A 66,370-nucleotide genomic window follows, 5' to 3' on the forward strand; every position below is an offset into this window, starting at 1 on the left:
GCCCCTATTATGTTCCTAGGTTTGTCAGCACTATACCCGTGCTCGTGGGTTTTACCGTACTTGTAAACGTCTAAGACTTGCATCACTTCAGGCTTTCCTCCCAGCTGACATGCCTTGATATAACTGGAATACTGTTAAAAGTGGCGTTAAACCCAACTCACTCACTCACTCACTACATCGAATTGGAGTAAAAGGTCTGAAGAAATGAGATTGTTTTAATTTGTTTGCTGTTTAGCGCTGCACTCCAATATTCCAGCTATAAGACAGTGGTCTGTAAGTAGTCAAGTCTTGACCAGACAGTCCAGTGATTGATATCATGAGCATCAATCTAGGCAACTGGGAATGAGATTGGTATGAAGCTCTTGGTGCTGTTGTACAAAGTGATCTTAGCGGTAAGGCGATCGTAACTCCCATACCTTAACATAGACCTAAGACAGCCGTAGCGCTGCAAATTGTGATACAATAACAGGTCAGCTCATGTCTCAACTGTGTTCACAGAGAGCTTCCACAGGATTAGATAACACACAGAGGTAGTTGATAAATACTGACAGTCTTGTTTGATCTAAAATAATATTTGAATTATCATGATTACATAAAATCATATATGGAAATGCATTAGGATGTAGTTTCTTGACATATATTGATGATTAACTACTATTAAATAAATATTGGCAGTTTATATATAGAACCTTTGACTATGGAAAATCATTAGTTTTATGCTAAACATTCAAATCATACATTATTTGGTTGTTGAATGGTTAATCCTAGTTTATATGAATAATGTGATGAAATGATGCATATGACTAACAATACATTATGAGGTAATAAATAGGATGAGTGTGGAAGTAGATACCTAATAAATGATCCTTGTTGACTATTTGACATTGCCTCAGGAAGATGACAATTTGAGTGATGTGAGTCATCTTGTAAGTTTCATTCTCCTTACTTTTAAATGGTAAGTATTAAATGAAATGCAATGGTAGTGATGGAGAGAAATCTTTCAATATATCAAATACATCTGGTTTGTGACGAAGCTGTTTCTGTTTTAATCTATGTCCAGCACACTTCACAGCACAATAAATAGGCACACCATATATAGTTGTGGATATAACAAAATATCCAAGTTTGTTATGTTGAATAAATATGTTGTCAACTTTTGTTTAACATAGCAATGTGTATATTCATTCAATCAGTCAGTCATAAGAATCAGATATACCATGTCAGCAGCCCATCCCACCCTTGCCCCAACCCATCTTCCTTGTCCTACTTCTCACTTTCTCTTACCTCACTTCATCTTCCTATGCCCCACTTTATCTTCCCATGTCCCACTTCATCTTCCTATGCCCCACTTCATCTTCCCATGCCCCACTTCATCTTCCCATGCCCCACTTTATCTTCCCATGCCCCACTTCATCTTCCCATGCCCCACTTTATCTTCCCATGCCCCACTTCATCCTCCCATGTCCCACTTTATCTTCCTATGCCCCACTTCATCTTCCCATGCCCCACTTCATCTTCCTATGCCCCACTTCATCTTCCTATGCCTCACTTCATCTTCCCATGCCCCACTTCATCTTCCCATGCCCCACTTTATCCTCCCATGTCCCACTTTATCTTCCCATGCCCCACTTTATCCTCCCATGTCCCACTTTATCTTCCTATGCCCCACTTTATCTTCCTATGCCCCACTTCATCTTCCCATGCCCCACTTCATCTTCCCATTCCCCACTTCATCCTCCTATGTCCCACTTTATCTTCCCATGCCCCACTTTATCTTCCCATGCCCCACTTCATCCTCCTATGTCCCACTTTATCTTCCTATGCCCCACTTCATCTTCCCATGCCCCACTTCATCTTCCTATGCCCCACTTCATCTTCCTATGCCTCACTTCATCTTCCCATGCCCCACTTCATCCTCCCATGTCCCACTTCATCTTCCCATGCCCCACTTCATCTTCCCATGCCCCACTTCATCCTCCCATGTCCCACTTCATCCTCCCATGTCCCACTTTATCCTCCCATTTCCCACTTCATCCTCCCATGTCCCACTTCATCTTCCCATGCCCCACTTCATCTTCCCATGTCCCACTTTATCTTCCCATGTCCCACTTCATCTTCCCATGTCCCACTTCATCTTCCTTTGCCCCACTTCATCTTCCTATGTCCCACTTCATCCTCCCATGCCCCACTTCATCTTCCCATGTCCCACTTCATCTTCCCATGTCCCACTTCATCTTCCTTTGCCCCACTTCATCTTCCTATGTCCCACTTCATCCTCCCATGCCCCACTTCATCTTCCCATGTCCCACTTCATCTTCCCATGCCCCACTTCATCTTCCCATGTCCCACTTCATCTTCCCATGTCCCACTTCATCTTCCCATGCCCCACTTCATCTTCCCATGCCCCACTTCATCTTCCCATGTCCCACTTTATCTTCAATTGCCCCATGCCCCACTTCCCAATCATCTCTCCTCCCCTCCGACCATGAGAGAGTTCTGTGTCCTCTGACTGTCCAGGGACATGTGACTGTTGTGGACTGATCCTGTCCTGTGTGTTCTGGAGGAACGTGAGGACCTGCCTGTCACATTGCCCTCCTCTGCTACCAAGTTGGACGTGGAGCTCCGGATGTTGGAGCTATTACCTGTTCCATCAAAACTCAAGTTTGTCACTGGGCGAATCTCATCCTCGTGTGGTCGAAACTGTATCAGACTAGTTTTCCCCTCTCTGTGGATTCAACAAAAATCAAAATGAAATGAAATTAAATTTACACTCTGCAACTACAATGTAATGCAATTAGATGATTTGAATTATGATAACTTTTAATAGCTTAATAAGAAGTCTTTATCTTAGGAGTGAGTGGCTATATTTTAACAGTTTTTTTAGTTATAAATATAATCGTATCTATAACTGCAGGCTGTAATATGTCATGTTGCCTGAACCATACAATCCAATGATTGACACTGTAAATGTCTGTAACATGTTTGCAGGCTCAGATGCAAACTCCTCTCAGTACTGTAAATCGTGAAATTAATGCTTCTCTAAAAGAATGCGACCGCTGGCCCCTAGCCAAAATATGAATGCGACACCCCTCTCCTCTCAAGCATCAGTGGATTTGTATCTTAAGAAAATGTCCTCTGTCAGGTTTACAGGAGAATCCTCTCCGTAATCCAACCTTACATTAATCCAACCACACTCCAAATAGCACCGCTTATTAGCACTGAGTAGAGTACTTCCGCTAAAACAATACATGCTCGCTGGCTCGTGTCGCAAAGAACAAAGACACTGTGTTGCGTGGGTGGCATCTGTCTGGACTTGCAGGTGTGATGAGTGATGACATAAGTGAGTAGAACGCTTGCCTTGACCCAAGTAGTTACAAGTCACAGGATGTGTTTGAATGACATTGTTTATATACATGTTACAAGTGCTGCTCAATAAACAGTGGAATACATAGTTGCTTCTTTTTAGTGTTGACTAAGTTGGTATTTCTGCTATCCAAAATGTCTTACTGTTGATATAAATGCGATGTTTATTAATGCGAGCAAACACCAATCAATTTTTCGCATTTAATTCACGCTCGCATTAATTTCAAGACATACAGTATTTCCCTTGTTGCAGTGTTTGACATTAAGTTTGTATGGTCTTGGGATAGAATTTTACATAAAAAGAACAGAAACAGAACATACGGTAAACAACCCTAAAAGCCCCACCTTAGTTCCATCACCTTTTCGGACATACCCTTTTCGACCCACACTAAATGGCCTGGAGGGCCCATGCGAGAAATACACATATGTCGGAAAGGGCACGTTAAATTCCCAATTTAAGAGTAAGTACGTACGGTATAGCTGGCAGGCCAACCCTCCTGCAGTGTTTCCAGCCCTGCACAAAGTCAGGAGACAGACGTGTCCGCTTCGTGTAGTACTTGAGTACCTGCATCAGGTAGGGGTTCTTGCGGCATCTGGAGGAACATGACAGACACATGGATATCTCAAAATTACCAACTAGTCCTATGGGCTACAATGTCTTGCTTGACAATGGTATAAGGATCTATACCGAAATGTCGCTTTTTACAGTATTAAAGAAGTTGTTATCCATAAAATTGTGTCTACCTTGTCATCCGTCAACTTCTAAGTAATGCCTATCAAACAATTTAGACCTATGGGCTAGTGACCACTTACACACTGCCAAAAGGTTGTCAAGTGATCATTTATTGTTTGTTGTTTCACGTTGCAATCAACAATAGTCCCATTAGATGGGACCAGCCTGTAAATAATCGAGGCTGGTCTAAACAAACCTACCACTGATATTCAGTGATATTCAGCATGTTAAGTGTAGCATGAATACTAGTACATTTACAGTTTTTTACCCACTGATATCATCATACATGTATGTGTCTGTAACAGAGGTTATTAAATCATTTTTTAGCACATAATTTTATACATTAATTCTCTCTCATCTTCCCGAGGCAAGGGAGTTAACTGACTGCCGAACTAGGCTTGAGTGTGAATGAGTGAGTTGGGTTTAACGCCGCTGTTAACAGTATTCCAGTTATATCACGGCGTGTCAGCTAAATGTGGGAGGAAAGCTCGAAGTGATGCTGGTCTCAGAAGTTTACCACTTTGGTGAAACCCACGAGCACGGGTATGGTGCCGACAAACCTAGAAACATAATCGGGGCGAACCGGGATTCAAACCCACAATCATAGGTTTCTGGCATGCCCAAGGGACACGACTCTGCACAGGGAATCACGGCGCCTTAGATGACTGGGCCACCCATGCCCCTGAACTAGGCCTGAATTTCATGAGTCGATCCTAGTGCCATCAGTGGCTATTACGAGTTATGTCCCTTTTAAGTACCTCCTATTGACCAATCAGATTCCACCTCACATACCACTTGCATTTGCTTCAAATAAAATGGTGGCACCAAGTGAAGACACTCTAAACGATAATCAAGAAATATATCGTAATGATACAGGTCTTACTTCGCGAAATGCATCAAATCAGTGAGCACCATGATTAAAAACATGAAAAGATTTGGAAAATATCTGTTGACGCCCAGATGACGGTACACTTGTGCAAATCCTGCAATCGACCGAAATCTACACAGCAGCTTCCAAACGCGAAGGGGAGACACTCTAAACGATAATCAAGATATATATCATAATGATACGGGTCTTACTTCGCGAAATGCATCAAATCACAAGAGCACCTTGATGAAAAACACGAAAAGATTTGGAAATCTGTTGACGCTAAGTTCTCAGTACACATGCTAATTGCTTTGCAAATCCTGCAATCGACCGAAATCTGGACAGCAGTTTACAAACCGGATGTTGATTTCGTTACGAGACTTTGATTGGATTATGCATAGACTTCTGAGTCCATAATTCCAGTTTGGGTGGAAACTGGACTTTCATAGTCAGTCAACTCCCTTGCCTTGGGAATATGGGCAACAGTCCACAAAGTGATCTTAGTGATCTGACTTGGAGACAAACTCTCAGTTGTCTGAGATGTCTTGTTGGAAGATGTTTCTCTGTTTGAACTAGGGAATCACACTCCATGTACTGTTTGGTTTATCTGACCTGTGAAGGAGTTCCCTGCCTCCCTCGTGGTTGAAGGTGAGATAGCCAAGTGCAATGGCTGCACATCCACGCACCTGCTCAGCAGGGGATGACAGTAGGCTGCACATGTAATGCACAGCTTCTATAGCGACGATGGCTGAAGGAACACCTACAGGAACAGAAGATACAGTCTTACCAGATGCAAAATATACTTTCTTGTCTTTAGAAGACCTATTGCTTGGCCAGGAAGTACATACAAATATTATTGAAAAAGTACACCCCAATCATCTCTGTCTAATAGAATAGAACAAGAAAGTCATTGATGTACCGAACCTTTTATCATATGCTTGTTTGTTAACCCTGCACAAGGCAATATTCCAACTGTATTATGGCAACCTGTAAATAATGAGCAACATCCCACGCTTTCAGTACGCTGTCACACATTCCAACACGTAACTAATTCTGAAGATTAAATCCATTTAATTGCCTCTCACGACAAGCAAAGGTTTGGGGATGTATGTATATAAACGCGTCATAAAAGATGGTACTTGTTGTTACCCTGTCTCGTGCTCGGCATTTAGGGGCTCAAACAAGGACTGGTCAGCTCGGAGTCAGTATACTGTGTCTGAGTGGCGTATTCATGTTAAACTGCGGCATAGTAAGTCAGTGAGCTAGCACTATAAATCGGTATCAGTCCGGACTAGTACAAGCACACACACCCACACACTCGCACACACACACGCACATGCATGCACGTTGCTATATAAGTGCAATAATCTTGGACGCGATGATAAATCCTATTCCACCTAACCTTACCTTTGTTTGACTTGTCGGTTATAAGAGCACCTACCCCACATAGTGCCAGTACACATGTATTTACAGGCGACGGAGAAACGCATATTGACAAACCAGTGTTGATGATGATGACAGATGTACCTGCTCGTGTGTGTGCCAGTCTAGCGACACAGTCACTGGCCAGCGCCAGAATGCTGTTGTCCTTGGAGTCCTGGAGGAGGTCGACGATCAGCTTGATGCCCAGTGCTGAGGACTTAGCCTGCTCCTCATCCGGGATGATGCGAGCCAGGACCACGATCTGACATACAGACATTTAGAACTCAATATGCTTGTTTGTTGTCTAACATTCCTTAGCTAGACTAATATTCCAGCTGTATGACGGCAGCCTGTGAATAATCAAATCCATCAATAATCAAGTCCATATCTAAAAATATTCTTGTTTCTAATCACTTTCTTAAATTGATAGGCAGATTTCTTGGTTTACAGATTATTTATGTTAAAATGTCCCGGGGGACAAATCAAATAATACAGGGGTGGGTGTGGGAGTCTGAAGGAATCAGGGTAGGGTCACAAAAGGTATAAGAGTCTCTTGGGGATTGCCATAAAAGATAAACCACATATTGGGGGAGGGTCATGAACAATATTGACATCTCATGAAAAAATAGGGAGGGTCATCCAAAAATATGACAAGCATATGAGGAGGGTCAGTACATTGCAGGGCTCCAGATGAAGGCAGTATCAGCGTATGTACAGACGAAACTATGCACGATACGTAGGGGGATGATTTTATAAACGTATCAGATACACATCACAGCATACATGTATGGTCTAACATTTATTTAAAACATATTTCCCAAAAATTATATTCTGATTTCAAGCAGTATATTTTCTTGAGTATAGTGCACACTTTATTTTCCAAAAAACACAGCTGTATAAAAGGGGTATGCATTATACACACTATAAAGAGTTTTGATGTTTTTTCCTCCAACGCAAAGATATTACTGTCATGTAACACGGAAATACCACGTCAACACTGTCTGGTTATAAAATGTATTCATTGTATATCTTGACTGAAAACCATAGAGGGGTGCACGTTAGACATACATGTACAAAAAAAAGAAGAAAGTATTATTTATTGTTTATTGACCAGTATACACGAGACAGTGACCATGGTCTCTGCTAAAATGAAATATAACATTTATCAATAAGAGTGAGTGAGTGAGTGAGTGAGTGAGTGAGTGAGTGAGTGAGTGAGTGAGTGAGTGAGTGAGTGAGTGAGTGAGTGAGTGAGTGAGTGAGTGAGTGAGTGAGTGAGTATGGTTTTACGCAGCTTTTAGCAATATTCCAGCAATATCACGGCGGGGGACACTAGAAATGGGCTTCACACATTGTACCCATGTTGGGAATCGAACCCGGGTCTCTTTAACCACTAGGTTACCTGGCTGCCCCTTATCAATAAGATTCCAGTCAGTACTCTAAGGGTACTCTATAGTTTTGCCAGTACTTGTAAATAAAAATAATAAGGAGTACAAACTCCCGATGCTGAAAAATTATCTGGAGCCCTGCATCTGTGTACTGAAAACCTCTGACCCACACTCCTCTAAGTAACAAATGACTGGTCTCAAAGAAAGACATTTCAGATTTTACATTTTCTTCTCCTTAATGTAATCTCAATATGTTGTCTTGCGTGCAGTGTTGATTTAGTGCATCATGTTTTGTTATTCCTATGTTAAAACAGCATAAGTTTGCATTTGGCATCTTCCCGAGGCAAGGGAGTTAACTGAATATAAAAGTCCAGTTTCCCCCCTTGCCGAACTAGGCTGGAATTCCGGAGTCACATTTTGGCTGCACTAACTGAGTCTATGCATCGTCCAATCAAAATTGCATAATGAACTAGGCATCCGGTTGGTAAACAACATGGATTTCAATGTGCAAATTTTGGTTGGTTGCAGGATTTGTAAAACATGTGTACCGTCAACTGGGCAGATATTTTGCAAGGTACTCAAGAAATTTGATGCACTTCAAGGGGTAAGACCTATCTTATTACAATATAGACCTTGATTATTGATCAGATCGTCTTGACTGGGTTATGCCATCTTGTTTTAAGCAAATGCAAGTGATATGAGAGATGGAATCTGATTGGTCAATAGGAGGGACATAGAAGGGACATAACTTACAGCTACTGGTTGCACTGCATTCGGACCTGGAAATTCTAGACTAGGTGGAAACTGGACTTTTATAGTCAGTTACCTCCCTTGCCTCAGGAAGACGGCATTTGGAGGAATTTGTAAAAATAGACCTGACTAAGATGACCATACCTGATAGGCAGCATTGCATCTGTAGAACTCTTCATGAGATTTCAGGAAAGGTAGGAATGCAGCAAACCTGACCCCGCCCTGTTCCAGGATATCCTGCTGCTGGCTGATGTTGTTGTAGGCGAAGGCTGCCAGCGCCTCCCCAGCCAGGAGACGGACACGATGCTCCGTGGAGTACATCATCCGTAGGATACGCACAAAGCTGAAGTCGGGGTAGCGGTGGATCTCATCCAAGATGGCTTGGTTTCCTGCAGATGAAACGGGACATGATGTCATCTGGTGCCCACAATCTGCTGGGTTTCGTGTTTGTTGGTTTTGATTTCAGTGTATCATATCTTATTCTGACAGCTTTATACTTTGCACCAATTTGCTGCCATAGCTATATGGTAAATTTGCTCATGTGAGGCACTGTCTTCATCAGCTGATAAACGTCAACAAATACAACTTCAATCCTTATATTGACAGATACATAAATCATAACAAAACAATCCATTAAACATCAAACTTTAATTGTTTAAAGCGAACTATATCAACACGGAGAGTTGTAACGTCATCCGTCCCAAACATTCCACTTGGAGTGACATCCTTTGGTTTTACAAATGGCGGCTACGGCAATGTAATTCACTTGAAACAAAAGTTGCACCCAGTAAAGTTAGCATTAGAAGGAAATCCAGAACCAACTGAAGCTGAAAAATGGATTGATATTAACGTTCTGTGAACTTTGGGTGTGTGTTTGAGTCATACTATGGCTGCTGATAACGGGAATTACCGCTTGAGGCGGCGGGGTTGGATTTCCCGAAGCACGACAGTGTGGAGCTCAGTGAGTTCTTTTCTTAAGTCGAGCAACCTATGTTATAGCTTTCGGTGACCCGACATATACATGATCTGTCTGGCTTCAAAGCCTGCATCATTCATAGCCTGAATCGATGTCTCTCTTAGCTTTCTCAAATGATTTTTAATGTTAATTTTAGACATTGAGGAATTCCCCTTAAGTAGTTCTGTATGTCTCCTCTCGATTGACAATGTAATCATGTGACATTCTGACGTTCATCAGGAAATGAACGACAGTCAGCTTGGTAGTGTTTACCTAGGCGAGGTCACCCGCTACTGTCAATATTTTATAAGTGATGTCACAACCTTCATCTCTCTTATCACAAACAGCACAGGATTTCTCACACTCAAAAGGTTGAATCAACCAAAAAATAGTTCAAAGTTTGGCACATATCAAAATCATCAAAAATGTCAGCCACGGACAATCTCTCGATATTAAACAGCTTCTTGTAAATCCCATACACTCATCATGTGACATATGTAACTTTCAAAAGTGTTGAAGTTAAAAGTCATGAAGTACCACGTTTGAAATCCATTCAGACAAAAGAAGAGAGTACATTCATGTGTAAATTGTTTGTTTCATGCTTAACTGTCACTGTGAAATATCTCTATCAGTGCATGGTACATAATAATTTTACGCATTATTTGTTTGCTATACAATAATAATAAAGTCAGTAGAGTGAGTCCTTGAAAGACAATTGAACATGTTAAAGAGTGCTTAAAGTTTGACCATATACATATCTGCTATTCTTCATATGAAACCACCCTTTTTTATCAGCTATATGTCAACTTGTCATCATTAAAACAAGAAAAATGAGAAAAATGGAAAACATTCTATTTATAACAATGAAGAAAGCATCATTTTAACTAATTAATTTTTAAATAGTAATTTTCTTTATAACTTGTCAAACAAACATCTGCCTTTATAAAATGTTCAGTTTGTTAAAAACAGAATTTTGAAATATATAATTCTTATTCTTGCATACCAATCTAAATGTTTTAATCAAATATGTTTAAATAAAACAAAATATGAAAGCCATAATTTAAACACTTTCAAATTTGGTCAAGTACAGCAGCCTGAGATTTGGGTCAATGATATTTTGTATTTTATTTCAAATTTGTTAATATTTTTTTTAACATATGCAACTATTTTTATTCTTTTTATTGCTTTACTGAAAAACATAACATACTGAGAACTTGTTTAGTTTACCTAAAGGCAGTGCCATTTATTTTTCTGGACAAGTTTTTACTGCTTATAAGAGAAATATATTAATGATCCATTGATTGACATTATATCTTTTCAGCTTATCCCAAAATAAAGAGACAGTAGTTAGTCTCTAAGCAAATAAAACCCTACATGTATTACTCATAATTAATAAATATATGACTCTACATAAATAACCTATATAAATGCACTGACAGGTCATGAAAAAATAAATAGAAATCAATAATCAATAATCAATAGCCATGCAGAAACCTAATCCCCCGTTTGCCCTAACAATACCATCAGGCAGATAGCTGTAGCCTTCGCGTACTCATAAATGATATCTACTGAACTGAAAAAAACCTCCTCACAACAAGTTGCGATAAGCATCGCTACAAAAACACTGCCGTTCTGACTGAAAATCTCAGCCCTCGGTTTCAGTGACTTGTTCACAAATGGCATTGCCTGACTGCATTTTAGCGATGTGTTTTGTTGTCGTCTTGTAAGCATTGATCTAGTCCCAGGGGTTTGGAATTAACAAGCGGTTGTCATGTAGAAGTGTAACAGTATTGATCAGCCGAACGCTAGGTATGCTTGGCATTAGGAGACCATGCATAGGAGACCATCGACCAACAGGGGAATGTGCTGACACCAAATCCAGGAGTGTCATTATTGAGGCCAGGTCATCACTTCCGATGTGTCTGTATCGTGATGTCACACTTGATACATGGTACGAGGAGGCAGCGTGGAAACCTGTGCATTATTGATGTATATCATGCCTCATTTGACTTGATCAAGATGGGATCTGTAATGCTAGTATTTATGAGAGTTTTACATTTGTTTTTTAATATGGCCAAACAAACTATTTTTCTTTATTCTTTTTTTTAAGAGATGAGCCTGCCCTTAAATTTAACAAACATTAAAATAATAAGTTACTGATGCTGTATTTATTTTTAATACCTGCTTTTTTAACATCTTTACAGTGTATTTTTATCCATTTTTTGTTCAGAAATCCACCTATTTTAATCTTGACAAATTTGTGAGAAAGTAATTAATTATCATGATTATATACTACTCATAATTTGTTAAAGATCACCCATTTCTTTCATATTACTATAGTCAGTCTATCATGGCATGACAGATTAACTTTAATAAGTTAACCTAGTTAACCGGTTTTCTTTAACTTCTTTGGGGCGGTCGGGTAGCCTAGTGGTTAAAGCGTCCGCTCGTCACGCCTAAGACCCGGGTTCGATTCCCGACATGGGTACAATTTCTGAAGCCCATTCCTGGTGTCCCCTGCTGTGATATTGCTGGAATATTGCTAAAAGCGGCGTAAAACCAAAACTCACTCACTCACTCACTTTAACTTCTTTTGAGTAGTATTTATCATGTTGGCAGTGTCTAAAATACTCGCCTGCCCGACAGACCGAGACGGTCTATTTCGCTGACGGACGTTCAGTTTTGAAAAGTTGCACGCCCGATGGTCAGGGGTTAAAGTTACTTAGTTGACTGTCTACCAGTCTATTGATATTTTCTGAGAACTACACAGTACTATACTTATGTTTACCCTTTTTTACTTTTGTTCGTTAGCCCAGACAATTCTGACCAGCAACATTTAATCTGGTCTGGTAACTTTGCAATATTGCCAGTCCGATCGTCTGACTGAAATTTTGGAGACTTATATATTGTTTCAGCTACTGCTACAAACCAGATATATAATTCTTTTATCTGAACCTATGAGCCTCAATTTTACACCTCGCAACAATGGCATTTTAGTGGCAGACAATATTTTGTTTTTTCACCAGTCTGAAGCATAATTATGTTTTTCAAAAATTTGCGGGGACAATATATTTTTTTCAATAAAATCCCAGCCCCCAGTCCCTCCCTCTCAGAATATCAAATGATCTGTCCCTATTTGCTGAATCGGAATGGCATGGCTTAATTTAATTCACTGCTTGAGTGTGAAGAAACAGTTTGACTTGATTGTCTATGCCTAAAATATTTACCTCTTATGAGAAATTACCTTTTAAATATGCTGTTTATTTTGTAGAATTGGTTTAACAACAAAGTTTTAAAAACTATGACGTGGAAATTCAAAAAAATAAAGTAAAATTCAGAAATAAATATAAATAACAATAAAAAAATAATATTACAGCTACTTCTAGTTTGGAAAAAGGAATACCCCACAAGTGTTTAATATTGTTTATTAACTTTAAGAACAGATTAAACGAACCACAAAACTGTGGAAAATATAAAGTGGAATAGCATTTTTTTATTTGCAACCAGTGTTGATTGAGAAAGACACATGTGACTTGTGTAAACATAGCAGCGTTGTAATAAACAACCTAAAATAAACTTCCTGTATCAATTCACCTGCCTTCACCACCCATACATAATTCAGCCTGTCTTATTTAGCAATGGCTAGTATCTCAACATTTTTATATATAATTCATAAGCTTCCCAATGATACAATTTCCTTTAAATCAGCTTGCACCATCTAAATGAAGAAGATAGTCTATTCCAACGGCAAGCCTTCATTAAATCTTTCAGATCTCGAAAGATTGCGATCTCGCCTCAATGCATTGTATTCCCACTGTGGAGTTTCTGCTCAGCTCTCTTGCTTGCTTATTCATGAGGAGTAATTACTTCCAATGATCCTCAAGCACTGGGGCCAGCCAGCCATGAAACTAAAGCATGTTGATATGTATAGGTATATGGAATTCTTGTTCTCCCTTGATTATATTACTAAGAGCCGTTTATGAGGATACACTTAGGCTTAGCTGTTAATAAAAATGTGAAAACATTATTGCATTGCCATGATTCCTGCAGCATAAAGAGTTTATTAACCTCAATCTCTATAGCACTGGTCAATATACAGCTTGACTAGATACAAAGTATATAAACAATTGTATACATATTCCATTTTGGCTCATAAAAAATAGATCAAAGTCTCCTGGATCAGCTGAGATCATTCATAAGAAATGTATTTTTTTCTATTGGACACACAATATGAATAGTTTTTTTTACAGATTATCGTATAAATCACATTACTACAACTAGGAAGTATATAAACAAATAAATAGAGGTTATCACGTGAGTGTGTTTGGGGATGGTAAATATCCTGCATTAGGAATAAACATTGTATTTAGCGAGCCTTGGCGAGCTAAATACATAGTGTTTATTCCTAATACAGGATATTTACCATCCCCAAACACACAAGCGTGATAACCTCTTTATCATATAATGTCATTTTTTAATTCTGTGTTTCAAAATCGCTTTCCCTCTCTCACAAACATTACCGAAACATTGCGAGTTTTCCTGGAATGCGCGCAATAATATTTATTACGTCACAGGGTAAGTGATGTGTCAGTCGGACAGTGACAGTAGCCAATATAGTTCCAACTGAAATCTGTTTCTTATACAGTGGCGAAGCAACATATACGCAAAACAACAATTGTTTTTAATTGCCTTTCGCGGCAATCCATCGGTCTGTCCGCGAGAGTAACTGCCCTTTGTCAAAGGGAAGCTACTCTAACCCTTGTCTATGAGACGTCACGGCCACGGTCAGACGTTGTTGACAGTCGGTCTGTCCTGTCATAACGTTAAGAAGTGTAGTCAGATGTACACACAGCGACAAAACGAAACAAGGTAACAATTCAAACATATTTCGGCCAAATCCAACTATTTTAATTTGTGGAGAAGGTTTCAACCTGCAGAGGTCTACAAGCACAGATATGGCTACTGATCCCGCTTGGCTAGGCCTCGTGCCCTCGCAAAATTGTTTTCGAAATTTATATCTCCAAAGTTGCCAAAACTTATAAAATGCCTTTTCTACGTCACAGTTAGACACTGATTTTCAGTATATTAGACTATTCTTTTGATAATGATAGCAATTATCCCTGTAGTTTATCCAGATTCCCGATGGGTAATTCTGACTCGATCGCCGAATGACGAGGGCGACGCCATGTTTGTTTATAAACAGTGAAAGTAGTCCCTACTTGACCTTTGATATTTGCATCTCTATCCGCATATGACCCCAACGGATATCCTTTTTATCCGTTGGCTTTATCCTGCCGAGAAACCTACCCATTATATGATAATTATAGATATCTTCCATTTTTTGGTCATACAAAAACATAATGAAGTCTTAAAAACAGCAGAGATCATTCAGGAAAAATGTATGTTTTTTCTATTGGACATACAAAATGAAAACAATTTAATTATACAAGTTATTGTAAAAATCACATTACACATGTTAAAACTAAGCTTTTTTTGTAAGGGTAAGGACAAAATATGCTGATTGTGGTTGAAAGTATGTTTATTTAAAAGCTTTACATATTAGTATGGGTATGTTTAACATGAAATTTAATTCAAACATTTTAGGTCTATAGACAAAAGTCTTTATGTCCACCAGACACTTTCTAAATAATAATATGTGATTAATTATGGTTTTAAAACTAGTTCTCTGTGACAGACAGGTCAACTTTAATCAACCCATTGTTCTGTTACTGTTTGCATGGTGTTACCTTGACTTCCAAAACTAAGGATCCTGGGGACTCCGGATAGTTAATTTCAAGGGTCCTTACCATCTTCCAAAGGAAAAGGAGTTAACTGACTATAAAAGTCCAGTTTCCATACTTGCCAAACTAGGCTGGAATTATGGAGTTATATTTTGTCTGGACTAACAAGTCTATGCATAGTCCAATCCAAATCAAGTAACAAAATCGACATCTAGTTTGTAAACTGTCGTGCAGATTTTGGTCGATTGCAAGATTTGCAAAGCATGTGTACCATCAACAGAGATTTTCCAAATCTTTTCATGTTTTTAATCAAGGTTCCCACATTATTTAGATGCACTTCGCAAAGTAAGACAGGTTTTATTACAATATACACCTTGATTATCGATCAGCTAGTCTTGACTGGGTGCCTTCATTTGTTTGAAGCAAATGCAAGTGAGAGGTGGAATCTGATTGGTCAATAGGAAGGACATAGAAGGGACATAACTCGTAATACATGTAGCCACTGGTGGCGCTACAGTCGAGCATAGAAATTCCAGCCTAGTTTGGCAAGGGTGGAAACTGGACTTTTACAGTCAAGTAATGAAATGGTGTAGTGTACTGTACTTTAAGTTTAAATAATCATTTTAATTACAGGAACTTAATATTTCTTGTCAAGAATTTGGCACGTCCCTCAATCTGTAAAACCTGAAAATAACTTGGTCTGGCCATATCTGGCCACGTCTGGCCACAAATATCTATTAGTGTTCGGAAAGTTAAGTACAATTTTATGTTTTATGATGAAGAGGTGCAGAGATTTATCCAGGATTCCAAACTAAGTGCCCTTGCAGGCAAACTGGGAAAAACTAGCAATATTGTTCAAAACTGTATTTTTTTAATGTTTTTATTTTTGTAAATTCTGAGGAATTTGTATATTTTTTTATTCAAATTGGGGATTCTTACAGTCATTTGTGGCAAACATGGGGCTGAATATCAGCCTCTGAGCAGGTCTAGATAAATCCCCGAGGCAGCAATTTGGAATGACAAATAATCACTATTTTGTTGCCTGGTAGCAGTGTCTGAAGCAGACTAATTTCAATACTGGCTATACAGATCTGTTACTTTTTGGCTATTTTTTACTTTATTAAAGTGGGCGGTCGGGTAGCCTAGTGGTTTAAGCGTTCGCTCGTCACGCCGAAGACCCGGGTTGGATTCCCGACATGGGTACAATGTGTGAAGCCCATTTCTGGTGTCCCCCGCCGTGATATTGCTGGAATATTGCTAAAAGCGGCGTAAAACCATACTCACTCACTCACTTTATTAAAGTGATTTGCTATTTACAGTTACACTGACATTTTCACTAAGTTTGTTTTCTCCCCTGAGCAATTAACAAGAAACAAAAGAAAAGCAATATTTCTCACACAAATTAACCTCCAAATGACTGAGATAAATAAATGAAGATTGCTTCTGTCTGCTGGTTTCCCCAGTTGTCTGAGGTGCCACCATTCGCTGTGCAGAGTTGCACGCCAGAAACCATAATTTTGTGGGTTCGAATCCCGGTTCGCCCTAGTTATGTTTCTAGGTTTGTCAGCACCATACCCGTGCTCGTGGGTTTCACCAAAGTGGTAAACGTCTGAGACCTGCATCACTTTGGGCTTTCCTCCCACATCATGCTGATTTCACTGTGACATAACTGGATTACTCAGAGCTCCAGATAAGCTTTTGGTGTTGTGGGTATTTTACCATGCATTTTAAAATCATTGGGTATCAGTAATTCTATCTGGGTATTCAAATTTCTGTTACCCACTAGTTTTTACACATTTGGGTATTTAAATATTTAAAAACACTATTCATCTAGTACCTGCAAACTGGTGTCGTGTAGGTTCGAGAGCTTTATAGGACTCAAAAATACCACAAGAAAGTGTGATGGCAAATGATCATGATGTAACTGTCATCGTGGAGTTTGGCAAGGTTGACTGAATGCCCGTTTATAATTTCAAAATAAGTTGCTGATTTGCTTATCGAATAAGAAAGGGTTACTTCACAATATTTTGATGATACGCACAAGTTTTATTTTTGTAGCGTATCTGTAATGTTCGTTGCGTATTTGATACGCTTGGATTTTATTTTACTGCCTATTTCTGCATTTCTGATGCGTATTTTATGCATATACGCAGCTTATCTGGAGCTCTGATTACTGTTAAAAGTGGCATTAAACCCAACTCTCTCACTCACTCACTCACTCATATAAGTGGTCCCACTGACACTAAGAACTTCCTACAATCCATACAACCAATCAGGTACCAGTATTCTGTACAGCACCAGTTTAACATGAAGCATGTAATTTATAAGCCTATCAACTCAGTACCTGTGTCCAAATTGCTCTTCAGCAACCTATGCTTGTTGTAAGAAGCGACTAACGGAATCAAGTGGTCAGGCTCGCTAACTTGGTTGATGCATGGCAACATATCCATACTGAGTAGATCAATGCTCATGATATCAATCACTAGATTGTCTGGTCCAAACTCGATTATTTACAGACCGCCATCATATAGCTGGAATATTGCTGAGTGCGGCATTAAACAACAAATAAAACAAACAAATCAAATAAAACACATACGTAAACCCCATGAGTGAACCTTCTACGAACCGACATGTACCATATTACGTGATGTCAGTCCAAATATATCCCTCAGAAGCGAATACATGTATCATCAAAGATCACAGGCCCATAGAAAACCTGTGACAAATGGATTCCTTACGTATAATGACACTATCCTGTCAATGTTACCGATACTAGGCACCATATCTCCGTCGGTATGTACACAGACAGCAATAAGCACACCTTACATCTGATCCTTCTGGACTTCAATGCTATATCTTCCATGTAACCTACCTGGGATTATTACCCAGGACATTTATCAGGTTCGTAATCTCACTTATTGAACAAGAAGCGAACACAGTGTTTGGAGATTGTATGATAGATACTCAATGATGACGTTAATAAGCTCCAGGTCTGCGTGTGCTGTATTATGTGTGCAGTGCGAGCTGAACCTGGATCATGTAATCATAATTCTTCATCCATACAAATGAATTGGTTAGCTGTGGTTCCTTACATAATTGATTTTAAGATTTGGCACTGTGCCGCTGTCGGCAATATGTGCAGTATGTAAAAAGAAAACATGACATAACATATTAAAGCATACAAGCAACCTTTGAGAGTGAGTGGGTGGGTGGGTGGGTGGGTGGGTGCGTGAGTGAGTGAGTGAGTGAGTGAGTGAGTGAGTGAGTGAGTGAGTGAGTGAGTGAGTGAGTGAGTGAGTGAGTGTTTAACGCTGCTTTGAACAGTATTCCAGTTATGTCACAGCTTGTCAGCTTGATGTGGGAGGAAAGCCCAAACCCCCAAGTACCGGTATGGTGAATGACAAACCTAGAATCACAATCAGGGCAAACCAGGATTCAAACACACAATCATAGGGTTCTGGTGTGTCCAAGGTATGCAACTCTGCAAAGCCAATGGCAGCACCTTAGACAACATGGCCACACCATGAAAGTAGACGTTAGTAATTGATGAAAAATGACCAATATGCATAACATGTTATTATACAAAAACATACAATTATCAACTTTTATACAAACTCTCTTTGTAGGGTATTGCACATACATAAGGGAGATGCCACATCTAAAGCTGGCTACTTCATGTCTGTGTGTTCTGGGTCACAATAAAAGTCCAGTTTCCCAATCTCATTAAAATCAGATATTAGTTTTCGCTACCACTAAACAAAGATCTGAGGACATCACGTCAGAATGACCTTCCGCGAATTTTGACTGATCAATGAAATGACTGACAAGAAATCGACATTACCCAACCAGAAGGCAGCTTTCTCAAAACTAGTATCAAAACTGGCGACTACGCTTTGAAACATATTTTGACTTTTGAAAATTAAAACTGATAAGAAGAACATTCTGGAATGGCTTATAGATGGCCTAGATTGTATGGATATAATCATAAAACCTGTAACTGTCATTCGGAATACCCTGTGTTAAATATTTCGTGGTTGTATGATTAGAAAACACATTCCGACTGTCACTTTCATGATCTGGTAAGCGACGCTTTGATTGGTCGGATGAAAGGTCATTCTGACGTGACCCGTAATGGGATGTCCTCAGATTTTTGTTTTGCGATATCGAGAACAAAGATCTGTAAACGGGCCTATTCCAAAGAATTATATATTTAACATTTTCCATGATATTATTATTATTATTATTATTATTATTATAGAAGCAAATCTGAGCTACACGTACCCCCAACTGATAAACTATTACACATCATTATAATATTAATAAGGCACTGTTCATTTTAAGCTGAAGGCTTAAGTCTCAGGGGGCAGAATGGCTTTCAAATCAGATTATGGTATGGAAATACCATTTAACAACAATGCAGGTTAGCTAAAAGCATTATAGTAATCCTGGTCTAAGCTCTTTAGATAGAACACAGTTTTTATACCTTCAAACGTACCACATCATTGTTATTCTGAATACACAACTCTTCATGGTTACTATGGGCAAGCAGGTGGAAAATATGTTTATAACCATCATTGTGTTTTGATTAAAACAAAATCTAAAATAAACAAGCCTACTCCGTTCAAATGTTTATCCCTCGGAAGCGAGAGATAGACAATAATTTTGACGGAATCAGTCATAAGGGCCGTAATTGTCGTTTTCGGAATACCCCGTGTTAACGTTTTCAAGGTTGCATAATCAGAAAACACATTCCGTGATCTGGTAAGCAATGCTTTGATTGGTCGGATGAAAGGTCGTTCTGACGTGACCCATAATGGGATGTCCTCAGATCTTTGTTTAGCGATAGCGAGAACCAAGATCTGATTTTAATGAGATTGTACACATTTTCAAGGGTTTCATCAAAGTAGATAACATGTACGAATGTATTAATAGGGCTTTCCGACCACATAATGCTGACACGCTGTAATTTAACTGAAAAACTTTTCAAAGCAGCGTGAAACTCAAAACATTCATTCACTTGAACCAGTTGTTGACAGTATGAGCAACAATCCCTGTAACTCAACTCAACTCAGATTCAACGTAGTACTCACCTATGGACACATATCCCAGGGTAACAGCTGATTCCACTCGCAGAATCTCACTGGCCGAATGAACCATGAGAGCCACCAAGTATCTGATGCCCTGAGACTGGGATATTGTCTTCTGGTTCCGATTGTGTGGCACATTCCCCACGCCTACAGACAGATACCTAAGTGTCCGGATCACACTCAGACCAATGTAATCCTTATCCGACTTCAACAGTCTCACTAAAGGATGAATACCATTCTTATTAGCTATCTCAGTCTGCATGTTCAGGGGGCCCTGTGCCAGAACACCCAGACCTTCTGAAGCTATAAGGTGAAGTTTCTCAGACAGAGAATTAAGGAACTCTATCAACATTTGCACACCCATCCCTGTCGCCATCTCACGCTGTTCATCCAAGTTCGTCCCCGCCAAAGCCCACAGTGCCATCGCAGTTTTCTCCAGTAGCACATCCGCCCTGCTTTTGGACAAGAGTTTGAACAGGATTCTATCAATTCCTTTGGAAAGGATTTCCTTCTGAGTGTGAGGGTTATCCTGTGCTAGGAGGTGAACTGCTTCAACGGCTGTCAACTGAAGCTCTCGGTGCTTCATCTGCCCCATGATGACATCCCTCAAGTGAGGGGTCACACCTTCATCCACAAACATGTTCTGATTGGCCTTCGTGTCCTCCGCAATCAGACCCACAGCCGATGTCAAGGCAAGCAATAACTGCTGTTCACTGTATTTTTCATAAAGACCAACCAGAGTGGAAATCACACCAGTTACACCTCCTATTGCTGATCGATGGGTGCTGCTGACTTTGGACAACACTCTAAAGCAATGGACAACAGGTATCAGTACCTCGTAATCCGACACTGACTGAGCCACCTTTAGAAGAGCCTGGGCAACCTGGTTCTGCATTTGTATATCAGCATATTCCTTATTCTTGGCCAATTCTTGTAATGTCTCCGCTGCCAGCTTAACAGCGAATTGGTTCTGGGATTTTAATATTTTTATATATGCAGGAATTCCGCCTGAGCTTACCATCTGTTCTTGGACCTCTGTCTTCTCAAGGACATTGAGCAGGGCTTGAAGAGCTGGAATCTTTGCATCATCATTGAGTGTACTCTTGACCACTTTGACAATCACTGGAATTCCACCATTATTATATACATGTTCCCAGTTAGCATTGATACCTTCAGCTTCACTACGATCTGTCAAAGTCCTTAAACATTTTCCCGAATTTTCTGCCTCCTCTTCATTATCTGACCCCACCATCTTAAGAAGATGCTTCCACACCGGTAGCTTTTCATCATTTCGTTTTATGAAGTACTCCAGCAGAGAAACAAACTGTTTCATACAGCAAAGCTCTATGGCCCCGTGGTTCTGGGTGTTGATGACATTTATCTTGGCGTTTAAAGACAACAAGCTGTTCACGGTGTCAACGTTGCCACTACTGACAGCCAGGAGGAAGGGGGTGGAGTGAAGGTCGTCATTTGTCTCCAGCTCCAGCTGGTCTGGGTTGGCCTCCACGAAGCGTTCGATGGACTTGACGTAGCCCCGGTACGCAGCCTGGTGGATGTGTGCCCATCCCTTCTCGTCATACTCGTTCATCGTGATGAAGATTTACAGACCCTTCGATACCATCTATCTGAAACAACAACAGAGTCATTGGTCCCAAGCACACTTAAGAAAACATTATGGTTTTGTAATAAAAATACCTTTTTCAGTTTTCTAAATTTTAATTTTTGGGGTAGTGCTAAGCATTTATTACCCAGTACTTGTTTTAAGTTACATGATTTTGAAGAAAACAATAGGATTCTCAGTAAAGGCTTATTCTATTTTGGAAATTTTAATATAAATTTTGAGGGGGTCGAAGCAACTTATCTTTTACCCTCACAAAGAACTTATAGGACTAGTTATATTTATCAAATAATAGGGTCAGCCTACAGTCAGTTAGGTGAATGAAACCACATTGTTTTGACTTATGGATAATTATTGATTTATCTGTGAATCAAAACACAACATTTATTTGTATTGCTACAGGGATATCTGACAATCTATTCATGCATACAAGCCAGGGAATTCAATTGAAGTAAATGAATAGAAGCACAATATCAAAATTCCCTTTCAGCAAGTGGCCTTAAAAAATATTATTGCTGATAATATACCACTCAACATTTGACAGGGACATTTCTGTTATGTCTTGATATACAGAAATGTCCCTGTCAAATGTTGAGCAGTATAGGATATGATGATAGTTCTGCCCAGTGTAGTATGTGATTTTGTGTGCTGACACTGAATAATGCCGCATACAGGAACCAAATGTGGAGCATTCAGCAGGACATCTTCATGAGGCAAGGGAGTTACCTGACTGTAAAGTCCAGTTTCCACCCTTGCTGAACAAGACTGGCATTATGGAGTTCTTTTTTAGCTGGACTAATAAGTCTATGCATAGTCCAATCAAAACTGCATCATGAAATTGACATCCGTATTGTCAACTGCCATGCAGTGTCGATTGCAGGATTTGCAAAGAATGTGTTCCATCAATTTGTCGTCAATAGATATTTTCAGAAAATTTTCAGGTTTTAAATCAAGATACCCACGTTATTTGATGCAGTTTTATTACAACATAGATCTTCATTATTGATCAGACTGTCTTGACTGGGCGCCTCCATTTTCTTGAAGCAAATGCAAGTGATATGAGAGGTGGAATCTGATTGGTCAGTTGGAGGGACAAAGAAGGGACATAACTCGTAATACCCACTGTTTCGGCAATATTTCAGGTATATGACGTCAGCCTGTAAACAATCAAACCTAGACCAGATGAACCTGTGATTGACATTATAAGCAACAAACAACCCATGTAGTCGTAGTTGACACACAATAAACCAAGTCACCGAGCTTGACCACCCAATTCAATAAGTCACCTCTTACGACCAGCAGGGTCCTATTCTAACCCGGAATCCCTACAGGTTCTAGTTACAGTCAGTGGGGTGCTGGGGACCCACTCTATCCCGAGTCCCCACGGGGACCTGGGTACATACAAGGGCAAGCTATATCTGCCTGTGCACCAGCCCTGACCACCTGCACTCTCATGTATGATGTTAATATCTCTATTGTGAAGGAGCTTTCAGTAATCCCTTCCAGCATGAGCCAAGACACAGTCAGTTTGGCCTGACAATAGAGTAAGCCCTAAAGCCTGGCATTGTTTGTCAAGTACCAGTGGAACCTCCCTCCAAGCAATGCTTAATGAGCCAGTGTGAACGTAAAATGTCAGTCATGTAGTAAAGCATTATGTAAACACCCATTCATGGTCTGAAATATTGTCCAGTTTGTTGATTGTTCTTATGCAGTGAGATATTGTTGGTACATAAGTAGGTGTCAGATCTTTGACATATTCATAGTATTTGTGTGTATATTTCTTGCATAATGTTTACTAAGTGCTTTTTGACAGCGTTGTTGTATAATATGAAGACTGTTGTAACTGATCTTCACACTACACTAACTTATCCACATATCATGGATAGATCTCCCCTCCCCAATATGTCTCCCCTTAATCCTTGTCTGTCCTCCTTAGTGTTTGTCTTCCCTCCTTTTAGTCTGTGTCCCCCCTCTTAGTCCTTGTCTCCTTTCCTTAGACTTTCTCTCTCTCCTTAGTCTTTGTCTCCCCTCTGCATTCCTTGTCCTGACTTGGTTGATGCATGTCATCGATCTCAACTGCGTGGATCGATGCTCATGATATCAATCACTGGATTGTCTGTCCCAGACTCGATTATTTACAGACCGTCGTCATAAAGCTGGAATATTGCTGAGTGCGGCGTTAAACAACAAACAAACAAACATTCCTTGTCCCCGTCCTCAGTTTTTGTCTCCTTTCCTTAGTCGTTCTCTCACTCCTCAGTCTTTGTCTTCCCCATAATCCTAATCTCCCTTCCCCGTTTGTCTGTGTCTCCCCTCCTTAGTCTTTGCCTCCCCCATAATCCTAGTCTCCCTTCCCCGTTTGCTCTTGTCTCCCTTCCCTAGTCTTTGTCTCCCCCCATAATCCTAGTCTCCCTTCCCCGTTTGCTCTTGTCTCCCTTCCCTAGTCTTTGTCTCCCCCCATAATCCTAATCTCCCTTCCCCGTTTGCCCGTGTCTCCCTTCCCTAGTCTTTGTCTCCCCCCATAATCCTAGTCTCCCTTCCCCGTTTGCTCTTGTCTCCCTTCCCTAGTCTTTGTCTCCCCCCATAATCCTAGTCTCCCTTCCCCGTTTGCTCTTGTCTCCCTTCCCTAGTCTTTGTCTCCCCCCATAATCCTAGTCTCCCTTCCCCGTTTGCCCGTGTCTCCCTTCCCTAGTCTTTGTCTCCCCCAATAATCCTAGTCTCCCTTCCCTGTTTGCCCGTGTCTCCCTTCCCTAGTCTTTGTCTCCCCCCATAATCCTAGTCTCCCTTCCCCGTTTGTCCGTGTCTCCCCTCCTTGTCTCCCCCCATAATCCTAGTCTCCCTTCCCCGTTTGCCCGTGTCTCCCTTCCCTAGTCTTTGTCTCCCCATAATCCTAGTCTCCCTTCCCTGTTTGCCCGTGTCTCCCTTCCCTAGTCTTTGTCTTCCCCCATAATCCTAGTCTCCCTTCCCCGTTTGTCTGTGTCTCCCCTCCTTAGTCTTTGTCTTCCCCATAATCCTAGTCTCCCTTCCCCGTTTGCCCGTGTCTCCCTTCCCTAGTCTTTGTCTCCCCCCATAATCCTAGTCTCCCTTCCCTAGTCTTTGTCTTCCCCATAATCCTAGTCTCCCTTCCCCGTTTGTCCTTGTCTCCCCTCCTTAGTCTTTGTCTTCCCCATAATCCTAGTCTCCCTTCCCCGTTTGCCCGTGTCTCCCTTCCCTAGTCTTTGTCTCCCCCCATAATCCTAGTCTCCCTTCCCCGTTTGTCCGTGTCTCCCTTCCCTAGTCTTTGTCTCCCCCCATAATCCTAGTCTCCCTTCCCTAGTCTTTGTCTTCCCCATAATCCTAGTCTCCCTTCCCCGTTTGTCCTTGTCTCCCCTCCTTAGTCTTTGTCTTCCCCATAATCCTAGTCTCCCTTCCCTAGTCTTTGTCTTCCCCATAATCCTAGTCTCCCTTCCCCGTTTGTCCTTGTCTCCCCTCCTTAGTCTTTGTCTTCCCCATAATCCTAGTCTCCCTTCCCCGTTTGTCCTTGTCTCCCCTCCTTAGTCTTTGTCTTCCCCATAATCCTAGTCTCCCTTCCCCGTTTGTCCATGTCTCCCTTCCTTAGTCTTTGTCTGGGGCGGTCGGGTAGCCTAGTGGTTAAAGCGTTAGCTCGTCACGCCGAAGACCCGGGTTCGATTACCGACATGGGTACAATGTGTGAAGCCCATTTGTGGTGTCCCCCGCCGTGATATTGCTGGAATATTGCTAAAAGCGGCGTAAAACCATACTCACTCACTCACACTAGTCTTTGTCTCCCCCCCATAATCCTAGTCTCCCTTCCCCGTTTGTCTGTGTCTCCCCTCCTTAGTCTTTGTCTTCCCCCATAATCCTAGTCTCCCTTCCCCGTTTGTCTGTGTCTCCCCTCCTTAGTCTTTGTCTTCCCCATAATCCTAGTCTCCCTTCCCCGTTTGTCCGTGTCTCCACTCTTAATTCATTGTTTCTAATGACCCCTCCTCTTTTCCCCTCCCAAAGTAAATTGCTAAAAGCACAATAAATCTCCACAGACTCAACTACTTCATCAATCAACCGAAACTCTAAAGAACAAACATAATCTCAACCTATTTATCCTGGGTAAAAAACACCACCTTTCAGAGTCTGCACTACACAGCAGTACATTACAGCACAAGACTGCTGCGTAATTTCTGAGGAGTAAGTTCAGGTTAGACATGAAAGTTTAGTAGATAATACTAGATATAAACCACTTAAGCAAACAGAAGTTCTGAAGCACTTGAGACTGGGCAGGTGGAATTAACACTGGGCCCAGTGACACACCTGTGATTTATAGACTTGATTATTTCATTGCAAGTAAGTCATTTCGGGCAAACTCCCATGAAATAATGTGTCCTGATGTTTGACACTGGCCCACCCAATAAATGCTGGTAAAGCTGTACCCCATCAACCAGAAGGCTAGTGCATTAAACAGGGATGATGCACATACCTGATAACTATCTTCACAAAATTGGTTCAATTTTGAGATGAACAAAATAGTCAACAAGTTGATAAATAGTGGCAGTACTTTGCACATTGGGCTAGTGATGATGATGGTTGATGATGATGATGATGATGATGATGATGATGATGATGATAAACAGCTGTAATGCACCGAATCATTACACTGATGCATGCTCACAGTGCTACATTACATTGCAGTATTCAAACATAGCTACTCTCTGCTCACATCTGGCTGTCTTTGTGTGTCATCATACCCATACCGCAGAGATCGCTTCTCCCACATCACTGAATGCTTTTCCTGATCCAACTGTGCTTGAAGTTTATGGGAAATCCCTGTGTCCTGGAGGATGTCTGCTGGAGTATTTTATAGAGGGACCCCCAATCTTTAATTATTAACATTGGGGTTATTACAATGAACACTGACACTTTTCTTTAAGACCGAACGAGGCAGCAGGGTAGCCAAGTGATTAAAATGGTCACTCATCACGCCGAAGACCTGGGTTCGCGCCCAGTTAAGAAGATCTCATTGATAATAAAGATCTTTATTGTAAAAGGGTTTTACCTCGCAAAATACATCAAATCATTTGAGCACCTTAATTAAAAACATGAAAAGATTTGGAAAATATCTGTCAACCACTAGTTGACGATACACATGCTTTGCATATCCTACAAATTGAACAAATTTGGCACAGCACAGCCATGTTGTTTAAGAACTGGATGTCGATTTCATTATGGAATTTTGATTGGACAATGCACAGATTCGTTAGGCCAGCCACAATATAACTCTGTAATTCCAGCCTAGTTTGGCAAGTGTGGAAACTGGACTTTAAAATCAGATAATCATCTTTCTCTGGAAGATGCCCTATCTGCATCACAACTAAACATCCTGCCTCACATCATTTTTTTTGTCTCCAAGCACTTACTGACAAAGAAAATCACTTTGTGTTATCTGTCGCCCTTTTTTCTTTACATGCAACCTGTGCCGATTTCGGGTCAAAACATACGTCCACAGCAACTTATGCAAAAAAGTGCATTCAAATTAACATTTTCTTGCCATTGCTGAGCCTTTGATACATTTGTTTGTTGTTTGTTTGTTGTTTGAAGCAGCACTCAGCTGTCTCATTAAAATCAGTTCTCACTATCGCTAAACAAAGATCTGAAGACATCCCATTAGGGGTCACATAAGAACGACCTTTCATCCGACTAATTACCAGATTATAAAAGTGACAGTCAGAATGTGATTTCTAATCATGCAACCTCGATAATTTTAACATGGGGTTTTCCGAACAATAGTTACGTGTTTAACGACTGAATCCATACAATCTAGACCACCTATAAGCCATTCCAGAATGTTCTTTTGTTCAGGTTTCAAATTTGTAATCGAGAATTTGTCAAAATATGTTTCAAAGCATAGTCGCCAATTTGAAATTAGTGCCGTAAAGCAAAAGAAAGCTGCCTTCTGACTGGTCATTCCATTGGTTGATCAAAGTTCACGCAAGGTCGGTCTGACGTGACCTGTAATGGTATGTCCTCAGATCTTTGTTTAGCGGTAGTGAGAACTGAGATCTGATTTTAATGAGATTGCAGCACTCAGCTATATACCAGCAATGTGGCGGCGGTCTGTAAATATCAAATCTGGATCATCCAATGATTGACATCATGAGCATCGATGCACACAATTGGGATACAAAGAAATGCAATCAACCAAGTCAGCGGGCCTGACCAACCGATCCCGTTTGTTGCCTGTTGCACAAAGCATACCGGTATGTTCCTGGGGACCTCTATTCCTATCTGGAATCCAGATAGCAGATCTACCAGAAAGTATTATTCTAATACATCATGCGTGAATTATCAATATTTTGTATAATTAAGACATAAAAGAAACTAATTGTCTGTCTAATTGAGACTGAAGGGGCTTTATATTATCCAACATACAAGTTAATCAAAATACAATACTAAGTCTGTCTATTTTCTGATTCAAATTACAAAATGGTTCATTGATTATTTTCCATTGTGCCTACTCTGTTTACTTCCAATTTCACAAACAGAATTTGTTGTGTCGGTATGACATTTGATAAAGTCAATATTTGATGGCTTTATAACATTCCTGACACTGACACGGCGTCACAAGATGTCATGAAGCACAAATATTTGACATTTCAGTTCATGGATTAGGATGATAATGCTAAAACCTAGCATAGTTGCTTATTTGACCAGCCATCATGTAGATGGGAGGAATTATTTATTCACGTGTGTCTTATACCACCCGATTGTAATTTCTTGGCTGTCTCTCCAAATGGTTTTATAATCCACCACGTGGCTGTTTCCCAGTTTTCCAGAATTCGAACCCACACTGCCAGAGTGCCAACATTTGTTACACTTGACCACTTTCTAAATTGCATTGTATGTTCATAGCTTTCGGCCATGGGAGCCGTGCCAATTTATACTTGTCAGAGGGGTACACAAAGTACATGATCTAGACTACCAGATGTCGGATTTTCATTTTTATGGAAGCCTCGGTGGCTGAGTGGGTTAGATTGCTGACTTTGTGTGCTGGCAATTAGGTGCCTCACTCTGGCAGTGTGGGTTCGAATCCTGGACGGGACTCAACCCCCCAAAACGAACGAGAATCTGTACTTTACTCAGAAAGTGTTATTCCAAATATAACATTTGTTACAGTATAATTGATGACCGCCCACTTTTTCAAGATCCATTCTCTCAGTAAAGCATGAAGTTGATACCTTGATTCCAACCGGCAATGGCCTACATACCCCCATTCCACCCCGAATTCCCTCCACCCTCATACCACCTCACCCCCAACTCCCTTCATTCAATCTGTCCATGGCCCATGTTCCCCTCCCCCAACCCCCTACCTCCCCCCTCACTCCTTTATTCCATCTGTCCATGGCCCATGTTCCCCTCCCCCAACCCCCTACCTCCCCCCTCACTCCTTTATTCCATCTGTCCATGGCCAATGTACCCCCCCTCACCCCAAAATCCCTCATTCCTTCCACTCCAATTCCCTCAGATCCAAATACCCCCTCCCCCTGAGTCCCTCAAAGACATACCCCCTCACACCCCATACCTTACTCCAGATTCCCTCTACCCCTGACAAACGCAGGGAGTTTTTAATCGGGACTGGATATTTTTTCAGCTATAGCTGCAAAACCAGATATCTTTTTTAACTAAAACAATGAACCCAAATACTTTATCAAAAGCATCTTGGAACAATTGTCTTTTATGGCAGACAATTTTTCTTTTTTTATAAACAGTCTGAAGCATAACTATTTTTTTCAGAATCCCACATTGTACACATTGTATTTGATAAAATCAATGAATCCCAATAGCAACCCGGTTTCTTCAATCAGTGTGAGTTTATGATCTTGATTATTGGAGATCAATATGATTACTTGTATTGATTTCCACTGTAACAGTGATAGTTCCCTAGTGTGAGGTCTGTTGTGTTGAGTGTTGGTACTACATCAGCACCATATTCATAATCATATTCACATCAATATTGTTGATTACAAGGCAATCCATTGAGAAATGATTCAATATAAATGACACAAACATAACATTTTCCTTTATGAAATCTTAGTTACATCAGTAAAATGCCTGTGTGCTATCAATTTCAGAGTGGTGCAAAATGGATCATAGCAAATAAATCTTTACCATGTTATTTCAATGCTACAAACATAAGTCTTTGATTGGCATTTAGAAGTTGAAAGATCGTGAATACATGACACTTTTTATGGATAACAACTTCTTTTATGCTTTGTTATGACGTTAGTTCTTCCCCCTTATCAAGTGAATACTGTCGTTTATCCATTTATGCTGGTTTTTTTCACTACACTATTCCATAAAAGTTTTAAAAAATGTCAGTATTTGTGTTAGGGCTGGGACGAGTCCAAATTTACTACCCGGGTACCCACCCCCTATTAACCCACCCTCCCCGGATACCCGCTGTAGATCTCAAGAGGTAGGTACAGACTGTCCAAATGAGAAAAGTTTGACCGTAGCCCTGGCAAAATGTGTTTAGACACACAAATAAAATGATCTGGTGTATACACTGAAGTTGACTGAAGTTTTATTTTTATTGAAACATATAAAAGTCAGAAGGAATAGGCGTAGTAGTCAGAAAGAACTGCGAACATTAGTGACTTGTAGTTCAAGATAATTTTTGTCTTTAAACAATATATCATGTGACTAACCACGGGTCCGGGTAGTTCTGTGGGTACCCGGGTCCTACTCAGTACCCACCTGACCTGAGTACCCGAGTTACCCGTCCCAGCCATAATTGTGTCTCTTCAATGAATTATACTCATTGAAATTTTATCACTTGTGTATTTGATAACAAACGTACCTAAAGATTCATTTGATTCAATAATCATAACATATATAATCAGTATGATATATAGACTATTATCATCAATAACTTCTCAGACATTTATGAGAAATCAAATATTGACTTGTACTGTCACATAGCAAATGGTGCATTAAATTTGAACTGTCATGATATAACAAAACAAAAGTTAAAACAATTATCATAACAGCTCATTCATCCACGCAAACGGTCCCTCCTAAGATAATTGCTGATCATATATACAATAACAATTTCTCACAATATATGACAACTCGACTGGTATCCCATATCTTATTTAAAGGTATTTTATTAAATTAAGTTTACAAATGGTTTAAAAATGTACAAGTATTTAAATCACAGCGAGTCCTCTGTGAACAAATCGAGCAAAACGAACTCCCGTTGCAACCCATACAAGCAGTGTCTTAGACAAACTGTCTAGAGAGTTTCTCAGGGAATTTACTAATTGCTCAGGGGTTCGATGGTAATAAACAACCGATGTCAACAAAGCCCCGGGCTGGTGTGGTACTTTGACCTTCAATACCTCTCAACGCTTACACTGTGATGACACCTACCTCATCTGACTGTCACAACATCAACGACGTCGCATCCATCCACAGCATCTAACAACGACTGTCGTTTTGTGTGTCAAATCACTATTCGGCCATGTTGCTCATATCGCCGAACAATCATAGGAACTAACGCGCTCACCTAGAGCTTGGCTGTGATTGGTTGCTATGAACGCTAAGCGAGTTGACCGACAGATCTACTGTTATATCTAGCGAGCGGTAGACTTGCGGCGAGCGGGGTTACACGCATCGACGACTCAGTGAATAAACAGCTTATGGCTGGTAGACGGAAGGGGACCAGCGATACACAAATCTATTGATTTTTTTTTGCAAACTTTCATAAAAGCGCGTGTCACAATTTTAGTTATTGATTAAACGATCACAGTGGAGCCGACGACCCGACAACCCTATCGCTGGGGATATAATATTTGGGATTATCATTGGGTGTGAATCATTTTCTACTTACGTGATTGAACTATTGATCGATATTGAATCACACCCAAATAGAATGTTATCATCATTGTATTGGATATGTATTTAGATTTATATTTAAACCACCGAAGGGTTATATTACATTCATAACTGATGTCAAGTTGATTTGAATTCACCCTTAGACAATCATATGGATAGATTAGCTGTCAGTTATAAGTATATTCAGTAAACCTAGTGTTTATTGTTGTATATAAAACGATTTTAGATCATTTCTGGGATTTAATTTAATTTCTAGACTGTTCACTGTGAGAAATGTTATAGAGGAAATATAAATAGTATATAGAGGATATTATATAAGTGTTCATATCATACTGTGTTTACCACACGAGTGTCTAAATTCCGGTATTTCCCGAGCGAGTGAAATACGAGAGTCGTTAACATAGTATGACATGAACATATAATTGTAATATAATGTTCTATTTATTACTGAAGAAAATGTCTACATACAGAGACGAATTTTAGTGTTGACCTATAAGGTCAGCACGTCGCAACAGCAGCGGAACGATGACGTCAACAATCTTTAGCTTGGTCGTCGTTTCTAGTGTGACGTCATGCCGACCTCACGTCACAATAACATTGGAATGACGTCAACAATGCCGTCCGGATGACGGAAACAATACACTGTTGTCTCGTGACGTGGTATGACCCTAGGGCACATGTGATTTTTATGAACCGTAATGATAGCCCTCGTTGGTAATAAATATATACACATGACTGTATCACCCAAAACAGGTTTCCGCATCTATAATGAAATTGAATCACAATTCTTAGTAGACCACTGTAACGTCATCGGTTACCATGACGTCACAATCAAATAACATCACTAATCTCTCATCTTCCCGAGGCAAGAGAGTTAACTGACTTTAAAAGTCCAGTTTCCACCCTTGCCGAACTTGACTGGAATTCCTGGGCTCGATCGTAGCGCCACCAGTGGCTATTATGAGTTATGTCCCTTCTGAGCCTCTCCTATCGACCAATCCGATTCCATCACTTGCATTTGTTTCAAACAAAATGGCGGCGCCCAGTCAAGACGATCTGATCGATAATCAAGATCTATATTGTGATAAAACGGATCTTACATCGCGAAGTGTATTAAATCACGTGAGCATCTTGATTAAAAACATGAAAAGGTTTGGAAAATATCTGTTAGCAACGAGTTGGCGGTGCACATGCTTTGTAAATCCTGCAATCGACCTAAATCTGCACGGCAGTTTACGAACCGGATTTCGATTTCGTTGCGCGATTTTGATTAGACCATGCATAGACTCGTTAGTCCAGCCAAAATGTAACTCCATAATGCCAGCCTAGTTCGGCAAGGGTGGAAACTGGACTTTTATAGTCAGTTAACGCTCTTGTCTCGGGAAGATGCTAATCTCTCTGCCACTGAAGCTGGATGGCTGTACTCTTCACACTGAAGACACTGCTTATTACTGTTTACAAACTGAAAAATGTTGGAAGAATGATTTTGGATTATAAGTAGAATTTCACCCTCGTGTCTTTTGACATAAAATATGGCACAACTCGTTGATAAAAGTTAAAAGCAGTTTTAGTGTTAATATATTTGATATGAATAAGGACGTCACAATGGTCTGCAAACAATTGTGATGCAATTTCATTGCAGCGATATCTACAATGTAGATATCGCTCGATCTCACCCAAGCGATATCTCCTGTGGGAGCCAGTTTTGGATGATAAAAAGAAATACTCGCAACTCGAAAATTTCGGAGTATCTGTATGAATGAGATGTTTATGAGTTCCGTGCCTTGGCGACAGATATCCATATGTAAAAGTACATGTAGGTTATATAACCAAACAATATGTGAGCATTCAAATAATAGGCATTGTTTACGCTCTACTGCATTGTTTACATAATGCAAATACTACTTTTGACGAAATAAAGATAATTGTTGTTGCATTTACTTTTCGTGGGACTGTGTTTGTTTGTTTGTTGTTTAACTCCGCACTCAGGAATAGCGACTGTGTTTGTATTTATTGTATCAGTATAAAAGACAGCAGTTGTTCACTTCAGTTTATAATAAAGTGTGGATCATAAACATATTATCATACACATTCTATTGATTTTACGTTGTTGATCATGAATTTTCCTCGTTTCCGTTAAGACAGAAATTGTACGATAGATAGATTCGCGGAATGGTCCCTTGATAGTATTTAATTTCTCGTTTTAAGCAATACCAAATAAAAAATAGAAAGTTTGCAACACAATGACAACATATGATCGGACATAAAGCATATTTTCAAACGAACACGTTTTTTTGTCAAATTTAGAACATGTATTACATAAGGTTCTCAAGAAGCCGCTGGTATGTCCCGTGGTGAATGGTAGAATGAAGTATCCATTACCCCATGTCGCGTCTCCAAGGGACCACCATACTGAGAGCTGATGCTTTTAATGGATTCTAATGATGTATGTAAAACATGGTCGCACCTCGGAAAACCCAGCTGTTGTGCGGCTGATTAGGAGTAAATGTTCTCGTCGTCGCTCAGTGTTTGCTGTCACGCCCACAAGTATTGAGTTGGAGTCGATGGATTCAAATACATGTATATTGTCCAGCTGATTATGTGGCATTATATTCCGACTGCGGAGACCTTTACTTGTACTAAGGGCCGGGTACAGAAAATATATACGCGATCGTTTTATTAGTTGCTGGGAGGCCTCTGTTGTATATATAATTCTCAATACTGGTAGAGATTACATTATGTCTAGTGGGGGCGTGTCAAGTAGCCTTGATTTAAAGTGAATTATATAATTTTAACATCGTAAGATATTTTCCGTTTCAATTTTAGGAGCGGGGATTCCACACGCAGCCTCAATCCGTGCCGTTATAAAGACAGACATCGATTGATCTTTGTAAGCAATAAACATTAGTGATAATTTACAATGGTTGGGTATTTTCTCACCTACACTCGCTAATCTCACAACAAATACCTGCAGCAGATTATTGTATAATGTATGCCAGCAGTCAAACCAGGTATTATAAAACACTTAGCCTTGTGTATCACGTTAGCAAGTGACACGGATTCACAGAGCCTATGGCGTGTCGCTTCATCATTGTAGTGCTATTTCAAGAAACTTATATTATGCTGTCGACCAGTGGTTTGAAGTCGGACGTTTCTGTGATTCCTACACATCCCTCTCCTATTCTATCAATAAAATAGTTACAAAAATGGTCGTTTATTTGCACCATATTAAGTAACGTGGCGGTGGAGATGTCACGTGATTGTCACGTGACGTAATGTATCGTCTGCTTCATGTTTGAGACCATTTCCGGACGAACAGAAAATCCGAAAGATTGGCCGAATCTTCAAAAAGATAATTTTAGAAATCTTTAAGAGGCCATATTTATTCAAGAATCATAGATGCACTGTCTACACATATATTCGATGTTATCAACAGCGAGGATCCATTGAAACCACACCTCGAACTGGACGAGTGAGAAAAGTGGCTCGACGAAATAATCAAAATAATGTACTAAGGAAAACGTGGGGATAATAATTTGAAATATTAAGGAAATAAATTCACCAGACGTGTAGTTATTTTTGGTTCCATTAAAAAAATCTTTGGTTCCTTTCAGAGACAATAACTGTTTGTGTCTTGAGTTAGTGATAGAGAAAATCTTCTCTCTGTCACAAAAATCCAGAATATATAATGGTACGCTACTAAATTAGGTTGGGGTTTCAGACACATGACTGTTTACATAGTATTCTACCTGACGGCGTTCCACACTCGGCTCTTGTTTACGTTATTTTATTAAACGACGGTTAAACAGGCAACATTATAACATTAGCACTTTAAAGCTATTATTCCGACAAAACAGGTCAAGAGACAAAACATATAACATCTGAAATGATTGGAAGTTAAAACATATTTACAGTAAAACAGTTAGAAGGATAATAAAAGGACATTTAGGAGAATCATGTATCATATTTTCATATAGAGCTTTTGCTTATGAGGACTGACCAGTTCCGAAGCCGGCAGAAATCTCTACATGAATCAGCTTTTCGAAAATCTGGGTGGCCTCCTTACCAATGAATTCACCTCCAACTCTGTTACCCGGGGGATCTCAACTGCCCGAGGGAGTAGGTCGGCAGCATTAGACAAATTTTGAATACACCTAGGTGAAGTTTTATTGACAATTTTGTAAGATTCCTGGCCCAATTCTTGCAATGTCATTGTGATTCAGCTGGTATATTGCTGACTGCGACAAGTCGAAGCACCATACGATTGTTTACAGAAAATAAGCCGATGGGCGTGATTTTATGTATGCTTCAAATATTTTAACTGGAAGTTTGCTCAAGCATCGTATCTGAACATCACTTTTGTCAATGAATGCCGAGCTGAGTAGCTTTCGATCAATGCGACCAGTAACGTATATTTACTCCTTCGTACTGTATATATGTACAATGGTAAAAGGGGGGAGGACTCCGGTAGTATCGAAATATATTTTAAGTTGTATGTTTAATATGCAGAAGTTCTGCCCATTAGCTCCTTTCAACCCGTGAAGATCCGGGGTAGAATAGGTCTTCAGCAACACATGCTTTGCTGTAAAAGAAGGCTATGCTTGTCGTAGGAGACAACTCACGGGATCTGGTGGTCAGAATTGCTGACTTGGTTGATGCATGTCGTCGTATCCCAATTCGATGCTCATGATATCAGTCACTGGATTGTCTGGTCCAGACTCAATTATGTACATTCCACCGTGATATAGCTGGAATATTGCTGAGTGCGGCGTTAAACAACAAACACAGAAACTAATAAAATAAATAAGAGAATTAAACACAGACACACATTCACTATCTGTACTACTGTAACCAAAAGTCGAAGATATACCGAATGGCGCCAAAGACTCATACCACCATACTTCATAGTCTCAATGAATAAAAATTGTATTACAATGTGTTGCCCTATTCCCGCCGTGTAGACACAACATGGTATGTTACAAAGCATAGTCAATAACTTACTGTTACAGAAAAATATAGGACCATCAAAAGAAATACTAACAGTGCATTATGTGACGTCACGAAATGGTGACGTCATCGATGTAACCCCAGAGTTGGCACTTCCGATGACTGCTAAACAGTTACCTCAACAGCACTTGTGCATGTTAGTGTTAATGGTTAAGGTTCATATCAGTATATAATCTTTCGCTATGATCCTCATGTGACAGGGTAGAAGGATTCATTGTCTGAAACTATCTTCACAAGCTGATATGAGACTAAAACGGCGGGCCTCCATTTCTCCACAGTATATATCGAAACCCCTGAAACAACTACTGACTTCTACTTCTACTCCCGGCTGCAGCTGAGACGATGAATGTATCCAAGTTCCTTAAATTAAACACTTCTGTCCCTTTTCATACAATCTCACAATGTAGAATCTCCGTTTAGGTAATGAGCCAAATGTCGGATATGAGCTCCTTGTTATTGACGTATTCCTTGTTAGTTGGGAGCTCTGTGTTTATAAGGAGTTACGTGTGTGAAATAAGTTATACGTTGGATCCATGTGGATATGAGCTCTTCGTTGGTTAGGAACTCCATGTTGATATGGAGCTCCATGTGGATATGAGCTCCACATTGGTCAGGAGCTCCATGTGGATATGAGCTCCTCGTTGGTTAGGAGATCCATGTGGAATAGGAGGTTTACGTTGGTTAGAATCTCCATGTGGGATATGAGCTCTACGTTAGTTAGGAGTTACATGTGGATATTAGCTCAACGTTGGTTAGGAGCTCCATGTGGATATGAGCTCTACGTTAGTTAGGAGTTCCATGTGGATATAAGCTGAACGTTGGTTAGGAGCTCCATGTGGGATATGAGCTCCACGTTGGTTAGGAGTTCCATGTAGATATGAGCTCCTCGTTGGTTAGGAGATCCATGTGGAATATGAGGTGTACGTTGGTTAGAATCTCCATGTGGGATATGAGCTCTACGTTAGTTAGGAGATCCATGTGGGTATAAGCTGAACGTTGGATAGGAGATCCATGTGGAATATGAGGTTTTCCTTGGTTAGAATCTCCATGTGGGATATGAGCTCCACGTTGGTTAGGAGCTCCATGTGGATATGAGCTCCTCGTTGGTTAGGAGATCTATGTGGAATATGAGGTTTTCCTTGGTTAGAATCTCCATGTGGGATATGAGCTCTACGTTAGTTAGGAGTTCCATGTGGATATTAGCTCAACGTTGGTTAGGAGCTTCATGTGGATATGAGCTCTACGGTAGTTAGGAGATCCATGTGGATATAAGCTGAACGTTGGTTAGGAGATCCATGTGGAATATGAGGTTTTCCTTGGTTAGAATCTCCATGTGGATATGAGCTCCACGTTGGTTAGGAGCTCCATGTGGATATGAGCTCCTCGTTGGTTAGGAGATCCATGTGGAATATGAGGTTTTCCTTGGTTAGAATCTCCATGTGGGATATGAGCTCTACGTTAGTTAGGAGTTCCATGTGGATATTAGCTCAACGTTGGTTAGGAGTTCCATGTGGATATTAGCTCAACGTTGTAATGAGCTCCATGTGGATATGAGCTCTACGTTAGTTAGGAGTTCCATGTGGATGTGAGCTGAACGTTGGTTAGGAGTTCCATGTGGATATGAGCTCTTCCTTGGTTATCAGCTCAATGTGGATATGAACTGTACGTTAATTAGGAGCTCCATGTTGATATGAGGTTTACGTTGGTTAGGAGCTCAATGTGGGACGTGTGCTCTATGTTGATAAGAAGAGCTAGGGATGTGAATGCCAAGTTGGTCAGGAAGTGACGAGATACATATATACTATTTCTCTCTATATAAATATCTGTGTACCAATGTAGGAGGATTAATTATGGCTTCTCGTTGTCATATGTCATCACTTCAAAGTATAGTTAACATAATTATACATTTCGTAACAGTATTGCATATTTGAATATGTAGGTTAGGAGCTGTATGTTGGTTAGAAGCTGTATGTTTGCTGGGAGCTGTATGTTGGTTAGGAGCTGTATGTTGGCTAGGAGCTGTATGCTGGTTAGAAGCTGTATGTTTGCTAGGAGCTGTATGTTGGCTGCATGTAAGGTAGGAGCTGTGTGTATGCTGGGAGTTTTGTGTATGCTGGGATCTTTTGGTAGAGAATGCGCTGTATGCAGTTGACATACATGTATGTACACCGTAGCAGTATGAAATATGTAGGGGGCGGTCGGGTAGCCTAGTGGTTAAAGCGTTCGCTCGTCACGCCGAAGACCCGGGTTCGATTCCCGATATTGGTACAATGTGTTAAGCCCATTTCTGGCGACCCCCGCCGTGATATTGCTGGAATATTGCTAAAAGTGCCGTAAAACCATACTCACTCGCTCACTAACTCACTCAATGAAACATGTAGGCTTGGCTCCGTATGTTGACAAGCTATGTGTAGACCAGGAGTTGCGTGTAGTCCAGTGTCTATGTGTAGACCAGGAGATGCGTGTAGGCCAGATTGCAATGTGTAGATCAGGAGCTGCGTGTAGGCCAGATAGCAATGTGTAGACCAGGAGCTGCGTGTAGGCCAGATAGCAATGTGTAGACCAGGAGCTGCGTGTAGGCCAGATAGCAATGTGTAGACCAGGTGCTGCGTGTAGGCCAGATGGCAATGTGTTGACCAGGAGCTGCGTGTAGGCCAGATAGCAATGTGTAGACCAGGAACTGCGTGTATGCCAGATGGCAATGTGTTGACCAGGAGCTGCGTGTAGGCCAGATAGCAATGTGTAGACCAGAAGCTGTGTGTTGGCAGGGGACATCATGTGAAATATGTAGATCATGAGCTATATGTATGCTAGAAGCATACACTACTTGTACATGAACTCGCCGTATATATCCACAATTGGTGTGTAACACACCGGCCTTCCAAGGTTAATTGGCTACTGCTGTGGTGCGTGTGCCTGCATGCATCCCACACTTTTTATAGGCTTGTCATATTTCCCTTGACTGAAGTCGTGACACAGTTGGGACTAGAAAGTGGTATTTCATAATCGACCAGATTCTGCCACATAAAATGCTGACACGACAGGGTCCACTTGATATTTATATCTTTATGCCCATACCAGCAGACGAGTGTGTATACTCAGTTTTTACTGGGCCCCAAGTAGAGTAACTTCAAGGGTCATTATAATGCAAAATATCCACTCGTTGATGCATTTGAGGGTGCCGTCTAAGTCGTCTAAATTCGCTGTGCCGAGTTGCGTCCCTTGGATACTCCAGGAACATATGATCGTGGGTTCGAATCCCGGTTCGCCCTGGTTATGTTTCTAGATTTGTCAGCATCATACCCGTGTTCCTGGTCTTCACAAAAGTGGTAAACGTCTCTTCACTTCAGCCAATCCTCCCACATTAAGCTGACACTCTGACATAGCTGGAAAAGCGCTGTTTATAAAAGTGGCGTTAAACCAAACTCACTCACTGACTCGTTGATGCATTCACATGCAGAACATTAAAGTTTATGTATTTACCCCCAACGAAATATGATTGAAACATGTTATTGATAGGAACAGAACTCAGGTTTTTGTGGACAGTATTTTTCGTTCGTAAATGTCTGTAAGCCCTTCGTGATTCCTTGGTAGATAGGCCCCTGTCACCCATTGTTTTAGAGCAGACTTATGAGGGTCAGGTGGGTAAAATGTATGATCTGCCTGATTATGGGCCTTCTTGCACCGATCGTGTGATCGTTGCTTATCCTGACACTCACTGATTTTCCTGGCCGGGATTTGATTCTTTACAGGCCGCCGGAATGTAGATGCTTGCGGCTAAATTGTATGTGCTTCGTCGTTTTTTTCTGTTGTCTCAAAGTGGGTATTCACATTTTGTATCAACAACGGTACAGTGAGTGAGTGAGTGAGTGAGTAAGTGAGTAAGTGAGTGAGTGAGTGAGTGGGAGAGATTGTTTAACACCGGTTTAACACTGTCAAGGCAGGGCACACTACGAATGGGTTACAAATGTACCTATGTAGGGAATAGAACCAGGGTACTGGCGTGATGAGCTAACGCTTTAAGCTACCATCTTACCGTGCCAGTGTGAATAAGTGTGGACTTTCTCAGTTAAGATATAAGTTAATGCATAGCTTAAACAAAAAAAAATCTTTTGATAAATATTTATTCACATAATTTACACTGCATCTAAGCCACGGAACACAGTCATTTATACATGTGTATTCATATTGACAGAAGACATTGGTTAAACGGTATACCCATTTGATAATATGACATTTATTGGACCATCAGCGACAATTGTCGAATTCTTTCTTTCAACAGGCACATCTCTCTAAACAGCACACAATAGAATAATGTCCTAGAATGCATGTGTGGATTTATTACCTGGTGGTTCGATGCTGACACTATAAGTTCCGGTTTGTCCGATCCATCGTAAGTTTTGGGAACCGCCGTGGTTCATAGCGACCTACCTCCTTCTGACAACAGAATTTATGACTCTGAGAGAAAATTGGACCGAAACACGTCTTTCATTTCTTGTTTCTCTTGCCAGAACAACGAACTCTCAGACGACTTGCCCTCTGCCCCCTCCTCCCCACCCCCTATGTCACATTGGCCGCCGCCCGTCACTTGAGTGGACTCAAGTTAAGGGGTTGTTAAACAGTTCTTAATGCATTTTACTTAACTGAGAAACATTCCGAATAACGTCAAAAACAAATAATAAGTCTAGCGGAATTAATTCAAATCCGCGAACTTTTGGAAATCAGATAATTACTTTCTTACACTTACCGCACAATATAGCCTCGTAAACTGCTTTGACATGTTCTGTGAGACACAAAGATTGGGCTGTCGTAAATATCTTAACATCGACTTAAAGTCGCATATTCCTACGTTCAAGTTCTGAAACGAGGCCGAGGGGACTAACAATGCTATTTCGGCAAGTTTCTGAGATGTAGGTGTTGTTTTCGCGGCATATATTATAATAACATAGCGTTGTTCAATGCAGCCCGTGCTGTTCCCGGACTGTCCTTGGTATTTTCTTCTGGAAATGCTCAATATCCTTTTTAATTAGCTCTATATCAGCCTTGTGCGTGTACCGCCTGACTGGCTGGCCGTCATAGTTGATTAAAAACTTCTCATAGTTCCAGCCAATGTCTTGACGTTTTACAGGCGTCCATGGCACCTGTTTCTCACGTGATATTATGATGTCATCATCATTGTCAGGTCGAGGCAATTTCATCCTCAGATACTCAAACAGAGGCGAAGCCTTCATACCGTTAACTTCGCACTTAGCAAAGATTTTAAAACGAGGCTCAAACTTTCCCCCGGGACGAACGTAGTGCATGATGGGTAATATTTCATCGTTTTCATAAGGTTCACCGTCAAACTGGTTACATGGGAAGGCGAAGATGTTGAGTCCTTTAGAAGAGTATGCAGACAACAGTTCATTCAGCTGTGGATATAAAATATATTCAGTTAATCTTTATCGGGAACGTACGGTGGCCCATACCCGCCACTGGTGAGATCATTTTTCACTGTATGCCTCCATATTTTATCTGGCGGCCGCAAGATACTTCCACTGGTGAGATCATTTTCCCCTGTAAACCTCTATATTTTATCTCACCAGTGGAAGTATCTGGCGGCCGCCAGTTAAAATATGGAGGCATACAGTGAAAAATGATCTCACCAGTGGCGGGTATCGATCACCGTAGGAAAGTACGTTGAAAAATCAGTTTCCGAAATGAGATTGTTTTATCAGAGGGAGTGTGGTGGTGGGGAGGGGTTGGGGATTTTTTCTACAAGCATGTGACCATTATGGGTTACACTTGCTTGTAACGGAAAAAACCCACTTGATATTAAGAGGGGTGATGGGAAGGGTAGATATAGGAGGCTGGGATCCGAGTAAGAAAAGTTAAGTTTTTAAAAAGAAAACTTGCCTCAGGTTTTATCCAGAAAAAAACACATAAATTAGTCACTGGATATGATGAATGACCTGAAAGAAATGTGTTGTGCAAAAAGGTTCGTGTTTTGAAGCAGCTCCTGGAAAATCCCAGAATATTGAAAGATGGATCCCTAAGAACCGGCTAGGGGGGTCGGGTGGTCGAGCGTGTAACCTGTCTGACTACTGTATACACAGAAGCCTGGGACATAGAGTCGTGGATGACCTTGTCGTCTTAGGCGCTGGGAAATCACTGTGATGTGAAGATTTGCGTCCCTTAGGCGTGCCCGAAACCTATACTCGTGAGCTCGAATCCCGGTTCACCCTGATTACGTTTGTAGGTTTCTCATCACCATACCCGTGCTCGTGGGTTTCACCAAAGTGGCAAATGTCTGTGACCTGCGTCACTTCGGGATTTCCCACCACATCAAGCTGACACGCCGTGATATGACTGAAATCCTGTTAAAAACGGCGTTCATTTACTCAAACTAGTGGTCGACAATGGAGCTACAATCCCTACTGTAGGAGCCTGATAACAGACAGTATCTTGTGTTTGAATGTTCGGGCTCTAGCTCATGTGGTTCCAACTCCCTCACTCAGCTGAACATGCAGCTAGCACGCCGTGATATAACTGAAATACCGTTCAAAGCGGCGCTTACCCCCAATCTCTCACTCAGAAATAGGACCCGTGAAGATCTTGGTTAGAAGAGGTATCCAGCAACCCATGCTTCGACAAACAGGATCGGGTAGTCGGGCTCGCTGACTTGGTTGATGCATGTCATCGCTTCCCAACTGTGTAGACCGATGCTTTTGATGTCAATTACTGGATTGTCTGGTTCAGACCGCCGCCATATAGCTGAAATTTGCTGAGTGCGGCTCTAAACAACAAACAAACACTCAGACATGGACCCCTACAGTACGAATACTGCACATGTTCAGGTGAGCATACCATAGATAACAGACCCCCCACAAGCTCCCCTCTCACCTGTTTAAGTTCGTTCCTTGTGTTGAAGTCAGCAGTCGCGATGTTGACAACCAACGTCAGCCGCCCCTCAAACCCCTTAAACTGGTCCACTCGCCCGTCAATGAGAGGCGCCGACAGCTCGTAGAAGGATGAAATAGATGAGACAGGACCCAGCTTGACAACCGGATGGTTACTCATCATAGAGCCAGAACTCTACTCACCCATTCACCACGTCGAGGGGACACCCGCAATGGGTAAACGTTTCAAGGAGGTAGAAAATCCACACCAATCAACCAAAATCCAAAGGTATAAAAAGTAATTACGAGTCGATATCCTTTCTCTGTTAGCAACTCTTCCCCCAGCCGAAACCGACGTCCCTCTTGTGATAGCTATCTTAACGTGAGGTTTAGTCAACACAGCGTTGGGTAGATACCCTTCAAGTAGACCCCCTGAACGATTAATCATTGCCACACAGTTCGGCGATTTGCTACTGGTGAGAATGTACCTGTACAGTTTTTGTGTCTCAATAGACAACGCGTTGCTTTGTAGGCGAAAGTATTTATCTATTGTGCGCGTCAACCCTCTATCACTTAGCTCCGCGGCTTTTGATCGCTATTCAGTGAACGCATTCTGTAAATTTCTGCCCCAGGCTTTATCATAGGATCTCCACGGGACGGGAATCTACGTCATGTCTCACCAGAATTCGTGTACTATACAACACGCTTTATGTTCATGCAGATTTATTGTGTAGACGCTCGTAAATAAACAATAGCTCGTATTGTGCATATGTCGCCCTTCTTTTGTTGGATGGAACTGGTGGAAAGGAATGCATCAATGAAGGTAGAATTAGTAAGTCCGGTAGTTGGTAAAAGCGAGTCACCAGGTCACTAGGTCACCCGGTTACTGTTACACTGCATGTTTCATTTTTATTTTTTTTATTGAAAAATTTGATTATTGGTTTCTTCATTAATTGGACAAATCAGACATTATTGATATGAGTGAGTATAGTTTGACGCCGCTCCTAACAATATCCAGCAAGGGACATCAGAAATGGGCTTCACATATTATAACCATGTGGGGAATCGAATTCGAAACCAGGACTTCGGCGTTACATTTGAACATTTCAACTACTGGGCTATTGCAGGGAGCCTTATTGCTATGGCGTGTTGGAATACATTTCTTCGAAAGTAAGTAGGAAAGGTTGTTGTTCACTGTGTCTCTCCTGTTTGCTTTCGTACTTTCTTTGTGCAGAAGATGGGTATTTGTCCCAAACTAAAGATGTGATCCGAAACAATAGCGACAGTCACTAATAATTTGAACAAATTCTCGTTAAAGATGATGAAATTATTTGTAATGTCAAATATAGAAAGGAAATCGGCGCTAGATGAACATTAGCACTGACACAAAACACATATTTAATCATTCCACGAATTTGTCCTTAATAAATGGATATTTTGGTAAAAAAAATAGGTGTTAACTAATATATTGAAACGAGCTCATACAAATTGGACCAAACGCAGTTTACATTTACAGACTTAAGTCACCTGTCTTCTGCATGATGACAGTTTGGACAGACGCAGAGTCCGTCTAAAAAGAATTTGGTAACATTACTCACACGATGTATGTATCGCTATTGTGTGGCCATATCTTATGACAATTCGGAACTATCGTGCGCCTGTGTAACCTGCACACTGGGACGAACTCATTGTGACGGCATGCATCTAAGGCGCCGCAATCCGCTGTGCAGGGTTGCCTCCCCTGTACAGACCAGAAACCTATGATTTGGGGTTTGAATCCCGGTTCGCACCAATTCTGTTTCTTGGTTTGTCAGCACCAAACCTGTGCTCGTGGGTTTCACCGAAGTGGTCAACGTCTGAGACCTGCATCATTTCGGGCTTTCCTCAGACATCAAGCTGACCCACTGTAACATAACTGGAATACTTTTAAAAACGGCGTTCAACCCTACTCCCCTACCCCTACACTTCACCACTTCCGGTTTGAAAACGAGGCTTGGGGTGCGTATGTTAAGGTGAAGGCTGAATAACACATCAACAAGAAGACATCACGACAGACTCTCTGTTTCCGATAAGCTGAAGTGAGTTTTTATCTATGATGGCGAAAGAGTGAACAATCAGTGTGACAGCCTTTAGAGGGTATTACTGTAATAATATCATATTATCATAATACTATAATAATATGTGATCATACTGAAGCTAATAAGTTATCAATCACCAAGTCGTATTTTCATAGGATATTGGTTTTCAGTCCTTTTGACAAATCTTGCAGCATGCAAGAGAGGTACATGTTACAAATGTCATTCTTAGCTTGGAAGCACTTTGTGTTAATATTTACGAAAGCCTGATGGTGCCACTTTGGTAGCATATATATTTATTTAAAAAAAATAAATTTTCTCGTTATTTCAATTATTGTTTATTTTTTCATTATTTCGATTATATTTTCGTGATATCAATGATTTGCTCGTTATTACAAGTATAGTTAAAAAACCCTGAAATTTCGTGTTTTTTGTCGTTACTTCGATTATTTTCTCGTTGCTGCGATTATTTTCTCGTTATTTCTGGAAACTATTTGAAATAACGAGAAATCTAGATTTCACAAAAAATAATGCAACCAAAGTGGCACCATTCGGCTTTTGTAGATATTGTCCAGTATAATGCTCCTGTTTCTCGTCTACACCATCATAGATGTGTAGATGTAGATGTGTAGATGTGTAACCAGATAGATTACTGGCACAAATACCAATCATGCCCACAAAGAATCTATATTTTCCGAACGTGATTAGATTCTAAACATGTTTTGATTCTAACATAGATCTAAACATGTTTAGGACATAGATTTGTAATGGCCTCTTATGTCTTCAGGTTTGTGTTTCGGATAGTTTTCATAATTGAAGACAACGGGTGTCCATGAAAGTCTTATAGATTGGAACCAGTCTATATTTTCAAACGAAAATAACAAAACACCTGAAGTATTTGTGTTTAAGTTTCGTTACTGATATATTCCGAAATACATTGAACTGTTTGGTAACATTTTATATATTATTTTCGGTCCAGTCTTGGTAAAGTATTAAGTATCATTACCATACACGTAGGTACATATTCTGTTGAAATATAGACTGTCGTTAAAACAAAATTGAATGCATATTTTATTTTCATATGTAAGACATCACTGTGACATATGGTGGCAACATATTGATGTTCTATCAGAATACAAGGATATACATGATGTTGAATTGAATAGGACCATGCTTTAAATATGTACAACATGACACGGTTCATGTTTGTATAAAACCTAAAGACAGCATAGCATTTCTTCGAGAAGAGGAATGAGTTTGTCGTGCTTATGTTTTAAACCTCCTGATCGTGATACCAAAGATATATTTTATTCTATTAAATAGGACCTATCAATTTAACACCATGTGATCTAAAAACATATACACAAGTGATATTTCTCAAAGTCCTTGGACAAATCAGCTTGTATGGGATGACAGCGCAATGTATCAGTAAGATTATGTCATCAAACACTGGTCAAAACTAACGTAGCAGTCATATTCATGTTGTATATGGTCCAGCTGATTGTATACGTTTCGTTTGTATTAGATTACCGCAAAGGCATGATGAAAAATCACTGTTTCATACAAACGCATTTTATCATTATTTACAGGTAACATTGCGCATGTCAGTACACACAGGAAGTCTTACACTCAATATTTGGGTAGATACTGGTTGTACGAAGAGTCTGAGAGCAGACTGACGTATTCAATCTTGTAATCGAGGGTGCCATCGCACATTCCTTCTCCGGAGTTGATGAGACCGACTGTAACAATCTCCAATGTGTCCGCCTCTGTGCATACCATTGGGCCGCCCTGGTCAAACTGTAATATAACAACGTATATGTACAATACTACCATACATACACTACGCACGATAAACGATACTCCACGTCCGATCCACGCAATTGGGACAAGATGGCATGCATCAACCAAGTTAGCGACTCTGACCACCAAATCCCGTTAGTCGCCTTTTACGAGAAGCATAGTTGCCTCCTACGTTGTTTGTAAAATACAGTTTTTTATTACGCAAGCACAGGCAAACTGTTGACAGAAAAAAACAGTCCCCTTCGGCACACGATGACACGGAATCAGCCAAGTCACCTAGCCCGACAACCCGACCCGTTCCTTAGGGCCCACTGTTTATTAATCAGATGTGGAGCGGGAAGTATATTTTCAGGGGGCAGGATATTATTTCCGGCACATCCAGGATATCCAACCAATAGTTAAACAACGTTGTGTCGAAGTTGAAGGGGCCTTCGTAAATGCTTCGAATTATCCGAGGTTCGACAAAACCGAAAATGATGAATATAGAAGGTGTGAGTGAGTGAGTGAGTTGGGTTTAACGCCGCTTTTAACAGTATTCCAGTTATATCGCGGCGTGTCAGCTTAATGTTGGAGGAAAGCCCGAAGTGATGCAGGTCTCAGACGTTTACCACTTCGGGGAAACCCACGAGCACATAATCGGGGCGAACCGGAATTCGAACCCACAATCATAGGTTTCTGGCGTGCAAAAGGGACGCAACTCTGCACAGCGAATCGCGGCGCCTTAGACGACTGGGCCACCCGTGCCCCCTGAATATAGAAGGAATACACGGGGATCATGTTTATACTTCGTGAAAACCTTAAGTTTGACACATCATAGTTCGTCACAACGGTGTCAAGAAATGATTTAGAAGGACAAAGAAGGATGCCATGAACAACAGAACTCACGTCACATGTCTCGATTGTCCCTGTAGTGCAAAGCTCATCTCCAGTGCATGTTGTGTTTCGTGTAACTGAACCTTCTTGAACATTAATATTTGGCACTGAAAAAAAAGCAGAAGTCTTTGACTAATATAACTACCTGGCTTTTCTATCAGAAACAGTCACCACCCTCTGTCTCTTGGTGTGTTGATTGAGCGTTGATATCACAAGCACTATTCACCATTGGTAAGTAATCTTTCACATATTTGCCCGGGATACTTCCCCGGAAACCTATACATTGGACCTAGTTCACGTGAATGTCTTAAGTACCTTTAGAATCAGATCAAAGTGTTTGGAATAACCCAGTTGATAATACACATGTTTTCTCATAGCAGGAACGATTCACAATACACCACATGAGTGAGTGAATGAATATGCCTTTACGCCGCTTTTATCATTTATCCAGCAATATCAAGGCGGGGGACACCAGAAATGGGCTTCACATATTGTACCCATGTCGGGAATCGAACCCGGGTTTTCGGCGTGACGAGCGAACGTTTTAACCACTAGGCTGCCCGACCGCTCCTTATATACACCACCTGAATTGTTTTATAGACTATACTTAGAAGTTGACGGGTGACAAAGTAGACACAATTTATGGATAACAACTTCTTTAATACTGTAAGGGCGACGTTTCGGTATTGATCCTTATACCATTGTCAAGCAAGTCTAAAGGCAACGTTTCGGTATAGATCCTTATACCTTTGTCAAGCAAGTCTTGCCTGACAACGGTATAAGGATATATACCCAAACGTCGCCTTTACAGTATTAAAGAAGTTGTTGTCCATAAATTGTGTCTACGTTGCGATACACATGTAGACTAAACACTAACTTCCTCCAACTCCAACTCCAGGGCTGACTGCCTTGCACGTGTCCCAGTCGATGTTCATGTCGGCAGTGGGGATGCAGGCTGGCAGGCTGCAGTCCGCTCCTAGGGTGATGGCACTGGGAAGTGTCATCTGGTACAGTTCTGAAACGAGCATCCGAAAATTCAAAACAAAAGAGTCCGATCAATCTTACAAAATGACATCCCTATTTTGATCCCGGTACGTGTACTCTGACATAGGTCATCATGTATGATTACAACTGCTAGACCCGCTCGTGAGCAACATCTACTGAGGTCGACATCTACCAACCCATGATTGAGATAACAGTATATATGCCCTGTCATAGACGTTAGGCCTCATAACGCAATGATGTACCCCCGCAAGTTGTGAGGGTTGTGAACATCAGAGTGACGCTGGCACTCACTCCCCATCCGTAAGTTGTGATGGCGATCAACGTCAGGTAGACGCCAGCACTCACTCCCCATCCGTAGGTTATGATGGTGATCAACATCAGGTAGATGCTAGCTTTCACTCCCCATCCGTAAGTTATGATGGCGATCAACATCATGTAGACGCTAGCAGTGACTCACCTCCGTTGTTTGTGATGGTGATCAACAACAGGTAGACGCTAGCAGTGACTCACCTCCGTTGTTTGTGATGGTGATCAACAACAGGTAGACGCTAGCAGTGACTCACCTCCGTTGTTTGTGATGGTGGTAAACAACAGGTAGACGCTAGATGTGACTCACCTCCGTTATTTGTGATGGTGGTAAACAACAGGTAGACGCTAGATGTGACTCACCTCCGTTGTTTGTGATGGTGGTAAACAACAGGTAGACGCTAGATGTGACTCACCTACGTTATTTGTGATGGTGATCAAGAACAGGTAGACGCTAGCAGTGACTCACCTCCGTTGTTTGTGATGGTGATCAACAACAGGTAGACGCTAGCAGTGACTCACCTCCGTTGTTTGTGATGATGGTAAACAACAGGTAGACGCTAGCAGTGACTCACCTCCGTTGTTTGTGATGGTGATCAACAACAGGTAGACGCTAGCAGTGACTCACCTCCGTTGTTTGTGATGGTGATCAACAACAGGTAGACGCTAGCAGTAACTCACCTCCGTTGTTTGTGATAGTGATAAACAACAAGTAGACGCTAGCAGTGACTCACCTCCGTTGTTTGTGATGGTGGTAAACAACAGGTAGACGCTAGCAGTGACTCACCTCCGTTGTTTGTGATGGTGGTAAACAACAAGTAGACGCTAGCAGTGACTCACCTCCGTTGTTTGTGATGGTGGTAAACAACAGGTAGACGCTAGCAGTGACTCACCTCCGTTGTTTGTGGTGGTGGTAAACAACAGGTAGACGCTAGCTGTGACTCACCTCCGTTGTTTGTGATGGTGGTAAACAACAGGTAGACGCTAGCAGTGACTCACCTCCGTTGTTTGTGATGGTGGTAAACAACAGGCAAACGCTAGCTGTGACTCACCTCCGTTGTTTGTGATTGTGATCAACAACAGGTAGACGCTAGCTGTGACTCACCTCCGTTGTTTGTGATGGCGATCAACAACAGGTAGACGCTAGCAGTGACTCACCTCCTTTGTTTGTGATGGTGATCAACTACAGGTAGACGCTAGCAGTGACTCACCTCCGTTGTTTGTGATGGTTAACAACAGGTAGACGCTAGCAGTGACTCACCTCCGTTGTTTGTGATGGTGGTAAACAACAGGTAGACGCTAGCAGTGACTCACCTCCGTTGTTTGTGATGGTGATCAACAACAGGTAGACGCTAGCAGTGACTCACCTCCGTTGTTTGTGATGGTGGTAAACAACAGGTAGACGCTAGCAGTGACTCACCTCCGTTGTTTGTGATGATGATAAACAACAAGTAGACGCTAGCAGTGACTCACCTCCGTTGTTTGTGAAGGTGGTAAACAACAGGTAGACGCTAGCAGTGACTCACCTCCGTTGTTTGTGATGGTGGTAAACAACAAGTAGACGCTAGCAGTGACTCACCTCCGTTGTTTGTGATGGTGGTAAACAACAGGTAGACGCTAGCAGTGACTCACCTCCGTTGTTTGTGGTGGTGGTAAACAACAGGTAGACGCTAGCTGTGACTCACCTCCGTTGTTTGTGATGGTGGTAAACAACAGGTAGACGCTAGCAGTGACTCACCTCCGTTATTTGTGATGGTGGTAAACAACAGGTAGACGCTAGCAGTGACTCACCTCCGTTGTTTGTGATGGTGGTAAACAACAGGTAGACGCTAGCAGTGACTCACCTCCGTTGTTTGTGATGGCGGTAAACAACAGGTAGACGCTAGCTGTGACTCACCTCCGTTGTTTGTGATGTTGGTAAACAACAGGCAGACGCTAGCTGTGACTCACCTCCGTTGTTTGTGATTGTGATCAACAACAGGTAGACGCTAGCTGTGACTCACCTCCGTTGTTTGTGATGGCGATCAACAACAGGTAGACGCTAGCAGTGACTCACCTCCTTTGTTTGTGATGGTGATCAACAACAGGTAGACGCTAGCAGTGACTCACCTCCGTTGTTTGTGATGGTTAACAACAGGTAGGCGCTAGCAGTGACTCACCTCCGTTATTTGTGATGGTGGTAAACAACAGGTAGACGCTAGCAGTGACTCACCTCCGTTGTTTGTGATGGTTAACAACAGGTAGACGCTAGCAGTGACTCACCTCCGTTGTTTGTGATGGTGATCAACAACAGGTAGACGCTAGCAGTTACTCACCTCCGTTGTTTGTGATGGTTAACAACAGGTAGACGCTAGCAGTGACTCACCTCCGTTGTTTGTGATGGTTAACAACAGGTAGACGCTAGCAGTGACTCACCTCCGTTATTTGTAATGGTGATCAACAACAGGTAGACGCTAGATGTGACTCACCTCCGTTGTTTGTGATGGCGGTAAACAACAGGTAGACGCTAGCTGTGACTCACCTCCGTTGTTTGTGATAGTGATCAACAACAGGTAGACGCTAGCTGTGACTCACCTCCGTTGTTTGTGATAGTGATCAACAACAGGTAGACGCTAGCTGTGACTCACCTCCGTTGTTTGTGATGGTGGTAAACAACAGGTAGACGCTAGCAGTTACTCACCTCCGTTGTTTGTGATGGTGGTAAACAACAGGTAGACGCTAGCAGTGACTCACCTCCGTTGTTTGTGATGGTGATCAACAACATGTAGACGCTAGCAGTGACTCACCTCCGTTGTTTGTGATGGTGGTAAACAACAGGTAGACGCTAGCAGTGACTCACCTCCGTTGTTTGTGATGGTGGTAAACAACAGGTAGACGCTAGCAGTGACTCACCTCCGTTGTTTGTGATGGTGGGAAACAACAGGCAGACGCTAGCAGTGACTCACCTCCGTTATTTGTGATGGCGGTAAACAACAGGTAGACGCTAGCAGTGACTCACCTCCGTTGTTTGTGATGGTGGTAAACAACAGGTAGACGCTAGCAGTGACTCACCTCCGTTGTTTGTGATTGTGATCAACAACAGGCAGACGCTAGCAGTGACTCACCTCCGTTATTTGTGATGGCGGTAAACAACAGGTAGACGCTAGCAGTGACTCACCTCCGTTGTTTGTGATGGTGGTAAACAACAGGTAGACGCTAGCAGTGACTCACCTCCGTTGTTTGTGATGGTGGTAAACAACAGGTAGACGCTAGCAGTGACTCACCTCCGTTGTTTGTGATGGTGGGAAACAACAGGCAGACGCTAGCAGTGACTCACCTACGTTATTTGTGATGGCGGTAAACAACAGGTAGACGCTAGCAGTGACTTACCTCCGTTATTTGTGATGGCGGTAAACAACAGGTAGACGCTAGCAGTGACTCACCCCCGGATCCGTAGGCTGTGAGAGTGGTAAATCGTGGTATAGTGATCTGCTGTTGACTGCTATCTTCCCCATCAAGAAAGGTGTTATAATCCCCGACAATAGCGTACATGTCTTGCAAAAGTAATGTCCTGTTGAGTGGTAAGAAAAGCCAAATTTCAATTTTAACTTTTAGAATGAATGTTTTTACATCAAGATAAGTTTATATAGGTAAATTATTTAGTCACATGAGGGTAAAAGTTCAAGCTTTAGGGTTTTCTTCATCAATTATTATATAACTTTAATGAACACTTACGATCACTGATCATCTCTACAAATCTATCAACACCCACCACATTGCTCTTGGAACGTTTACTCATGATCATGGTCGGTATCTGTTTCAACTTACGGTTCGAGCCAACTCTCAGCACATTGCTTGGACGTGGCGATGGTCGTTTCATCAATCAATATACCTGAGCAACTCGGGACAGGGAAATTATCAGGCTTGAAATGTACGAATCCTGGAGTTGTACACGAAGTGACGTCCGAGCCACCCACCATACGCTTGGCGGTGGTTGTCAGCTCACTGTAGCGGCATTCTGGAATTCAGTATGAAGCATAAAAATCAGTTTGTATCTTTACGTAGCAGTCAGCATCCCGCCGTGATATATCAGATATAACGTAAACGATTGCGTTAGACCTAACCTGGACACTTTCTTTTGTGCCCAATTCTTGACTGTGTGCGATTACAGCAACAAAATGTGAACTGGTGTTATAATTATTGCATGAAATATGCCAGAGCTACACGATTTGTATTAGGTCTGGGGCGAGTCCCATTTTACTACCCGGGTACCCACCCCCTAGTACCTGACCCTAACAGGGTACCCGCTGTAGGTCACAAGAGAGGGGTACAAAATGTCTGCCTGGGAAACGTTTGACCATACGCCTGTCAAAATATATTTAGATACATGTATAATCCGACCTGGTCATGCATACACTGAAGTTGACTTAAGTTATATAATTATGCAAACATATAAAGTCAGAAGGATTGTGTGTATTGTCAGAACGAAATTTGTCACTTATAGTGTAACCATAGAGTTCTGAATATGTTTTACCATTAAACAATATAAACACGTGATTTACTACGCGTCCGGGTAGTCCTTTGGGTATCCGGGTACTACTCAGTACCCACCCGACCCGAGTACCCTAGTTACCCGTCCCAGCCCTAATTTGTATTTATGAGTGACGGGGACAGCCTACGTGGTCTAGTAGTAGTGCTTCCGCCCGGAGAGCGGAAGGTCCGGGGTTCGATCCCCGGTCGCGTCATACCAAAATACGTTAAAAGATGGTACTTGTTGTTACCCTGCCTGTCGCTCGGCATTAAGGGGGTAAAGCAAGGACTGGTCGGCTTGGAGTCAGCATATTGTGTCTGAATGGGATGTTCATTTTTAACTGCGGCTTAATATCTCATGAGATAGCACTATATAATAGGCAAATACATGTAGTGCAATAATCTTGGACGCGACCTTAAACCCCATTTCACCTCACCCACAATAGTCACCATTTGCTTTCATTCGCTAAAGAGGACCAGTGACTGCTATGTTTAATCTTTCAATCGCAGCCTACGAGAAATCAGCCACCGTACACGCCAGTACTGGTCTGGTCGAACCGAGTCATTCGTGTCATTCCGGGACAACCCGAATAGCGACTGGTGCCCCTCTCGTGGCCAATTTTGCGACTTGTTTCCAAACCGGCATAGCTGAAAGAATTGTCAACTCGTTGCGTAATGACTCACGTATATTTCCCCTATATATCATACATATTCCAGATGCTATTTAAAACACATCGGGACTTACGGTATTATGCAGTATGATTGACCACATTTAATTGTATCTTGGGTATATTTTTAAATGTAAGACATACGTAATAAAAAACATTATTCATGAAAGATTCTTTGACATTAGTACTTTAAGTCATACGCGCATTCTGATTTGTTTGTCGTATTTCCACACATAACATTCATGGTTGAATCTTCTAGCAGGTTACGGAAAAGGACGAGTGGTGACGAATGGAACCGAGTGTGTTGCAACGTAGACAGGTATAATAAGTACGCTTTACAATGCATCTAATGTCATATATTTCACTTGTCACTTTACTGCCGAAATATTGCCAATACATTGCTGTCGATTATATTCATTGGCCGAGAAGCGGTCACGTTCCATTCGACAGAAACGCATATTGACTCCAAGTCACGTGAGACAATTTCCGGCATTGACTTGAGTTGCTAATTATAAAAATAGAATGGGAATTCCCCTGATATGGTATTCCCAAAACCTAGGTCAATCAGGTGTCTCCGTTTGTTAAAACCTCCTAACGCTATTATACCTGCCATTGTTTGATATGTTCAATCTGCTTTTGCCTTATACAATATATCATTATTATACGTCAATGCTACCCAGGCGCTACTGGCACGATGCCAGGGATCCACTAAAGATCGAGGGGATGCGGAAGAATATCAACCGCCAACTGGCCAACCGAGTCAAAGAGCTCGGCGGTACAATAGTGCCACATCCCCAGATCCTGGCATCAGACAAGACATGGTACGCCTGGGAGGGCTTCCACCTCAGTGACAAAGGACTGTGTGTGTTTACGGACAATTTATTGCATGCCCTGGCGCTTGTTTTGCGCCAGTAACGATGTTATCTCCACAAGTTAGTGTTTCTTTTCAGTACATAGGCAAGCTGGGCAACAATGCTATCTCCGCATATCGCGTGGCCCTTGGTGTGGGGTAGCACTCTGGTGCTTTGTGGCGGGGTTCTTGTGGGCTACACTGCTAGTAACAAAATAACTTGCTTCCAAATTAATACTCGTGCTTAAAGCTAACTGCTTTTCAGCGGAAACCTTTCCGGGGTTACCTGCTTCTCAGTGGGAAGCTTGTCTTTCCCGACTTTTCAGCCGGGGAATCGTAAAATAACATACGTTGGGGCAAACAATTGCCACGTATATGGGCCCGGCGGCGGAAGTCGTCTTGTCAAGCGGAAGCTGACAGTTGGGTCCGCGGCGGTAGTCGCACAATGGTTTTGCTACTTGGGCCAGGCAGTGGGATCTGCTTTGGCCGGCTACCTGGGGCCGGGCAGCGGTAGTCTGACTTAGGCCAGCAGCGGTAGCTGCTTTTGGCAGCGTGGTAGTTGCCAAGCAATGGTAGCGTTTAAATATGCTACCGTGGGGGCCGGACAGCGGTAGCAGTCTCAGGCCAGCAGCGCTAGCTGCGAATCGCCGTTGGCCACGCTAGTGGCCATGGCAACGGTAGCATTGTGGTATACACAACTAGCAGCTTAGTAGCCCACTAGTACCTGCACACCCTCGGCCATTTAACCCAATCTCATCTTTTTGGCACGGGTATCCACGGCTCGGTGGCCCGTGCCTCTCCTTGGCATATCGCGGGATAATTATAAAAATGGGAATTCCCCTGATATGGTATTCCCAAAACCTAAGTCAAACAGGTGTCTCCGTTTGTTGAAACCTCCTAACGTTATTATACCTGCCATTGTTTGATATGTTGAATCTGCTTTTGCCTTATACAATATATCATTATTATACACGTGTGAGACACAGCTATACTTTCCTTTATAAGTTTGGTTACATCTTTCCAACGATTACTCATTCCCATGGCCCATTCCCCCCATGTTCATTTCTCAAACTCATAACAAATGAAGCACGACGCCTGGCGCCAGGTGAGGTGAGGTGAAATTGGGTATCGCGTCCAAGATTATTGCACTTATATAGCGACGTGCATGTACGTGTGTGTGTTTGTGTGGCTGCTTGTACTAGTCCGGACTGATGCCGATTTATAGTGCTAGCTCACTGAGATACCATGCCGTAGTTTAACATGAATATCACACTCAGACACAGTATACTGACTCCGAGCCGTCCAGTCCTTGTTTTAGCCCCTTAATGCCGAGCGCCAGACAGGGTAACAACAAGTACCATCTTTTAACGTCTTTTGGTATGACGCGGCCGGGGATCGAACCCCGGACCTTCCGCTCTCCGGGCGGACGCTCAACCACTAGACCACGGAGGCGGTACCTGGCGCCAGGCGATGATAAAGCAATTGTAGACCTTCTAAGATGTCAATAACCGTTTTTATGAACCAATGAAAAACAGGTATTAACCTCATATTAAGTCTACACTTGTTTGTGGGCAATATTCCTCTGTACAATATTACTCTGTACGATGGAATATAGTTACTAAGTATGGGATAAACACGTCAAAGGGTTTTTATGAGATTTAAAACCCGAATCCAAGGGAATAAACCGAGGGGCTTCAGTTATACCGAGGACGAGGGTTATAAAACCTTGTAGAAACCCAAGGGTGTGTGTTTTATCTAACTCTTAAACCGAAAACTTAAAACAACATTTATCAACACTTTAGGTTTCAACATACTTTCCATGAACCTGAGGAAACGGGCTAAAATATATGTTGCTGGTGTACGGGTACTTGAAAAAAAACATTCTTAAAAGCATTGTGAGTTATCAGCGCCTCTGTAGCCTAGTGCTACACTCACTTGGCGGTTGATGCGGTTGATGCGGTTGATGAGGTTGCATGTTCGATGCGCGGGAATAGAAAGAAAACATTTGTCATTTCATTTGTCATTTCGTTACATTATGTTCAAATGCAACATAATTTTCAACCCCGAGAAATGTTGTATTATTAAAATCCCGTGGATAACATAACATCCTATTTTTATGACATTTAACCTGACTGGAGAACAATAGGATGACGTCACTGGAGGTTTGTTATTGGCTAAAAGACACCACTTGGTGAAAGGAAGGGTAGGGAAGGGAACGGGACATATGCAAAAATGTTTATGAAGAAACAACCCCATGTGATGTTTTGCTACTGTCCCGTGTGCATGACGTACATATACGTGTGATGTGAAAGGAATACATGATCCATGCCACTATCACACTTACTAATGTTTGAGGTTGTAGCTGAGGTTGTTGCAGATGTTGTTGCTGAAGTGGTTACTGACGTTGTGGCAGAAGTAGTGGCTGAAGTGGTTGCTGATGTTGTTGGAGAGGTTGTCGCAGAGGTTGTAGCTGAAGTGGTAGCTGATGTTGTTGCTGACGTGGTTACTGACGTTGTGGCAGATGTAGTTGCAGACGTAATAGGTGACGTAGTTGCAGAGGTTGTTGTAGTTGTGATGGACGTTGTAGCCGACGTTGTGGCTGAAGAAGTAGCTGATGTGGTCGGTGATGTCGTTGCAGACGTAGTCGCTGATGTTGTTGCAGACGTAGTAGGTGACGTAGTTGCAGAGGTTGTTGTAGTGGCTGACGTTGTTGCAGATGTAGTTGCAGAAGTAGTGGCTGAAGTGGTTGCTGATGTTGTTGGAGAGGTTGTCGCAGAGGTTGTAGCTGAAGTGGTAGCTGATGTTGTTGCAGAGGTTGTTGTAGTTGTGATGGACGTTGTAGCCGACGTTGTGGCTGAAGTAGTGGCGGAAGTAGTAGCTGATGTGGTCGCTGATGTCGTTGCAGACGTAGTCGCTGATGTTGTTGCAGACGTAGTAGGTGACGTAGTTGCAGAGGTTGTTGTAGTGGCTGACGTTGTTGCAGATGTAGTTGCAGAAGTAGTGGCTGAAGTGGTAGCTGAAGTGGTTGCTGATGTTGTTGGAGAGGTTGTCGCAGAGGTTGTAGCTGAAGTGGTAGCTGATGTTGTTGCTGAAGTGGTTACTGACGTTGTGGCAGATGTAGTTGCAGACGTAGTAGGTGACGTAGTTGCAGAGGTTGTTGTAGTTGTGATGGACGTTGTAGCCGACGTTGTGGCTGAAGTAGTAGCTGATGTGGTCGGTGATGTCGTTGCAGACGTAGTGGCTGATGTTGTTGCAGACGTAGTAGGTGACGTAGTTGCAGAGGTTGTTGCAGTTGTGATGGACGTTGTAGCCGACGTTGTGGCTGAAGTAGTGGCGGAAGTAGTAGCTGATGTGGTCGCTGATGTCGTTGCAGACGTAGTGGCTGATGTTGTTGCAGACGTAGTAGGTGACGTAGTTGCAGAGGTTGTTGTAGTTGTGATGGACGTTGTAGCCGACGTTGTGGCTGAAGTAGTGGCGGAAGTAGTAGCTGATGTGGTCGCTGATGTCGTTGCAGACGTAGTGGCTGATGTTGTTGCAGACGTAGTAGGTGACGTAGTTGTAGAGGTTGTTGTAGTGGCTGACGTTGTTGCAGATGAAGTTGCAGAAGTAGTGGCTGAAGTGGTTGCTGATGTTGTTGGAGAGGTTGTCGCAGAGGTTGTAGCTGAAGTGGTAGCTGATGTTGTTGCTGAAGTGGTTACTGACGTTGTGGCAGATGTAGTTGCAGACGTAGTAGGTGACGTAGTTGCAGAGGTTGTTGTAGTTGTGATGGACGTTGTAGCCGACGTCGTGGCTGAAGTAGTAGCTGATGTGGTCGCTGATGTCGTTGCAGACGTAGTGGCTGATGTTGTTGCAGACGTAGTAGGTGACGTAGTTGCAGAGGTTGTTGTAGTGGCTGACGTTGTTGCAGATGTAGTTGCAGAAGTAGTGGCTGAAGTGGTAGCTGAAGTGGTTGCTGATGTTGTTGGAGAGGTTGTCGCAGAGGTTGTAGCTGAAGTGGTAGCTGATGTTGTTGCTGAAGTGGTTACTGACGTTGTGGCAGATGTAGTTGCAGACGTAGTAGGTGACGTAGTTGCAGAGGTTGTTGTAGTTGTGATGGACGTTGTAGCCGACGTTGTGGCTGAAGTAGTAGCTGATGTGGTCGCTGATGTCGTTGCAGACGTAGTGGCTGACGTTGTTGCAGACGTAGTAGGTGACGTAGTTGCAGAGGTTGTTGTAGTGGCTGACGTTGTTGCAGATGTAGTTGCAGAAGTAGTGGCTGAAGTGGTAGCTGAGGTGGTTGCTGATGTTGTTGGAGAGGTTGTCGCAGAGGTTGTAGCTGAAGTGGTAGCTGATGTTGTTGCTGAAGTGGTTACTGACGTTGTGGCAGATGTTGTTGCAGACGTAGTAGGTGACGTAGTTGCAGAGGTTGTTGTAGTTGTGATGGACGTTGTAGCCGACGTTGTGGCTGAAGTAGTGGCGGAAGTAGTAGCTGATGTGGTCGCTGATGTAGTTGCAGACGTAGTGGCTGATGTTGTTGCAGACGTAGTAGGTGACGTAGTTGCAGAGGTTGTTGTAGTGGCTGACGTTGTTGCAGATGTAGTTGCAGAAGTAGTGGCTGAAGTGGTAGCTGAAGTGGTTGCTGATGTTGTTGGAGAGGTTGTCGCAGAGGTTGTAGCTGAAGTAGTAGCTGATGTTGTTGCTGAAGTGGTAACTGACGTTGTGGCAGATGTAGTTGCAGACGTAGTAGGTGACGTAGTTGCAGAGGTTGTTGTAGTTGTGATGGACGTTGTAGCCGACGTTGTGGCTGAAGTAGTAGCTGATGTGGTCGCTGATGTCGTTGCAGACGTAGTGGCTGATGTTGTTGCAGACGTAGTAGGTGACGTAGTTGCAGAGGTTGTTGTAGTGGCTGACGTTGTTGCAGATGTAGTTGCAGAAGTAGTGGCTGAAGTGGTAGCTGAAGTGGTTGCTGATGTTGTTGGAGAGGTTGTCGCAGAGGTTGTAGCTGAAGTGGTAGCTGATGTTGTTGCTGAAGTGGTTACTGACGTTGTGGCAGATGTAGTTGCAGACGTAGTAGGTGACGTAGTTGCAGAGGTTGTTGTAGTTGTGATGGACGTTGTAGCCGACGTTGTGGCTGAAGTAGTAGCTGATGTGGTCGCTGATGTCGTTGCAGACGTAGTGGCTGATGTTGTTGCAGACGTAGTAGGTGACGTAGTTGCAGAGGTTGTTGTAGTGGCTGACGTTGTTGCAGATGTAGTTGCAGAAGTAGTGGCTGAAGTGGTAGCTGAGGTGGTTGCTGATGTTGTTGGAGAGGTTGTCGCAGAGGTTGTAGCTGAAGTGGTAGCTGATGTTGTTGCTGAAGTGGTTACTGACGTTGTGGCAGATGTTGTTGCAGACGTAGTAGGTGACGTAGTTGCAGAGGTTGTTGTAGTTGTGATGGACGTTGTAGCCGACGTTGTGGCTGAAGTAGTGGCGGAAGTAGTAGCTGATGTGGTCGCTGATGTAGTTGCAGACGTAGTGGCTGATGTTGTTGCAGACGTAGTAGGTGACGTAGTTGCAGAGGTTGTTGTAGTGGCTGACGTTGTTGCAGATGTAGTTGCAGAAGTAGTGGCTGAAGTGGTAGCTGAAGTGGTTGCTGATGTTGTTGGAGAGGTTGTCGCAGAGGTTGTAGCTGAAGTGGTAGCTGATGTTGTTGCTGAAGTGGTTACTGACGTTGTGGCAGATGTAGTTGCAGACGTAGTAGGTGACGTAGTTGCAGAGGTTGTTGTAGTTGTGATGGACGTTGTAGCCGACGTTGTGGCTGAAGTAGTAGCTGATGTGGTCGGTGATGTCGTTGCAGACGTAGTGGCTGATGTTGTTGCAGACGTAGTAGGTGACGTAGTTGCAGAGGTTGTTGTAGTGGCTGACGTTGTTGCAGATGTAGTTGCAGAAGTAGTGGCTGAAGTGGTTGCTGATGTTGTTGGAGAGGTTGTCGCAGAGGTTGTAGCTGAAGTGGAAGCTGATGTTGTTGCAGAGGTTGTTGTAGTTGTGATGGACGTTGTAGCCGACGTTGTGGCTGAAGTAGTGGCGGAAGTAGTAGCTGATGTGGTCGCTGATGTCGTTGCAGACGTAGTCGCTGATGTTGTTGCAGACGTAGTAGGTGACGTAGTTGCAGAGGTTGTTGTAGTGGCTGACGTTGTTGCAGATGTAGTTGCAGAAGTAGTGGCTGAAGTGGTAGCTGAAGTGGTTGCTGATGTTGTTGGAGAGGTTGTCGCAGAGGTTGTAGCTGAAGTGGTAGCTGATGTTGTTGCTGAAGTGGTTACTGACGTTGTGGCAGATGTAGTTGCAGACGTAGTAGGTGACGTAGTTGCAGAGGTTGTTGTAGTTGTGATGGACGTTGTAGCCGACGTTGTGGCTGAAGTAGTAGCTGATGTGGTCGCTGATGTCGTTGCAGACGTAGTGGCTGATGTTGTTGCAGACGTAGTAGGTGACGTAGTTGCAGAGGTTGTTGTAGTTGTGATGGACGTTGTAGCCGACGTTGTGGCTGAAGTAGTGGCGGAAGTAGTAGCTGATGTGGTCGCTGATGTCGTTGCAGACGTAGTGGCTGATGTTGTTGCAGACGTAGTAGGTGACGTAGTTGCAGAGGTTGTTGTAGTTGTGATGGACGTTGTAGCCGACGTTGTGGCTGAAGTAGTGGCGGAAGGAGTAGCTGATGTGGTCGCTGATGTCGTTGCAGACGTAGTCGCTGATGTTGTTGCAGACGTAGTAGGTGACGTAGTTGCAGAGGTTGTTGTAGTGGCTGACGTTGTTGCAGATGTAGTTGCAGAAGTAGTGGCTGAAGTGGTAGCTGAGGTGGTTGCTGATGTTGTTGGAGAGGTTGTCGCAGAGGTTGTAGCTGAAGTGGTAGCTGATGTTGTTGCTGAAGTGGTTACTGACGTTGTGGCAGATGTTGTTGCAGACGTAGTAGGTGACGTAGTTGCAGAGGTTGTTGTAGTTGTGATGGACGTTGTAGCCGACGTTGTGGCTGAAGTAGTGGCGGAAGTAGTAGCTGATGTGGTCGCTGATGTAGTTGCAGACGTAGTGGCTGATGTTGTTGCAGACGTAGTAGGTGACGTAGTTGCAGAGGTTGTTGTAGTGGCTGACGTTGTTGCAGATGTAGTTGCAGAAGTAGTGGCTGAAGTGGTAGCTGAAGTGGTTGCTGATGTTGTTGGAGAGGTTGTCGCAGAGGTTGTAGCTGAAGTGGTAGCTGATGTTGTTGCTGAAGTGGTTACTGACGTTGTGGCAGATGTTGTTGCAGACGTAGTAGGTGACGTAGTTGCAGAGGTTGTTGTAGTGGCTGACGTTGTTGCAGATGTAGTTGCAGAAGTAGTGGCTGAAGTGGTTGCTGATGTTGTTGGAGAGGTTGTCGCAGAGGTTGTAGCTGAAGTGGTAGCTGATGTTGTTGCAGAGGTTGTTGTAGTTGTGATGGACGTTGTAGCCGACGTTGTGGCTGACGTAGTGGCGGAAGTAGTAGCTGATGTGGTCGCTGATGTCGTTGCAGACGTAGTGGCTGATGTTGTTGCAGACGTAGTAGGTGACGTAGTTGCAGAGGTTGTTGTAGTGGCTGACGTTGTTGCAGATGTAGTTGCAGAAGTAGTGGCTGAAGTGGTAGCTGAAGTGGTTGCTGATGTTGTTGGAGAGGTTGTCGCAGAGGTTGTAGCTGAAGTGGTAGCTGATGTTGTTGCTGAAGTGGTTACTGACGTTGTGGCAGATGTAGTTGCAGACGTAGTAGGTGACGTAGTTGCAGAGGTTGTTGTAGTTGTGATGGACGTTGTAGCCGACGTTGTGGCTGAAGTAGTGGCGGAAGTAGTAGCTGATGTGGTCGCTGATGTCGTTGCAGACGTAGTGGCTGATGTAGTTGGAGACGTAGTAGATGACGTAGTTGCAGAGGTTGTTGTAGTTGTGATGGACGTTGTAGCCGACGTTGTGGCTGAAGTAGTGGCTGAAGTAGTAGCTGATGTGGTCGCTGATGTCGTTGCAGACGTAGTGGCTGATGTTGTTGCAGACGTAGTAGGTGACGTAGTTGCAGAGGTTGTTGTAGTGGCTGACGTTGTTGCAGATGTAGTTGCAGAAGTAGTGGCTGAAGTGGTAGCTGAGGTGGTTGCTGATGTTGTTGGAGAGGTTGTCGCAGAGGTTGTAGCTGAAGTGGTAGCTGATGTTGTTGCTGAAGTGGTTACTGACGTTGTGGCAGATGTTGTTGCAGACGTAGTAGGTGACGTAGTTGCAGAGGTTGTTGTAGTTGTGATGGACGTTGTAGCCGACGTTGTGGCTGAAGTAGTAGCTGATGTGGTCGCTGATGTCGTTGCAGACGTAGTGGCTGATGTTGTTGCAGACGTAGTAGGTGACGTAATTGCAGAGGTTGTTGTAGTTGTGATGGACGTTGTAGCCGACGTTGTGGCTGAAGTAGTGGCTGAAGTAGTAGCTGATGTGGTCGCTGATGTCGTTGCAGACGTAGTGGCTGATGTTGTTGCAGACGTAGTAGGTGACGTAGTTGCAGAGGTTGTTGTAGTTGTGATGGACGTTGGAGCCGACGTTGTGGATGAAGTAGTGGCTGAAGTAGTAGCTGATGTGGTCGGTGATGTCGTTGCAGACGTAGTGGCTGATGTTGTTGCAGACGTAGTAGGTGACGTAGTTGCAGAGGTAGTTGTAGTAGCTGACGTTGTTGCAGATGAAGTTGCAGAAGTAGTGGCTGAAGTGGTTGCTGATGTTGTTGGAGAGGTGGTCGCAGAGGTTGTAGCTGAAGTAGTAGCTGATGTTGTTGCTGAAGTGGTTACTGACGTTGTGGCAGATGTAGTTGCAGACGTAGTAGGTGACGTAGTTGCAGAGGTAGTTGTAGTTGTGATGGACGTTGTAGCCGACGTTGTGGCTGAAGTAGTAGCTGATGTGGTCGCTGATGTCGTTGCAGACGTAGTGGCTGATGTTGTTGCAGACGTAGTAGGTGACGTAGTTGCAGAGGTTGTTGTAGTGGCTGACGTTGTTGCAGATGTAGTTGCAGAAGTAGTGGCTGAAGTGGTAGCTGAGGTGGTTGCTGATGTTGTTGGAGAGGTTGTCGCAGAGGTTGTAGCTGAAGTGGTAGCTGATGTTGTTGCTGAAGTGGTTACTGACGTTGTGGCAGATGTAGTTGCAGACGTAGTAGGTGACGTAGTTGCAGAGGTTGTTGTAGTTGTGATGGACGTTGTAGCCGACGTTGTGGCTGAAGTAGTAGCTGATGTGGTCGGTGATGTCGTTGCAGACGTAGTTGCAGACGTAGTGGCTGATGTTGTTGCAGACGTAGTAGTTGTCGTTGTTGCAGAGGTTGTTGTAGTGGCTGACGTTGTTGCAGATGTAGTTGCAGAAGTAGTGGCTGAAGTGGTAGCTGAAGTGGTTGCTGATGTTGTTGGAGAGGTTGTCGCAGAGGTTGTAGCTGAAGTGGTAGCTGATGTTGTTGCTGAAGTGGTTACTGACGTTGTGGCAGATGTAGTTGCAGACGTAGTAGGTGACGTAGTTGCAGAGGTTGTTGTAGTGGCTGACGTTGTTGCAGATGTAGTTGCAGAAGTAGTGGCTGAAGTGGTTGCTGATGTTGTTGGAGAGGTTGTCGCAGAGGTTGTAGCTGAAGTGGTAGCTGATGTTGTTGCAGAGGTTGTTGTAGTTGTGATGGACGTTGTAGCCGACGTTGTGGCTGAAGTAGTGGCGGAAGTAGTAGCTGATGTGGTCGCTGATGTCGTTGCAGACGTAGTGGCTGATGTTGTTGCAGACGTAGTAGGTGACGTAGTTGCAGAGGTTGTTGTAGTGGCTGACGTTGTTGCAGATGTAGTTGCAGAAGTAGTGGCTGAAGTGGTAGCTGAAGTGGTTGCTGATGTTGTTGGAGAGGTTGTCGCAGAGGTTGTAGCTGAAGTGGTAGCTGATGTTGTTGCTGAAGTGGTTACTGACGTTGTGGCAGATGTAGTTGCAGACGTAGTAGGTGACGTAGTTGCAGAGGTTGTTGTAGTTGTGATGGACGTTGTAGCCGACGTTGTGGCTGAAGTAGTAGCTGATGTGGTCGCTGATGTCGTTGCAGACGTAGTCGCTGATGTTGTTGCAGACGTAGTAGGTGACGTAGTTGCAGAGGTTGTTGTAGTGGCTGACGTTGTTGCAGATGTAGTTGCAGAAGTAGTGGCTGAAGTGGTTGCTGATGTTGTTGGAGAGGTTGTCGCAGAGGTTGTAGCTGAAGTGGTAGCTGATGTTGTTGCTGACGTGGTTACTGACGTTGTGGCAGATGTAGTTGCAGACGTAGTAGGTGACGTAGTTGCAGAGGTTGTTGTAGTTGTGATGGACGTTGTAGCCGACGTTGTGGCTGAAGTAGTGGCGGAAGTAGTAGCTGATGTGGTCGGTGATGTCGTTGTAGACGTAGTGGCTGATGTTGTTGCAGATGTAGTTGCAGAAGTAGTGGCTGAGGTTGTAGCTGAAGTGGTAGCTGATGTTGTTGGAGAGATTGTCGCAGAGGTTGTAGCTGAAGTGGTAGCTGATGTTGTTGCTGAAGTGGTGAGTGACGTTGTGGCTGATGTAGTTGCAGACGTAGTAGGTGACGTAGTTGCAGAGGTTGTTGAAGTTGTGATGGACGTTGAAGCCGACGT

At 42.5% G+C, this 66,370-nt stretch overlaps 3 protein-coding genes across 3 annotated transcripts in view; all 3 read right to left on the bottom strand.

The window, feature by feature from the left end:
• Positions 1-1,781: 1,781 nt before the first annotated feature.
• On the bottom strand, positions 1,782-31,478 carry LOC124142588 (ankyrin and armadillo repeat-containing protein-like). Its single transcript, XM_046511162.2, has 7 exons — positions 31,346-31,478; positions 20,311-21,932; positions 8,669-8,913; positions 6,492-6,648; positions 5,577-5,724; positions 3,837-3,956; positions 1,782-2,725 (listed from the first exon to the last, which is right to left on the bottom strand). The coding sequence occupies exons 2-7, from the start codon at positions 21,893-21,895 to the stop codon at positions 2,464-2,466; spliced, it is 2,517 nt and encodes an 838-aa protein (XP_046367118.2). The 5' UTR covers positions 21,896-21,932; positions 31,346-31,478; the 3' UTR covers positions 1,782-2,463.
• A 9,447-nt stretch (positions 31,479-40,925) lies between these two features.
• On the bottom strand, positions 40,926-44,971 carry LOC125381644 (glutathione peroxidase 2-like). Its single transcript, XM_048398760.1, has 2 exons — positions 43,700-44,971; positions 40,926-42,228 (listed from the first exon to the last, which is right to left on the bottom strand). Exons 1-2 carry the CDS (start codon positions 43,877-43,879, stop codon positions 41,773-41,775), a joined length of 636 nt encoding a protein of 211 aa, XP_048254717.1. The 5' UTR covers positions 43,880-44,971; the 3' UTR covers positions 40,926-41,772.
• Positions 44,972-53,664: 8,693 nt separating this feature from the next.
• The window catches only part of LOC125381677 (metacaspase-2-like), a 13,943-nt gene continuing 1,237 nt past the window's right edge, over positions 53,665-66,370 (bottom strand). The window contains exons 2-5 of the mRNA XM_048399105.1: positions 65,805-66,370; positions 63,774-65,000; positions 58,129-63,632; positions 53,665-53,754 (exon numbers count right to left, since the gene is read on the bottom strand). The exon at positions 65,805-66,370 is cut by the window's right edge and continues 734 nt beyond it. Of these exons, the coding sequence (XP_048255062.1) occupies position 53,754; positions 58,129-63,632; positions 63,774-65,000; positions 65,805-66,370 (7,298 nt within the window). The 3' untranslated portion in view covers positions 53,665-53,753. The remainder of the gene's footprint in view (positions 53,755-58,128; positions 63,633-63,773; positions 65,001-65,804) is intronic.

This window comes from Haliotis rufescens, unplaced genomic scaffold (genome assembly GCF_023055435.1).
Source record: "Haliotis rufescens isolate VD_foot unplaced genomic scaffold, xgHalRufe1.0.p SCAF_19, whole genome shotgun sequence".
Taxonomy (NCBI): Eukaryota; Metazoa; Mollusca; class Gastropoda; order Lepetellida; family Haliotidae; genus Haliotis; species Haliotis rufescens.

Bases quoted from the DNA above. Each gene is read 5' to 3' on its own strand.
- LOC124142588 (XM_046511162.2), bottom strand. From the start codon at position 21,895: ATGAACGAGTATGACGAGAAGGGATGGGCACACATCCACCAGGCTGCG. The intron at 8,914-20,310 runs GTGAGTACTACG...TTTCATCTGCAG, and splicing joins CCTGGGATATGTGTCCATAG to GAAACCAAGCCATCTTGGAT. The intron at 3,957-5,576 runs GTCAGATAAACC...ATGTTCCTCCAG, and splicing joins GGCAGGGAACTCCTTCACAG to ATGCCGCAAGAACCCCTACC.
- LOC125381644 (XM_048398760.1), bottom strand. From the start codon at position 43,879: ATGATGAGTAACCATCCGGTTGTCAAGCTGGGTCCTGTCTCATCTATT. The intron at 42,229-43,699 runs GTGAGAGGGGAG...TTATATCCACAG, and splicing joins CAAGGAACGAACTTAAACAG to CTGAATGAACTGTTGTCTGC.